The sequence below is a fragment of the Panicum virgatum genome, chromosome 1K (genome assembly GCF_016808335.1).
Source record: "Panicum virgatum strain AP13 chromosome 1K, P.virgatum_v5, whole genome shotgun sequence".
In the NCBI taxonomy this organism is placed as follows: Eukaryota; Viridiplantae; Streptophyta; class Magnoliopsida; order Poales; family Poaceae; genus Panicum; species Panicum virgatum.
The window spans coordinates 14,291,080-14,346,533 of record NC_053136.1 but is presented as its reverse complement, the minus strand read 5'-3'; the positions used below and the strand labels follow the sequence as shown (position 1 = coordinate 14,346,533).

At 46.3% G+C, this 55,454-nt stretch overlaps 2 protein-coding genes and 1 long non-coding RNA gene across 12 annotated transcripts; 1 reads left to right on the top strand and 2 right to left on the bottom strand.

The window, feature by feature from the left end:
* The first annotated feature begins 21,235 nt into the window (after positions 1-21,235).
* Positions 21,236-28,187, top strand: LOC120696518 (receptor-like protein kinase 5). The gene is made up of 2 exons (XM_039979452.1): positions 21,236-23,986; positions 27,630-28,187. The coding sequence occupies exons 1-2, from the start codon at positions 21,277-21,279 to the stop codon at positions 28,025-28,027; spliced, it is 3,108 nt and encodes a 1,035-aa protein (XP_039835386.1). The 5' UTR covers positions 21,236-21,276; the 3' UTR covers positions 28,028-28,187.
* LOC120696526 lies at positions 24,473-33,161 on the bottom strand. 7 transcript variants are annotated; one of them, XR_005684210.1, is made up of 10 exons: positions 32,800-33,161; positions 32,281-32,333; positions 31,081-31,319; positions 30,865-30,993; positions 30,154-30,189; positions 29,874-30,048; positions 29,319-29,434; positions 27,185-29,010; positions 25,990-26,060; positions 24,473-24,894 (listed from the first exon to the last, which is right to left on the bottom strand). It is a non-coding gene; the product is annotated as an uncharacterized LOC120696526 (long non-coding RNA). The 7 variants fall into 7 exon arrangements; XR_005684212.1 differs by having other exon boundaries at positions 29,874-30,064; positions 31,085-31,319; positions 32,800-33,160; XR_005684211.1 differs by having other exon boundaries at positions 29,874-30,058; positions 31,085-31,319; positions 32,800-33,160.
* Positions 33,162-36,464: 3,303 nt separating this feature from the next.
* Positions 36,465-39,900, bottom strand: LOC120696493. Of its 4 annotated transcripts, XR_005684205.1 has the most exons (7): positions 39,629-39,900; positions 39,344-39,543; positions 38,670-38,692; positions 38,388-38,438; positions 37,854-37,885; positions 37,535-37,602; positions 36,465-37,109 (listed from the first exon to the last, which is right to left on the bottom strand). XR_005684205.1 is itself a non-coding variant. In XM_039979424.1 (6 exons), exons 1-6 carry the CDS (start codon positions 39,660-39,662, stop codon positions 37,087-37,089), a joined length of 408 nt encoding a protein of 135 aa, XP_039835358.1. In that variant the 5' UTR covers positions 39,663-39,899; the 3' UTR covers positions 36,473-37,086. The 4 variants fall into 4 exon arrangements, 3 of the variants coding, with proteins under 3 accessions (XP_039835374.1, XP_039835358.1, XP_039835366.1); XM_039979424.1 differs by lacking the exon at positions 38,670-38,692 and having other exon boundaries at positions 36,473-37,109; positions 39,629-39,899; XM_039979432.1 differs by lacking the exon at positions 38,670-38,692 and having other exon boundaries at positions 36,473-37,109; positions 39,416-39,543; positions 39,629-39,896.
* Between the last annotated feature and the right edge of the window lie 15,554 nt (positions 39,901-55,454).

The window sequence follows — 55,454 nt, the reverse complement described above, 5'->3', positions numbered from 1 at the left end:
AATGCTGTTGGTTATCACTAATACAGCCAATCTGATATATTTTTTTTACTTCATCGATTTTTAATTATTTGTAGCGACACCGGACTCCATCATCAATGGGATATGAGTTGAAAATCAAATTCATGCGGCAATTGTGTGAAGATTCTGCATCATTTAATTTATATAATATAATATGTATGTTATATGTGGCAGTCACATGTGAATTATCTATAAACAAAAGATGTGCTACACTAAAATTTAGTGTGGTTAATTTTTTTCGCAATATTGTTCTTTAAACACGTGCGTGACGCACGTGCACCCTACTAGTTTATGTATAAAATTAGTATCATTATATTAATTGTGAGATATATATACTTTCAAAGTAAATTTATTTAAAGATGTAAATGTTTATAATTTGTTATTTAAATGCGATCAAATTTGAAATTATTGAAATTATTTGATTCTTTGGTAAGCGAGAGTTGCATTATTAAGTTGGATTATTTTGTAAACAGAGGGAGTATTTTGGACATAAGTCACATAACACTGACTCATAGATATATACGTACTTATCGTTATAACGGGGTCTGATAAGCTTCATGTGGAGATTTTACTCTGCATCTTTTACACACAAACACAATCATAGGTTTTGATGTGAATGCTTTTTAATTTAACCCTACGTATCGGCTCGTGATAAGCTCTACATTTAGCAATTACATATATTATGCATCTAAAGTCATGATTTTTTCTTTCATTTTACATAGTACCAATATTTCATATCAGTGTGTTCAGTTTAACCCTATATCCGTATCTCGTGGCGTTATGCGCAGATAAATGAAAAATGACTACGTGGTAACATAATTTGTATATACCTTCTGTATTACTAATAGAACCCGGCTAACGTTAGGCTGGCAGTACGGCCTATCTTTTTAAGACAACTAGAGTACCTGTTTTTGTCCTCTTTCCTTTTTTGGGATGGCACGCCCAGTGAAAAAACACCGCAGCTTCCTTTTTAATCATTAGAGAAAGGAAACTGCTTTTCTTTTTTATCACTAGCCCACGTGAACATGTCAGAAAAAATAAGTAGATAGGTTTGTCTCTCCGGTCAACAAATTTGCCAACTTTTGAACGTAAACGCAAATAAATCATACAGCGAGCACAACACAGAAAAAATTGCCCAGAACAAAAAATAATGCACATTACATAATCACAAATCTCATCGTGTGCAAATATAAGAACCTAGTCTACCAAAATTGAGGTTGACAATAAGCTAAATTACGCAGACAAATTTGCCACGCACCCCTGCCCTCAACCTAAATATACATCATGAGCGAAATTGAATGTGAAGATTTATGGAACTGCACATGCATCTCATAGAAGGGTTACTACCTGCAAAACGGATGAGCTTCTTCCATGGCCTACAAATCTACAATATAACGAGGATAAAAAGCACCAAATCAGTTAGTATGCAGCACATAATAAAAAGAATAAACCAAGAAAAAAATTAGTTGGATGAGGTGAATAACTAGCTTGTGTATCCTGACAGAAGAAAACTTGACAATATCCCTGCTCCTCTTGATCTTTACAGAATCAGCAATCTTCTCCCTCGCGGTGAGAAGGTTCTTGGTCTCGTGGATCTACTTCAGCTGCAGTCAGATTTGTTTCACAAACCATTGGATAAAGCATAGACATAAGATGACAATGCACTACTAACTGGATAGCAAAAGACTTATTGCAACTAGAAACCACATACTCCCGCATACATGTTGTTATTTCAATGGTGGCTTACTTATTGCCTAAATAAATGCACTGAATTGCCTTTATTATTAACACATTATTGCCTAGATAAATGCATTGAGTTGCGTATATAAAATTAGGCGAATCATATTATGCAATGTTTATGCGTAAACTTTTCTAAATTGTTTCATGTAAACATTTTAATTGCTAGTTGAATAGTATTTAAATGCCAATTAAAATTTATTAAAATGCTAATGATGAACATGCATGCAACCAGTTTCAGAACTACAAGATAACAATTGTCTTCCACGCAGAAATGCAAAAGGTCAATGATCATGTAGAAAAAAAACTAACATGCATGCGGAAAAATAGACTCAGTAAACGGAGATGGATGAGTGCAAGTTGGTTTAGCATAAGTTGCATACATGAAATCAAAAAAATTATCAGTAGGAACACATGAAAATGCTAGAATCAGAATGCAAAAATGCTAAAGTAAACTGAATAAATTGCTTGATGATTCAGTGAAAGTTGCCAACAGAATGAATCTGGTACTGCCTACCAACCTATTTTTCTTCCTTAGACATATGTTGGTTGAGACATGTATCTATTGCTCCCGTACAAGATCCAAACTCCCTACGATCAAGGCTAGGTGAATATTTCAGTACTGCGAAACATAGAAAAAAATATTATTGAGTATCCTAGTGGTAGTCTACACAGTATTGATTCCATTATGATAGTTGCAAAATATTGTTTACATTATATATGGCTTGCTATGCAGTAGTAATATTATTGAGCATTCCAATGGTACTAGTAGTGCATGACTGAATGAGGACATTTAAAATGCTTACCGAGATATAGCTTAAACGCCTATTCAATATTATTGAAATGCTTATACTGATTTGATATTTGGAATTGAAGCATACACATAGAAACTGAATTTGTTGGCATCCCAGTGTTGGCCATCCTGGAGCAAGTGGAATTACATAAGCGGGGACTTACACCACTACCCTCACTATTCTTAGCATGAGCCTCATCCTCTAGCACCAAAAAACATGAATTGGCTGCATCATCAGATTGCATGAGCCCCTCTCTAGCACCAAGCATTAAGCATGACGCAAATTAGTAGTCAGTAGAACAAAATGACATCACAATTTGCTTGTTGATTTAGAAAAGAGTAGTCTAAAAAATAGAAAATCATCAAAATACAGAAAAATGGCAAACCACATTTTTGCCTGATGCAAAGTACAAAATTGCTAAGATAGAACTGGTGCCACATGTATTATTGCTAATTGAGAAACTATATTATTGCCTACTAAAGTATATCTGTTTGCCTAATTTAGTAGCATATTATTGTGTAATGAATTACATCATTTTGCCTAATTTCCAACTATGATATGAAATCAACGTTCTATCAACGAGAGAAACAACGGAACAAAACTAACAGAACACACACAAGAAATATCTCATGGTGATGCTATAGAATTACTGAAAATGATCAAAAGGCAGTGATAAAGGTAAAGAACAATATCAATCAAAAAAAATATTTTGGAGGAAAAGGACTAAAAATAACAAGTTCATAATGTTGCCTGGTAATTTTGAGTAAAGGCTTAAGGGAAAACAGAACTGTTATGTTAGAGTAAATTGTGATTATTTGGTTGGATATCCTTCAGGCTTGGGCATCCAAAATAGATAATCCAAAGTTATGATACCGAAATGTGATATGTTCTACTGTAATTAACAACATTAGAAGCAAATCGTAGTTAGGAACCTGTCAATTCCAAACTGCTAGACAACTAATTGTGTCTTATGTGTGGTTGGGCCCAGGCAGGCCAAGGTGCCCACGCCAGATGGTCTTAGCCGGCTGGTAGTCTTAGATTGATTAGAGATAGGCAAGAGTATTCAAAATCAAAATCTACCTGAAACACCTTTTTTTATTGTCTCAAAATATACACCTTGCTTCTCTGATCCACCAGTAAACAGCACACCATTCACCATACTCAGTTTCTGCACGACGAAAAACTAGGAATGAGTAATATGTAAAACTAAAAGGCAGGGCCACCAAAAAATTACTTGCAAAGCCAATAGCCATTTTAATGCGAAGGCATGATTGAAAAATACAGCAAGATTCTCAGCAGCTAATGTCAAATTCCGCATAACGTGGACCCACGACTGCCCCCAAATCTCCTCACCAGCCTAATCAACCAAGGAGAATATGCCCACGATTGCCCCCAAATCCCTCCTCTCCACGCAGGAAGCAGGTCAGGGGGATCCAACATTCCCTGGCAGCTCGAGGGAACAGAAATTCAAGCAACCAGCGGTACATTCGGTCGGGGCCTTGAGGAGCTGCTGATTCCGCGACGAATCGAGCAGTAGAATCAAGGAATCGGGCGCTAATTGAAGGATCTAGGGTTGAAGGGGGGAGGAGCGAAGTGAGGAGCCCACCTGATATGGCATGCTCGCGAGTTCCTCTCCGTGCACGCCAATGGAGGGGCGGCGCGGGAGGGGAGGGGAGGGGAGGGCCGGCAACCCCACGCCGAGCCGCTTGGCCTTGCTCCGTGCAGCCCGCCCCATGCCACTCCACTGCGCCTGCTTCCGCGCCGTGCCGCATGAGCCTAGCTGCTCCGCCCGAGGGGTGGCCGTGGAGGAGGACGAGGCAGCGGTGAGGATGGGGAGGGGAATCGGCAGCGGGAGAGAGGGAGGGGGAGAGGAGTGGTTGGGAGAATGAGATGAAGACGAGCAGCAGTGGAGAGACAAACCTGGGCGTCGGTGGGATCCACTCACGAGCGCGCGTGGCGCGGAAGCCGCGTGGGTGCCGTGCGTGAGCACTTCCTTACGGCCGGCCGTTGTTAAGTCATTACCTTACTAATAAACCATTACTAATAAAAATAAACTCAACAAAATAAGATTTTAGTATATATCTAGATTTTTTTGCGGGTAGTATATATCTAGAATAAAGTATATGAATTTGGAAAACAATATTTGTCTAAATGAAACAAACTATATGACTTGCGGAACCAGATATTTGTGGACGTAGACCAATCCAAATAACACTATAAATACTTATTAATAATACTAAATCAAATATTACAATCCATATCAAATGTAAATTGCAATTTTATTTCTAAGATATAAAATATATATAATAATGAAACTTGGAAATAATAAAATAATAAGAATCTCTTCCTAAGTGCTAATATGATTTCTTCAAAAAAGTGCTAATGAATATGAATAAATTACAAGTATTACGATGATGACTGCAAGCAAAGAATTAGAAAAAAGGATAAATGAAAACAAAACCTTAGTTGATTGTTAATCTTACTTGGATCACAGAAATATATATATATATATGCACTTTGGAGGGGAAGTGAATAATTAAAAAACATAAGTATGGCACTAGCCAATAAGCCACTATTTTTTTTTGATTCAATAAACGGGCGCTTCTGGGGGCACCCACTCCAGATTCCGTGTTTTAGTCTTAAACCGCCCCACAGGCCCACATTTGTAGTCTTAAATGTGTTCCGAAACAAATTTTATTTTGTTTCGGAACAATTTTTATTTGTTGCACGAACAATAACAATTGTTCTAGCAAACAAGAAAAACAAAAACATAGTTATCCGGCCTTGTGTGATGATTTGACTGTCAGTCATACGTGTAACTCCTAATATTTGCGCAATTCAATTGGTCACGAAGAAACGGAAAGTTGATCAACCTGCCAGCAAGTGGACGGAATTAATTTATTGGTTAAGTTTGGGCTAAAGAATTTGTCAGTGTGCTACCGGAAAAGCAAAACTAGTCCAGAAATCGGCCCAGCACGAGCCCATGCGGATGGACTTTCGCTTAGACCCCCGGAGAAGCTGATGAAGACCCGGAGAAGCTGGACAGGATAGTGGAGTTTGCATCATTTGACTTCACAGTCCACGGTTGACATTAATGACGGTCTTTCTCATTTGTAGTTTTCTGCCAAGAGGTAGCAGCGGTATGTGTTCTGTGACGACAGGACACTCAGTGTAGAGTGTAGACCAGATGTGTGTAGACAGTTTGCCCTGTCGCCATCGTTTCATTAAATCAACAAGGGAGATGGGAGACCAAATGGCATTGTGTTCACTGTTCAGGGGCCAGCTAGCTCCTTTATCTAGAGGATTTAACACGGCAAAACCAGCTACCTGAAGTTTTTTCCATGGTTGAAATAAAATTCAAAATCACTCGTACTTTTCGTACCTCCTTTGCTTGCAAAAACAAGGTCTTATGCAGCTACATGCTGCAACTTATCTTGCCTCCTGGTACCTCTATCAGAATGGTTAAACATGTTACTTTGGAAATACCTTGCATCACAATTACATAAGGTATTCAGGGCATTACTTTCAATGTAGATTCCTGAGTGTAGAGACAATTAACCACTTTCCTTCTTTAGAAATAGAATACTACATCCGTCTCAAAATATAACAACCTTTTGACTTTTTAAAGTCAAACATTTCATCTTTGATCAATAATATCTCAAAAAATAATTACTTTTAAATAGAAAAATTATATTTTATAATATTTGGTTTCATTACGAATAAAATAATATCATTTTTATGATGTCAATATTTATATTTTTTTACCATCTACAGTCAAAAATAAAAAGGTTGGACTTTAAAAAGTCAATACGTTGTTAATTATACTAGAACATTCGGCGCGCGATGCGCGCCCTATCATTTGAACTATCAAAAATAAGTAAGTATAAGACAATAAAAAGCGACAATTAAACCATATGCATGATATAACATGGATTTAATACGAAACCAGCACATCCGATAGCAAGCAGATCATCTACATGTTAACATAGGTATCTATCCGGTATTTGAACCATAAATATTACAACACATCCAAGCACCAAGCTATCCTAACCATCAGGTGTGTCAGTGTGTCATTCCAATCATCAACATCACACGGTACATCCGATCACCATGGTTACATTCGAGCATAAATCTAACCTATCATCAGGTGTTTGTTCAGCATTTGGAGCATCAATATTACATCACATCCGAGCATCATAAATCTACATGTAAGAGCAAGTATGCATAGCTACCAAACAATCTAGCTGGTAGTTTTGAATACTAACTAAAACCAAAAGCTAATATCCATGCTACACAGTTTGCAGATTGAGGTCAATGCAGACTCTAGGTCCCGTGCATTGGACTCCTTGCTGGAGACGAAGAGCACACAAAAGCCGACTGCAACTGGTAGACACAAAAGCAACATGAGCTTCACTGCTAATGCATCCTTGCTTGGACTGCAAAAGGATAATAATTTAATGTTTAGCATGTGTCGTCAAATGATCTGCTATTTATATGGTTTCTAAAAACAGGACATGAGGTTGCTAATTTAAAAAGATCAACAAAATAGTAACACACTGTGTCTTCTTAATGCATTTTGTTTAAGTTATCTCACCTCGACACTTTGATTAGCTGAGATTATGTGGTTATATGCCTTGTCAATCTCATTTTCCTTCTCATAAAAATGTCACATTATGCTCAGTTAACTAAACCATTATGCAGATTATGTTATGAGGTAATCATGTAGCTCAAATGATTTTACCCCTGAAATCCCTCCACTGTTCACATATCAGATGAGGTACTAAATACTAATAAGCTAGGCTGCATCACTTTCCCAATAAGCGAGGTAACAACTGGTGGAAGTAAAAAAAAAACAGAGGTTGCTAGTGGGGATACCTCTTCTTTGTAGTGCTTTTTCATGTCCTTATAGAGGAACCACCAGGTGCATCTGCAGCAGCAACCAAGGCCTTGTCCTGTGTCAAGATGTACCAAAATTAGAAAGCAAGGCTACTGAAGGGAATAAATAACATCATTCACATGCTACATTTCAGTCTACATAAGTGTGTGAATGCAATTTTGGTTTTCTTAAAGGATTATTGGGACTAAAAAGTATCTGACATAAATGCTAGATGCAGCTGCAATAACAGTAAAGAGTTAATTACCTGATCAAATTTAAAAGCACGCCATATAGCCTCACAAGAAGATAGAAATCTATCATCAATGTATTCCTTGATTTCGTCACATGGGGCTAACTGAGGTCCAGTAGATGCATTAGCTGTCCTTGCAGTAACCTCAAAGTAAATCTATGCCCTATCACTCCCCTTTGTAACATACTTAAACAGGTACTTGATCATGTTGGATTTATTACACCGTTCAACATTAATGTGTGCATTGTATTTTTGTAGAAGGTCCAAGTTATAAGGAACAACATTTTTGTTATCCAGCCTGCCACCATTCTTCAGAACATGCCTACCATCATTTCTGCGCCTGCAGATAGTAAAGCCAATGTCATCTACGATCGTCTCATCTTGGAGTGATTTAGGAAAGTTCTTTGAGCACTCGTTATCTTTGATGCATGGGCATTTTTTGTTGGCATCGCCACATGAACAGAGTATAATGACACTAAAAAAATCTGGTGATCCATGACAATTGAATTTCGTCACAGATCACTGAAAAACCGTCATAAAACAGTATCTATGACGACCTCAAATAACGTCATGTATTGAGCGTCACAGATCACAACTCGTGACATTCCTTAAATTTTCGTCATAGATTGCTTGATCCATGACGTTTTAAAACCGTCATGGAATGTCTCCGGGCCCCCTGAAGCTCAACCCAAGCCCGTTTTCTATGACGAAAATTAACGTCACGAACAGTATAATTTTCGTCACGGATTCTATTGCCATGTCACACATTGATGACATGGAGGATGACGTGGCTGCTGACATGGTGATGACGTAGATAGCAATGATGACGTGTAAATTAACGTGGCCGATGACATGGTTGCTGACATGGCGGGTGACATCAGCACCACGGCCCATTTGTGAATGAGCCCAATTCAGCCTGGTCCACAGACTTGGGCCAAATATTTCTCAGCCCACCATTAATTTCCAGCTAACCAAAATCAGCACTATATACAGCCCAAATAAAAATTCAGCCCACCAATTCATCCCATTTTTTCCACCCATTTATCGAAACAAAAATCCCAGCACAAAAATAATAGCATCACATGAATCACGTTTCCATTCAGCATCGCATTAAATCAACAGATCACATACAATTTTTTTCATCTAGTATCACTTGCCGTCCATTGTAGCATCAGAAACAAAAAAAAAAGATAGGTTTCAGCAGAATTACAAACACAAATTTGGTTCCTGCAAAAGCTTAGTTCCACCAAAAGCTAACATAGTAGCAAACGTCACCGAGATGATTAACCAAATTAAGTAACCAAACATGGCCAACAAACTTGCATTAGCAAATAACCTGCTGTTGGACTGCACTTGCTGACTAGCAGCAGTAGCTAGTTATGATAGTAGTTGTAGCAACAAGCTGCAGCATGGCAACAGTAGAGAGTAGTGGTAGTAGTAGTAGTAGGCTTTCATACCTCCTAAATGCTCTCTTTGACTGGTGATGTATAAAAAAAGGGCAGCTGCAGCTTTGGGGATTAAGCAGCTCCACTTCTCGTGTGCTTCTTTTCTCGTTCACCTTGTTCATCTTCCACCTGCAGCAACAAAGTGTGCGTGTGTGCTTGTGCTCACTGATCAGAGGATCAGTGCAGCTGAGGTAAAGGGTTAGGCTAACACAATAGAATGAATGTTTGCAAAAATTAAGAGGACATCAGCAGCACCCTGCAACAGATAAACTCATTTTAGTTATCATCAAAGTGAGCTAAGGATTTTGTGGGAAAAAATAGCTCTGTCAAAATGAAAGGGCGCAATTATTTCTGAATCAGATGCAGCGTTGCCTACGATTTTCCAGTGGATACTATGATCCAAAATCAAACATTAAAGAGCACAATTAATACACCCTTCCAGCAAACGGCAGGAGCAAGAGATTCAATACATAAAAAATAATCCGCCCAAACAAGCACGCATTGCATCAGATCGGCCAAGAAGAAAATGAATTTGCGTATTCATACAGCTCGTCTACTTGAGCAGTTGGAGGGACCGCGAGAAGCTACACCCACCCGCGCTTATGCAGCCATGCCCTCGCTGGAATTGAACCCTGGCAAGAAAGAGAAAGGGTTGAAGGAGGGGCGCACCTGAACTAGATTCACAGCCGCCATGTCGTTCGTCACCGTCGTCGCCGTCCGCGGAGGGGCTACTCGCGCTGGCGGACGAGGCCGAGCGCCACCGGGACTTGGCGGCCGCAGCCGCCTGCCTCGAGTGCACTCTGTGCCCGCCCTACGCCGCCGCGCTCCTCCCGTTCGCTGAGGCCTGCGCATGGCTTCACCTCGCCATGCTCCTCCACGCGCCCCGGGGAGAGAGAGAGAGGCTGCGGACGAGCAGTGGCTCCGGCGGTGGAGGAGGACGCCGGCTCACGCACGGGCGCCGGCGCGAGGAGGCCAGGGATGAGCGGCGGCTCCAGCGGTGGTGGAGGAGGAACCACCGGGGGATCTGAGGAGGAGGCGCGGCGGATCTGAGGGAAGGGAAGAGAGGGAGGGGGTTTCGGTCGGAGGAGAACGGGGAGGAGTGGAGAGCTAGGGTTTTCGACGGCGACTCGCCTTTTATACTGTTTGAGAGTGATTCTAACCATTGGATTGCCAATGAATGGTCAGGAATAACTGGGCCGGGTAGGCCGAGCCAAAAACAACCCATATCTATCTCAGTTTAATGTTTTCTTTTTCTTTTTCCATTTAACACACTCTTGTGAAGTAACTTGCAAAAAAATATCTTGAATATCAGTACACTTTTTAAATGTATTAGACAGCATATGTTTTGTCATGTGGAAGTTTCAAGAATTTTTAAATAGATTTAGTATTTTCTATCATTTAAATGAATTTCTACAAGTTTATCGAAAGTAATTCCAAGCTGAACTATAATGTAGTATAATGAATGGAAAAATGATATTCATGTTATTGAGCCCAATTTGAGGCATTGTTGAAGAATTGAAAGGAAAATTCGAACATCTTGTTCACGAAACATGACAACGAACGTGCGCGCCGAATAGGTTTTAAATTCTATAAAAATCAAACGAAGTCTGAAAATTATGAGAATTGTCAGGATATCATGATATCATACATGGAGACTGTGATAAAAAATTGAGCAGGTTTTGTAAAAGTTATCACGTACGTTGCTTACAAAACTAAGCATCTCCGAAGAAGTTCCATAGACATGAGGAAGATTCGATAAGATTTTGAGTCACAGTGATGATCGAATTAGGTTTTCACTTCAAAACTTTTTGTATAGGCAATATACATGATGGATTGTCTCAGGTAAAATTTTGGTTATTTTTTGAATCCGTTTGATAATTTTAATTTTTTTTGCAACTACTGTATACTCCTAAACACGGATACAAATAAAATGAACTCAATATGGGGACACAAATCCACGAGAGGCGCAGCGGTTCAGCTTCCTCCTCTCTAACGCGGGGGCGCGGGTTCGACTACCCGATGCGTTTCATTTTTTTAATTTAATTCAACCATCAATAGCAGCTGGTGACAGAAAGGTTATCTAAAAGAAAATTCAACAACTGATGCAAATGGTTAAATGGTCTGGTGGTAGAGCAGTCTCGTGTTCAGGGATGCCACCTGGGTTCGAAGCCCCTTCTTCTTCCCATTTTTTTTTATCTAATTCAACCATTCTGGATAATAGGTTTACCTAAAATAAAATGCTACACTTTGATACAAACCAACTGATGGTATGTTGGTGAAAGCAGACTCCCTAGCAGCGCTGCGGTCCTAGTTCGAAACTTCGAATCCCCCCGCAACTTCTTTTTTTGTTACAAATTTCGTGTACACATGTTGTGGCAGTTTTTATCTAATATAAAATGCTTAACTTGATGCAAACAAAGTGATGGCGCGGTGGTAGAGCAGGCCAAAGTTCAGCCCTGTCACCAAGGTTCGAATGCCCTTGGAGGCCTAATTTTTTACCTTTTTTCTTTCTATTTTTTTAAAAACATTTGTGTCCTACATGACAGGTGGGTCCATGTTGACGCCACGCAAACAAAATGATTTTCTGCATGTTTATAGAAAATAATTACAATTTGAACTACTTCTATTTCAAATACTATTTAGAAAATTCCTAAAAATAAATTTTAAGTATGGTTGTTCAATTATAGCTCATATCATAAAAATAGATGAAAATTTGAAATGTTTGTTAGGGATAGTTCAAATTTCTACTCAAAACCTATTATAAAATAATAATAATAATACTCAAAACCTTTTTATGACATTAATGTTAAAACGTCATGTTTTGTGGGCTCAGTTATGACGAATTCAATAAAACGTCATATTTTGTGGGCTCAATTATGACGAATTCAATAAAACGTCATAAAGTTCTGGGTCTAGGGTCCATACCTTCAAATTCGTCATAGATTGTGTGCAATTGTGACGCTCCATTAAAATGTCATAAAATTTTCGTCATAGATCACCACATTTCTTGTAGTATGAACTCATCAACCAAAGAATAACCTAGTGGGTCAATGTTTATGTCGGGGATTTCTGCACAGATAAAGACATCAATGGTAGAAGAACTAAACTCTGAGCGCGCATCAGCCAGCCAGACAAGGCAGTGGATATGGGGCAGGCCACACTTTTGGAACTCTACAGTGTATAGAACTGCGTATAGAAGAACATAACTTAAACACACCATCAACAAAGGGCGAGGAGCAACATGGGATCTTAGCTTATATACTATATCTCACCTGTAGCCGCTGCACCAAACACCCTACCCTCCTTGATGTCATCTATGAGTTCATCGACTTTCATATGGAACACTCGCACAATCAAATCAGACTGATCACAAGGCTGCTGGCCTAGCTCATATAGCAAAGCATCGGCAATCTCTCTCCACTTAGTGTTGCATGTAAATGTCACAAAAAGATCAGGATGGCCATATACTTTGCATATGGCCATTGCAATCTCTCGAACCCAAGAATATTGCTTGTCAAACACAGGAAGATTGCTGCAGGCACAAGAAAAATCACAAGCTATTAGACACACTGAATAGCCAACTATTTCGATCCAATATACACAGAGGTGGCAGACCAGCCGGTTGTATAGATAAATGCCAGTCCATTGTGTGTGGAAATAGTCTTATTTTGGAAAAGTCAGAATAGCTTAAACACAGAAATGGGTAACCAATAAACGCAACTCTATGATGAGATCAATGTTGGGTTCACTACCACGTTAAGGAATCCTAATTGGTTTGACAACTAAGAACTATAAAAGCGAGAGGTTCGGCAATGTGCTGACAGTTTTCATTTGGTTCATGAATGATCGGCCTACTCACTGTTCAAGCAAAGTATTTTCCACAAGCAAGCATGCTGCTAGAACCCTCATACAGGAAGAAAGAAGCCTCATACTTACAAATGCACAACCTCTGAACATGTCAAAGCCTATAGCCATGAACCCTGAATATCTCAATGCAAAGCTACAAATCTGTTCTATAGCAAGCATATAACAAGTCTTTAAAAGACACCACCACAAGAGCATTATACAGGGTTAAATACACACCAGAGACAATACAATAAACAATCAAGCCATAGTGGGGAACACATGAAAGAAACCACACCAAATCAATTGTTCAAAGATTGTCACAATAGAAGCTGCACATAAGACCACTTGCACAACCTCTGCAGAGGTGATCCTCAGACAAGCTTTTCCAAACGAAAGATCCACCAAGAACCACATATAAATAAAAGCACAACACAAAGCAGCAAGACATCATAGCTCTCTACCTAGCAGTACACACACATCAGCTCCACAAAAACACCTAGCTCAACCCTCTAGGACCTCAAAGACTATGCGGTATGCAGGCTTCATGTGGCAGAACCACCTGAATTATCCCGGCTCAAGTATGCAGGCCATCACCATAAAGGCAACACCAGCTCAAACGCACTTCAAACGGAACAATTCTTGGTCTGTCGGGTAACGTCCCGATACAACCACCGGTTCTCGGATCGAACAAGCATACCCCGCACGAAGGCGAGTCCAGAGATATTACAACCACAATTTTACAACACCGGCACAGTAATGATTACAAACCAGATCAAACCATTATTACAAAACCAACTTTAGTAAAACAGTTATACAAGCCATAAGTATAAGTTCAGAGTTTAAACAGCGGAAGAGAAAACGACGGCTACAACACGTCGCAAAGGTATACCAAGCTAGCCCAAGCAAGGTATCACTCGTCAGGGTCATTGCCGGCCGAAGACGTATCCCACTCTACGGACCAGCCAGGAAGCAAAGAGCAGGGATAGGTCAAGCTAGCGATCTGATCCTCAAAACTCATACCTGAAAAAGGGTTTCAACAGCAAGGCTGAGTATTCTAATACTCAGCAAGACTTAACCGTCAATGGGTATGCGTAGCCCACTTTAGCTAGACTATGCAAGGTTCTGTGAGGCACTGGTTTTCCTTTTGCTGAAAAGCAATAAAGAGTAGGTCCTTACTTTCAAGTTTTAGCTTCCAAGATTCTAGTTGATTAGCCATTCTATGTAAGCACGACTATCCAATCATGGTAGATCTTTAAGCAAACATCAAAATTGAATATCATAATGTTGCTCTTATTACTCTGTGTGGCAAAGAGATCAAGCAGTCCCAAACTGTGGGAAGCAGACGATTCGAATCGAATTTGTTAACCTGGCCAGGCAGACCAAACACACACGTTTGGAACACCGTCGGGTCGTTCCCAAACAACCGTTTGCCTTTCTTTCCGGCTTGTGGATAGGAACACTCTCCCCGACTACAGGGCTCCAAGGTCCAACCTTGTCCCTCGAAGTCGCAGTGTTGATCAACAATAACATTTAAAAACCTATCTCTAGGAGAGAGTGTCAGTATATCCACTCCCCGGTCCAATCGGTTACTAGGCTTACCGCATACCATATTTACGGCATGTGGCTAGTACGTTCAAAAACTTAACCAGCACTACCACACACCGCGACCTTAGCAAGTTCATCAACACAGACGGGGTCTCGTACAAGGTCATGATATCGAACACAACCCCATCCGTCGTCCTTATATTGATAACAGAAAGTAAACAAGCAATTCCTAGAGAGCTCGCGAGTGACAGGCAATCACTCGACTTTTACCAGTCCTATAAGCTTAGCAATTATTCGAACTCAGGTCTAGTGTTTAGTACATAGGTTCCTAGGATCATGCATCTATGGTTTCAATTCAAATCCTAAGAACTGTAAATGCACAAGTAAATAATAACAGTAAATTGTATTAATTTGAAATATAGGTTATGTCCGGGGCTTGCCTTCTCGGTAGTCACTAACTATTTCAGCCCTGGGCTCTTCCGAACTTTGGTCCGGGGCTTCAGTTAGTACGGCAGTGTTCACTTGAGCTTCGAGATCACCTCCTTCAGAATCCGGGATCAGCTCGTACGTCCCGTCCGACAAAGCAGTCGTATCTATATGTAATGCAAGAACAGTATTATAAACACACTCACGATATGGTGAAGCTAAGCAAACAAAATTAGTACACACATGGGCAATCGTTTATAGAGTAGTAACTCAACATTTCTAACTATACAAGGCATCATGATCAACAGCACAAGAAAGCTATACTAACTTCCTAAACAAGTGTGAGTAGTTTCCTATAGCAATTAAATCATGGTTTGTTAATAAATCAACAAATCAGAGAACAGATAGTAATAAATTTAGCAAAACTTACACTAAATAGAATATGAACAGAGTAAGCTATCCTGTAAATTCCATACCAAAACATGTAGCCATTTATTCATAACAATTCATTCATTCAGACAACACCTAGAACAAGATTGAATTATACAGGTTAAACCAAAGCAAAACAGAAGCTCAAAATTTAACAGTAGGTCTACACAGGGATGAATTAGCTACTGTGAATTTTTAATGATTTTATCTACAGAGAATTAATTATCAAAAAATAAACAAAAAAGATATCAGCTTAATAAGATTCATTTTTAGCTCCTGTTATAATCATGAACTGGAGCTCAAACTTCAAGTACAAGCTAAACTATTCCAAAATAACACTAATAAATATTTTATGATTTATCATCAACATAAACTATTTATCATAATTAAAGTCTACTAAACAAGCATTAAATCAAAGAAATAGCTACATATGAGAACTGACCACGACATTTTTATAGCAACACTAGTGTCACATGAATAAACCACCATAAAAATTTCACTGCAATACATGGCTTCAACCAATAGTTAAGAAAAAGATAATACAACTAGTATTTATGCACCTAGTAACATAAATCTAATTTTCCAGCAAAAAGTTTCAACTAACACCCAGCATATTATGATTCTACTGCAAAGAGCTACTCTCAAGGATTCTAGAACAACTGGATTTGCTATTTTACGAATTTTCTACAAATTTCTATTGAATTTCAAAGTTTACAGCAAAAATTACAAAGGAGCCCTTGCTGCTACTATTCATCTGAGTCACAGGCTATTCAAATAACCCCCCGGGTTTTCGTTTCTTCTCAACCCGAGGTCCTTGGCCGGGTCAGAGGGGGGGCGGTGGATCACCGGCCAAATCCCGGCGAGGGGGTCACCGGCGGCGAGGGGAAAGAGGAGTGGGAGCTTCACCGGGTCAAAGCGCACCTCTGGGTGGTCTTGGGGTGCGGGGAGGGGCTCGGAGGCGGCGGCTCGACGGAGCAGGGCGGCAGCGGCTCGACGGAGCAGGGCGGCGGCGGCGGAGGTGGTTAGAATGCTCCGGTGAGGATTTGGCGAGGAGAGGTGGTCGGGGAGCTGCGCGGGCTCACGGCGGAGCTCGCTAGGGGGTCGGAGCGGGCGGAGGAGTTGCGGTGAGGCGGCTCCGCGGCGGCGTCAAGCTTGCCGGGGTTGCGGGTGGAGCGGCGGCGGTGTTCTGGGGCGTCGGAGTGGAGAGCAAGCGAAAGGGCAGGCGGAATGGAAAGCTCGGGTATTTGTGGTGCTCGTGCGCGCGACAGAGGGGGGTCTGGGGCTCTGCCTTGGGCTAGCCACGGCGGCGGCGAGGTGGCGTCTGCGCGGGCGGTTCTGGGCGGCGTGGCGAAGGGAGGGGGCACCAGCGCGCAGCAACGGGCGGTGGAGAGGGTTGGGAGCGACGCGTGGGTGCCAGCGCGAAGCAGGAGGTGGCCGGCTGGCCCTCCACGGTGCCGGCGACGGCACTGCACAGCTGCGGCAAGAAACAGAGCAGAGGAGCAGGCTGGAGGAAGGGGAAAAGGACCTAAACGCAATTTTTAAAATTTCAGGGACCTAATTGTAAAATGGAGATAACTTTTAAAATAGGGCTCAAATGAAAAAGTGCCCAACATGAAAGTTGTTCAACTTTTCAAGATCTACAACTTTGATGTTGTGCAAAAATTTATTTGATCAAAGATTCAGGAGCTATTTTTGAAAACATAGGAGGGATTTTGAATTCCAAGAAATTTTGTCTTTTTCAAGGTAAATTCACTTTAAACTGAGGCTGAATTGAAAATTTTCCTGCCATGCAATGATTACACTACCTTTTGCAAAAACACCCTCCACAAAAGCTATAATTTCACAACCTATTCAATATAACTATAGAAAGGACCTTGCATAAAATCATAATTACACATATAACCTTTATATTTACAAAAAGATCCTTTTTCAAGCAATTCAAGCACATGATGCATAAAATAGATACACAACTACTGTGCAGACACCTAGGGTGTCACACTTCACGTCGGCAGGGAACAACAACACAAATGAAATCATCTAAACAAAGACAGAAGTTTAAATGGACAGCGAGTGTACCTTGAAGATCTGCAGCGCAGGCCAACCGAATGCGAACGCAGCTTCCTAACAGCAGAGAATCGAAGGGATGGCGCAGCAACCCAAAAAAAAAGTGGCGGCATTAGTGAAATCGTGCAAAAACCAAGGCAAGGCACGGCAGTAGAAAGCAAGAGGAGGCAGTGGAGGAGAACCAACCTCTCCCAGCAACTCGTGCTCGAAACCCTAGGTGACATGGGCCATCGCCGCTACAGTTCCTGCAGAGCATCAGGATTAACACAGATATCAGGCTAGGATCTAGCAATGCGCAAGCAAGGGAAAGATCGGCGATGGCAAGAGGTGCATGGGCTCACAGATCCTCCGATTGCGGAGCAGAGGGAAAAGAGCGCCCGGAGGGAGGAAGAACACGAAGAGAGAAGCAGGAGGGAGAAGAAACAGGGAAGAGGAGAGGGAAGGGGAGCGACTCTTATCTCGGCGGGACAGTGGCCAGGCCTCGAGCTCCGGGAGTAGCCCGACGTGACGGGGCAGTCTCGGCCACCGGCTATGACGGGACGTCGCGGGCGCAGCGGAGGACAGGGCGGACAGGCGCCGCCTGCGCACTGTTCTAGCGGGGGGGGCACTGTTCCGGCGTGGGGAGGCGAGGGGATCCAAGCGCGAGCAGCCGGAAAGGTCCCGCCTCCCCAGCTGCCATCCTCAACACCCGGCAAGCCCACGCAGCCGCGGTCACCGGCACCTGGGCTCTACGCGAGCTCGCTCCACCAGACAGCGGCGGTGGCCGCTCCCGCCTGCGTGCACGCGGCCAGGCCGCAGGAGCGCGGACGCGCGCTGCGTCCCGAGGCCGCGCTGTGACGTGCACATCAAGCCCGCCCACTTGTGCACCGCGCAGCGCACTGCGGGGCCGCACAACAGCCACACATAGCCGCGGCAGCCGCCAGCTGGGCTCCATGGGAGGGCGGCCCACCAAACAGCGAGCACAGGCCGCTCTCGGCCGCGTGCGTAGGGGACGCGACGAGCACGCGTTCAGTGCGTGGACCCCCATGGCGCCGCAGCTGCGTACCCGACCGCCACTCCCTTCCCCGCCACAGACAGCCGGGCATCCCCACCGACCAGAGTCTAGATGAGGCCACGCCGGGCGCGCCGCTCGCTCCCACTGCGTCGCTCCCACACCTGCTCCACACCAGCCGCATCAAGCTGCTGCCGCCGCCAGCCGGGCTCCACCGGACGCAAGGTCCACCGGGCAGTGAGCGCAGGCGTTCGACGGCCGCTCGCGTAAGCGCCCGCAGCCACCGCGTGGAGCACGCGCTCCCTCCCGCGCCGCGGCAGGCGCGATGCGCAGCGTGGCGACACGCATCCCTGCTATAGGCGCCCGCTGCCACCGTGCGGAGTGCGCGCTCCCTCCCGCGCCGCGCCAGGCGCGATGCGCGGTGTGGCGACACGCGTCCCTGCTGTACCCATGAAGCGCGGTGGTGCGAGCAGTAGGCAACAGGTGTTAACAATTTTGATTTTGGGACGGAAGTAGTACTATTTTACCCTAGACGTATGAAAGATGAACACCAATGTTGTTGATTCCATTTCAAGCGATGCCAATAAGGTAACGAATCAGAGGGTTTTGGCAGCAACCCGCTTAGGAGGAAGACACTAAGGTGTAGAATGAACCAAGAAGATGAAAGTAGAGGTGAGGCGGCGAGGTGGAAGAGATGTCACTAGCCCGCATACAGCGAAGGAATGCAGTAGGTAATACCACTACTACAGAAAGGGTCTGTTGTCCCGGTTAAAAACTAGCTTTAGTCCCGGTTTTCCAACCGGGACTACGCTGCCGAGACAAAAGACTCCAATCTTTTATCTCGGGTGGTTCAACCGGGAATAAAAGCAACTTTACATCCCGGTTGGGATTCTCAACCGGGACCAAAGATGGAGAGAGAAAACAAAAAAAACATTCCTGCTCTTCCCACCGCAGCTCCGGGTCTCCGCCTCGACCCCTCTTCCAGCTCCAACTATCACAAAGATGCTTCGACTCCCTCACCAATCACTCCTAGAATAAACTTTAGACTGCAGCTACAAACATGCTCAATATGCTCATCCATCACACAAGTAAGAAAAGCACAAATCTAATTCACTATACATGAGATTGATTTCATTCACAACACATAAGATTGATTTGATTATCATCACACAAAAATTCACCAGCACAATCACAAACACAAATGGAAAACAGATGCAAACAAACCACGCGTCCGTCTTCATCCATCCTTGCCCTCGCCGGCGCGAGCATCCCCGTTGCCCCTGCTCTTGGCCTCGGCTCGCTGGCCCCCGCTCATGCCGAGATGCATGGCGGTGGCGGCTCGCCAGCCCACGGCGGCGGGCGCCCCGGCCTCTAAGCCGCCTGGCCGCGCGCGCGGCGCCGGCGGCTGCTCGCGGCTCCCCCGGCGGGCGTCGCCGACCCTGCTCGTGGCTCACCCCGGCAGGCGTCGCCGCCCCCTGCTCGCGGCTCACCCCGGCGGGGGTCACCGGTCCGCGCCCGCGCCTGCGCCAGGCGGTGCGGCTGCGTCGGGTCGCCGGCCCGAGCCTGCGCCTGAGGTGGCTCACCGGCCTCCACCCTCACCTGAGAGGAAGGGAGGAAGTAGGAGGAGGGAGGGAGGAGGAAGAGGTGGCTGGGAGATGTCGAGGGAGACAGGAAGAAGAAGATAAGGGTGAGAGAGAGAGAGAGGTCAGTAGTTAAATAAAAATGAGAACGAGAGAGATGTCCGAGCCCGCACCTTTTTGTCCCGGTCAAGATTTTCAACCGGGACTAAAGAGTACCTCCGGTTGGTGGTTCCACCCCAGACTAAAGGCTACTACTACTACGGAAAGGGTCTTTGGTCCAACACATTAGTCCCGGCTATTATTGGACCCGGGACCAATGAAGCTTTTAGTTCCGGTTAAGCTTCATTGGTCCCGGGTCCAATAATAGCCGGGACTAACTCTTTAGTCCCGGTTGGAACCTCTAACCGGTATAAAAAAAATTCTCTCCAGTAGCTCTGGATTTTAGAACCGGGACTAAAAGCTTAATTGGTCCCAGGTCCAATAATAGCCGGGACTAATGTGTTGGACCAAAGACCCTTTCTGTAGTAGTACTAGGGTTAGCCGATCCCTACGACGATCCCTACAAATTCAGAAAACTCCAATGGACAATTACTGTAGATAGTTGTCATTTGTTCTTAATGACCTCATCATATTTTACGCAAGATCTCGGTGGTCTTCTAGCCTGGCTTTACCCTTGATGCTAGGGTGCATGGGGCGAAAAGGTTTGCGCTAAGAGGTTGAGGCGACTCGATCACGAACAAAGATAATAATACTGAGGGTGAGTCTCCACAGTAGTTTCCTAGAAATTTGTTTTTGATGTAACATGTAGACTTCTCCTCTTGTCCTTGTCAACTACTCAGCTAGGGAAAACAGTTGACTTGACCAATGACCCAGTCGATGGGTGCCTCATTTGTCCAGCCGGAGATAACACGGTAAGACCAGCTAAAAGCTACCTCATTTGTTCATGAGTACCTCATTTGTTCATGAGCATCGAAGTCTCTAAGTCCAGACGAAACACTGCTCCAAGCTTCTCCAGTTCACAATGGCCAAGTTAAACATTCTCCTCCTGGCGCTACTCCTCATGCTCTTCTTCCTCACAACCAATTCTGATTCGGCACAGCCCAACGATGCCGAGTTCCCAACTCTCTTGACCATCAAGAGGGATTGGGGGCAGCCCTAGGGATTGGGGCACCAATAATTTAGTGGTGACTGTTCATCGCAAAGGCTTGACTGCTGGGTCGTTAATCCTTGTCTCATTCCTTGTGCCCCACTGACCACGTCTTTATAAGAATCTAGATGCTGAGCTACTTCATCATATCCGAGTCACAAACGAACACACACACTGACACACCCCTAACAGCGACAGAAATGGCTCACTCCTATCTCCTGCTCCTCCTCTTCCTGCTAGTGTTCCTCGCCTCCACCTCCAGCTCGCGATCCATGGCGCAGGCCACCGATCAAGAGACACTCCTAACAATCAAGAAAGACTGGGGCAGCCCATCGGCACTCAGCTCATGGAATTCCCAGAACGCTTCTTCCTACTGCAGCTGGGTAGGCGTCAGCTGCAGCAACAATGGCCAAGTGACCAAGCTGTCCTTCCTGAATCTCAACATAACCAATCCGATCCCAGCTTCCATTTGCACCCTCAAGAGCCTGTCGTACCTAGACCTTTCCTACAACAATCTCACCGGCCAGTTCCCGGCGGCGCTCTATAGCTGCTCGGGTTTGCACTACCTCGACCTGTCCAACAATCACTTCTCCGGCGCCCTCCCGGCTGACATCGACAAATTGTCGCCGGAGATGGAGCACCTCAACCTGTCGACCAATGGCTTCACCGGCAGCGTGCCGTCGGCGATCGCCGCATTCCCCAAGCTCAAGTCCCTCCTCCTTGACACAAACAGTTTCAACGGGACTTACCCGAGCTCGGCCATTGCAAAGCTCAGCGAGCTCGAGACGCTGACTCTGGCAACTAACCCCTTCGCGCCAGGTCCTATCCCTCACGAGTTCGCCAGCTTGAAGAAGCTGAAGATGCTCTGGATGTCAGAAATGAACCTGACCGGCGTCATCCCCGACGAGCTCTCGTCGCTCACTGAGCTGACGACGTTGGCTCTGTACTACAACAAGCTTGACGGTGAAATCCCGTCATGGGTTTGGAAGCTTCAGAAGCTTGAGATACTGTACCTTTACGCGAACAGCTTCACCGGTGGGATCGGGCCCGAGGTCACCGCCTTCAGCTTGCAGCAGCTCGACCTGTCGGCGAACTGGCTCACCGGACCGATACCAGAGGCCGTCGGCGAGATGAAGAACTTGACAGTGCTCTACTTGTACTACAACAACCTCACCGGGCCGATCCCTGCGAGCATCGGGCTGCTCCCGAACCTCGTGGACATCCGGCTGTTCAACAACAGGCTCTCCGGCCCCCTCCCGCCGGAGCTCGGGAAGCACTCGCCGCTCGGCAACCTTGAAGTCAGCGTCAACTTCCTCAACGGCACGGTCCCGGACACCCTCTGCCTCAACAAGAAGCTCTACGACATCGTGCTGTTCAACAATGAGTTCTCCGGCGAGCTCCCGGCGGCCCTGGCGGCGTGCGACACGCTGGACAACATCATGCTGCAGAACAACCACCTCGCCGGCGAGTTCCCGGAGGAGGTGTGGTCGGCGTTCCCCGAGCTGACCACCGTCATGATACAGAACAACAGCTTCACCGGCACACTGCCCAGCGTGATATCCTCCAACATCACACGGATCCAGATGGGGAACAACCGATTCTCCGGCGTCCTGCCGTCCTCGGCACCGGGGCTCAAGAGCTTCATGGCGGAGAACAACCGGTTCTCCATTGTACCTGCGAACATGACAAAGCTCACCAACCTCACTGATCTCAACCTTGCTGGGAACCATATTAGTGGATCCATACCAACGTCCATCGGAGCACTTGAGAGGCTCAATTACCTCAATCTCAGCAGCAACCAGATAACAGGAGCGATCCCGGCAGGAATCGGGTTGCTCCCGGCGCTCATCGTCCTCGATCTCTCCAACAACCAGCTCACCGGTGGCATCCCGGAGGACTTCAACAACAATAACAACCATTTCTCCTTCCTGAATCTCTCGTCTAATCAGCTCGCCGGAGAGGTACCAACCTCGCTGCAGGTCCCGGCGTACAACGGCAGCTTCCTTAACAACCCTGGCTTGTGCGTCGACTCAAACTCCGGCTTACCCTTACGCTCGTGCTCTGAAGGCGGAGGCCATAATTCTAGGAGAAAGATTGTGATCTCAGTTGCCATCTCGAGCTTTGCTCTCTTTGGCTTCGTTGCCGCTGGTTTTGGGTGGATCATATACTGGCGCAAGAAAGACCGGCAGGATGTTACATCGTGGAAGATGACACCATTCAGAGCTCTGAGTTTTACCGAGCAAGACATACTCAGCAACATCCGGGAGGAGAATTTGATCGGGAGAGGTGGGTCAGGAAAGGTCTACCGCATCCATCTGGGCAGCCAGAAATCAGCAGCGAAAGGCGGCAGCGACGAGGCCGGTGGCGGTGGCAACTCGTCGACGGTGGCCGTGAAGAAGATCGGGAACGCCGGGAAGGCGGACGCCAACCTCGACAAGGAGTTCGAGGCCGAGGTGGCGTCGCTGGGCGGCCTCCGGCACGGCAACATCGTCGACCTGCTGTGCTGCATCTCCGGCGACGACGCGAAGCTGCTCGTCTACGAGTACATGGAGAACGGCAGCCTGGACCGGTGGCTCCACCGGCGCCGCAAGCGCGGGCCACAGCTGGGCTGGCCGACCAGGCTGCGCATCGCCGTCGACGTCGCCAGGGGCCTCAGCTACATGCACCACGGCTTCACGAGGCCGATCATCCACCGCGACGTCAAGTGCAGCAACATCTTGCTCGACCACGGGTTTGGAGCCAAGATCGCCGACTTCGGGCTCGCCCGGATCCTCGCCAGGGCCGGCGAGTCCGAGCCGGCATCGGGCATCTGCGGGACATTCGGATACATTGCTCCAGGTACGTAGTATTTCCTCCGTCTCAAATTAATAGTCGTTTTGGTTTTTTTAATTTATAATTTTTGCTATGCATCTACATGTATATTATGTCTAGATGCATGATAAATTCTATGAATCAAGAAGGGTCTATCTATAGCCTGCTTGGGTGATTTGGGGGGCATCTACACTCGAGTGAAAAGACAAAGCAAATCACACGAATCAAAACCAAAAAGAAAACTGAGTGAAACAGAAGACTCTGTCACCCGAGTGAGGAAGCCCATCAGATCACTCGAATATAGCAGACAAACAACAACTGAGTGATTCTTGGTATAGATGACACTCAAAAACAAGATTTTGATTAAAAAAATAAATAATACAACAAAATAAGAAATATAGCCTACAACAAAATTGCACCAGAATCCACATTTTGAAAATGTGGGTCTGATCCAATAGAAGGCACAAAAAGAGCTAAAATATTTATATTTTACAGAACGGGAACCATGAAAAATTAATAAGTTTGAATAATCATAAAAGAACAAATTTAGAGTTTTAACAACTTAATATACTTCAACTTAATATACTTTAGAAGTTGAAATATCAAACTTTATAGGAACAAATAAATAGAACATTGAGATAAGATAATTTAGAGTTTTAACAGGTTAATATCCCTTACAAGTTGTATTAAAAAGAATAACAAACCAATATTAAACAAGGAGTAAAACAAAAGACAAAAGAACTTGATCTGATAACCTAGAACTTGCTCCCAAAAGACTGCACAGCAAAAGGCCTAGCTTCTTTCTTCAAGATATAGCAAAAACTTCATATCATCTTCATAACTCTTGGATGCTGGTTCACATCTTCATGAAAATGCATGTAGCCGACACAGGAAACAAGATCCCTCCTAAAAGCATTCTGCTTAAGTGCAAATAACTGGAAAAAAACAAAACATAATCAATCAGCTAATCACATTGAACTAGAATGAACAGAGATGAAACAAAAATATTATGGGGCACCCTGAGTTAAACAAAAAAAGAAATAACAAGAAGACAAAATGTACAAAATTTTCTATATGATTACAAAATTTCAAAAATCAGGGGGCACCCAGTGTAATCCCACAGATGTAAATGCAAAGATGTCAGATTACAAAATTCTCAAAAAAAATTCTACGGATTACAAAATTTCAAATATTATGGGACACCTAGTGTAATCCCACATATGCAAATGCAAAGATGCCAAATTACAAAATTCAAACAGAGCTGAAACAAAAATATTATGGGGCACCTTGACTTAAACAAAAAAAAAGAAATAACAAGAAGACAAAATGTACAAAATTTTCTATATGATTACAAAATTTCAAAAATTAGGGGGCACCCAGTGTAATCCCACATATGTAAATGCAAAGATGTCAGATTACAAAATTCTCAAAAAAATTCTATGGATTACAAAATTCCAAAAATTATGGGCACCTAGTGTAATCCCACATATGCAAATGCAAAGATGCCAAATTACAAAATTCTCAAATATTTTTTATGTATTACAAAATTTCAGAAATTAGGTGCACACTGTGTAATCCCACAAATGCAAATGCAAACTGTCAGATTATACAAAGTTCTCAAAATATTTCTATGGAATACATAATTTCAGAAATTATGGGGCACATTGTATAATCCCACAAATGCAAATGCAAACTTTCAGATTATACAAATGTCAGATTCTACAAAATTACACCCGCTACATGTGTAACTTACAGTATAATATCCACTGTAATTTTATAAGAAAAGCACTGTCAATATAATTAAAAGTGATGGTAACTTACAGTTCATACAAGACACACGTAAACATTCACAGAAAGCTGTCAATACAAATTGCAACTTACAGTTCAGAGAGGGCACACATAAACATCAATACAGGAATCATCCCAAGAGGAATTTAATTTAATAATACAACATGAATACATATACCTAAACATCAAGCTAACTATTAGGAATATAAGAGAACATGCATGGAAAGGCAAAATCACAATACCTTTTCGAGGCCTCCCATACTTCAAATTTTGCCCTGGTTTGGTCACAGCGAACTCCTTTTGCTTGAATCAACTGATGAAATAAATGAATTAGATTAATACAATATGACTAACAAATTGCTTGAACATGAAAAAGGTATTTCAGATAATTCCATAGTTCTCAAAAGTACAAAAGTAAATCAATGCACCAGAACCAATCAAATTTATATGGTTCTCAAAGGTACAAAAGTAAATATATGCAATAGAATCAGTCAAATCAGGAAGCAGAGGTTACTGCATCTAAAATCAAGTCAACCACTACAATTACAATGACCTAACATTGAAATGACAGTGTAATGAACACTGTAAATAAGACTTAGGACCACTGTCAGTAACTTAAAAAATATTTTAGTACCGAAGGAAATTGAATTAGTTAGTGACAGAATGCACATTAAAATGAAATAAACAGAAAAACATGGATGCTTTGAATCAGGTACATATAGTAGCTAAAGAAGATTCAGCAAAGCAACGCACTGATATTAGTGCTATGGTCACATATTAATATAGATTATATTAGCAACAAACAGGAATACCCGATAGGTACATTAAAAGCGGTCTGGGAATTCACCAAATGGAGAGCTGGCCCACATGTCATAGATACAACCAAATAGAATGGCGGCGATAGAGCCTGACGAAATAGTAACGAGAGGCGCGGGCGCCGACGCGAGCAGCAGCACCACCACCACGCCCCCCGGCACCGCTCCCTCCCAAGCGCCACCTCGTCCTCGGCCTCGGTGGCTGGATGCGCGGCCTCCGACGTGGGCCGCCATGCGCGCTCCAGCGGAGAGAGAGAGAGAGAGCAGAGAACACATAACACACGCATGCAGCTTAGACGCCAATGAAATCGATTGAGAGAGGGCGAGATGCAGGCTAGCTATTCAGAGGACAACAGCTAGAGCTGGTCGTGGCCGAGCACAATGGAATCCCAATCCCCAAACGCAGCAACAGTTGGGGAGGAACCCACGCCCACGCCATGCCTGCAGAGAGAGAGAGAGAGAAGGGTCCAATCCAAGGGGAGGGGCCGGATCAGATGCATGCGCCGGCCGCCTGCTGGGATCTCTCCTATCCCGCAGCAACGCCTCAGCAGATCAAATCAACAACAAAAACCACAAACAAGGGAGCAAATCGAAAAGAAATCAGGGAGGAGACGACAACAACCTGAAAATCGCCTCACCTTGCTGAGCTAGGAAGGGAGCGGAGCTCACAAGGGAGAAGAAAACGAAATGGAACTGAAAAGAAGAATGGGGATAGAGCAGCTAGAAATATCAGGTGGCAGACGAAAGGATCAAAAAAAAATAAGGCTGACAACATGGGCCCGCAGATCACTGAGATAAATGGCACCAAAACAAACAAAGGGCGCAGATTGGATTAAAATGAGATCGGACTGCACAGCAAATCAAGTGAGAAAAGTCTTCAAATCACCTGAGTGACAGATAGCTTTTCCTATCAAGAAAAGTGAAAACGACTAATAATTTAAAATAGAAGGGTGTAGCATCTTGCCGGCCGGCAAGACGACCTTGAAAAGTTTTCCATGTGTGAACCGTGAGCTCCTAACGACTCGTCTGACCTTGAGCCGTACGTGTTCGTGTGTTTTGGCTCGCAGAGTACGTGAGCAGGGCCAAGGTGAGCGAGAAGGTGGACGTGTACAGCTTCGGCGTCGTGCTGCTGGAGCTCGCCACCGGGCGGGGGGCGCAGGACGGCGGCACGGAGTCCGGCAGCTGCCTGGCGAAGTGGGCGTCGAAGCGGTACAAGAGCGGCGAGCCGGGCGCGGGGGACCTGGTCGACGGTGAGATCCAGGACCCGGCCTGCCTCGACGACATGGTGGCCGTGTTGGAGCTCGGGGTGGCCTGCACCGGCGAGGACCCGTCGTCGAGGCCGCCGATGAGCGAGGTCCTCCGTCGGCTCCTCCAGTGTGGCCGGAGCCAGATGGCCGTTGACGTTGACGACGACTACTCTGCCAAAGACGTGTGCGGCGTTGATTCTTTGGAGAATATGGTATGACGTGGGGCTAGGTACAGTAGCAGTCTTGCCTAAAAAAAAAAAAGAGGGTACAGTAGCAGTCAGGCGCTTCCCATGGTGATCACGGTGAGTAATAGCAAATCACAGTGAAACATTGCTTGAAACAAACACATGACAAAATTATCCTGATGATATTTGGAAATTCATAGGATGCAGAACATGCAGAACGTAGTCTGTAGGCGCTTCCCATGGTTCAGATAACTAGCCTCTCAACACGCGCTTCTCGCCGGGCTAATTAAAATTAATATAAAAATAAAACTTATAAGCTAATAATTATAATTATTTATAGAACCCAGCTAACGTAAATTATCATAGCATCCTTTCAGCATGTATTCATCTTGAAATTTGGTTTTTGTCTGCTTTCTATTTTTGGATGACGTGCCCAACAAAAAAATCCTAAATAAATATGCAGACCTCAATTTTACTCTCCAATAAGTAGATCTTTGAAAAACAATAAGCAAATTAGAACATATACAAATGCATTTTCACCCATCTAAATTTTAATCCCCAAAATTTTCAGACCTACAAAACCTATTGATTTGCCCACAGTTTTCACTGCTAGAAAGCATGACTATCAAAAAACCAGAAAAATAGTATGGGCCAAATTTGTTCAGAAATTGCTTAGGATTCATCATACAATAAATGACCCAGAACTGCAAGATTAGGGACCTATGAGTTTTGTTTCCTAGTTTCAGCACAAGGACTACATGATCGGAGGCTAGCAACTTTTCAGTTGTGCTGCCCTAACTATTTGGAATGTACAATCTCAAGATGACTACATGCTGAAAGGATGCTATGATAAAGATCCTAGCAATGACTTCCTCAAACATGCAACCCTACTTATTTACAACATTTTATCCCATGCATCTTCGAAAACTGCACATGCAAAACAAAATACTCCTAGAGATGAATGAACACATCATATTTTTCTTCCAATTACATAGTGTAGTATTTCCATTCATGGCCTGCAAAAATACAGCGGGGGAGAAGAATAATCAGAGAGCTTGTAGAGCATAATTGGAGGAAAGAAGTTGTATCAGGCCAGAGAACAGCTCAAGTGGTGTATTTGTATAGAAAACTGAAAAGCAACTCCACAATGAATGAACAACATTTTGCTGAACCTTATATTTTGGTGATACTTCGCTTGTACAACACATTAAACATTTTTGCTAGAAGTTGTAGGCATATTGTAATGAACTCAAGCAATTTAAAACATATGAGCAGGCAAATTAGAAAACATATACGAGAGTGGAAACAAGATCCATGCACTAACCGAGGTTTGTACGCATAAAAATTCACTGTATTTTCCCATGGACGATAGGGGCAGAAACTCAATACATGATCCGCACAGCTTTAATCCCCCTCTCTTCCTCCTCTCCTACTGGATAGCTGGAATATAGTTAGAATAAAAATGATTTGATTACATGTAGTATAGCCGAAAAAAACAGTGATGCATAAGAGATAATTGCCTAAGGACTTGCATTATTCTACCTTGTTACGAACACATTATTGCTTGGATGGTAAATAAACAAGGAAAACTTAGAGAACATGTTGTGAGTTTGCCTTGTTCTTAACACATTAGTGCCTAAATACATGCATTGAGTAGCACATATGAGAAATCAGAAGAATTGCCCAAAAAGCCTTGTTTTTATCATATTATTGCCTAGATAAATACATTGAGTTGCGTGTATGAAATCAAAAGAATTCCCTAGAAAAATCAGAACATTTTGTTCTGCATCAATTACTTGCATTCACATAGCAATCCACGAGCAGCATGGTCTTTTCGTGAAAAAATCGATCGAATGATTGGGGACCGATTGATCCTGACCTGGATCCCGTCAAACGCAGTGGTGGACGGTTCGCAGCCACAGCCTCCTTGGCGCCATCCCCGAGCGCGGGGTCCTCAGGAGGGAGCATGGCCGCGAGCGTGCCGAGCGCGAGCGCCACCTGCTCTGTCTGAATCTGCAGTGCCCACGCCCCGTAGGAACCTGCTCCATCGGGATCTGCATTTGCCTTATTCTTATCACATTGGATTAGAACTGCAAAAAAGTACTCAAATATGTGTTCTCCAATTGCTAAATAAATTTGCTTCTAACTACTCAAAATACCTTCCAGTCTGGATTCATGTTCAATACTCTGGTCGCCTGCAGTGTAATGGAAAAAAAACACAAACAAATCAGAGAAAATTTAACTATGCAAGTAATGGAGGTTAAAAAAACATTCCCTAATTAGTAGGCTGAAGAATTATCGCTTGTCTTAGCATTGCTAGTAGTTATATCAACTATTTACTGAAGGCAGCCATAATTGTAAGATACTCAAATAAAATTACTCAATGAAAAATATTCTTATGCCTAGATAGAACTATATTATTGCTTATTGAGAACCAATATTATTGCCTTTATAGGACAATTTTTTGGGGAATCAACATTATTGCCTAAATTTCTTCAATTACCTATTATTGTCTGCATAGGATAATATTATTACCTAATTCCTCCTACACTATTGCCTAATTTAGAACCAAGTTATTGCCTAATTAAAAATGCAACGGAAAGATCTTCATTGCTGTTCTATTTTTCTAATAAAAAGTCAAGCTGCAGGCGCCTGCATCTACAGAAAATACTAGTAAAAGCTACTGGATAGGTCAAATGAGCTGAACAAAAAGCACATAAGCTTAAATTCATTATGATGAATAAACTAAATAACTATTCAATTCACGGCCAAAAGCAAGCAAGCCATGATAAAAAAAATGTAACCAGCAGTTGCATCACTATAGCATGAAAATGACATCTGAAACATTGCTGGATTGTTGAACTACTTACCTATCCAAGCTGATGACAGGCGCTATTGCTGCTGGAGCGGCAGCAAAACAATCACTGCTGCTGTTGTGCCAATCCAATTAAAGAAGAGGTGATGAGCTCATTTTATTCCTGGGATTCCCCACGTTCTTCCTGCACGCAAACACCCAAACACCATGGAGCAAACCCATCAAAATTACCAAATAACTCCCCAAAATTTATCTCCGTGAGCTTGCGTACAAACCAACTAGCATGAGCGTGAAGCAACACAGCATGCTCGAGCCCAAGGGGCGGACGATGGGCGGCGGTTGAACGACGACTTGAAGCAGAGGTCGTTATCGTCATAGAAGTCGTAATCCACGGCCCTGTCCGTTTTGGCGAGATACTTCTTGACCTTGCCTGTGCCCGAGCCTCAAGTTCCTCTCTGATTTGGTGAATCGATCACCAAATCATCCCTCAGTTGCATTGTCAGGCAACATCTGCACCAAAGAACCTTAAAATCAATCATTTTAGAATTTCACAACCTACTAGTATTTTTTTCTCTACAATTTTCATTTCTGCAATGTAAATATATTGTACTAAAAAAATAAGATCAAGCTAAATAACTAGGGAATTATGAACTCCTAGGATTACTGAAATAACATTAGCTCCCTCCTACTTAAAACTTGATTTTTGCTTTGCTGCACGTGAAAAGAAATGAATAGAAAAGTAGACCACCATAGTTGAATAAACAAATTACATGGTGATGACACAAATAGAATTGCTTAGTTTAAATTACATACACTAAAGTAGACTATCCTAGTTACATTACCAAAACTGCCTAGTAGCTCATATAAGAATTGTTTCTAAATTAGATGCAAAATTGCTCATATAAGAACTGATCAAAAATGCACCTCTGATACCCTGAAAGCATCAGCTAAGAAATGTTAAAAAAGGTAGAACTTATTTTGAACATTGATAATGCAAGTATCGGCTAATAAGAAATGCATTTATGAAAAGAAACCATATCACTGAATGTAAATTTGTTTCTTATAACCTGTTTTCATTTCCATCCTAATTTATTAACTCGTTAGCAGGAAACTGGCGAATATGATATCTGGTTTGCCTATTCTGCTGCTCACCCTTATATGAATAATTTAGATTGATTTCTATGTAAACATTTTACCAATCTAGACATGCCACATGTCCTTTTGTTGTTTAAAAAATCGTAATAGTAACTAATGCAGATTGTCAATTTGGTCTGAAAACATTTTATTTGTCAGTTCTCAATGGACTAACTGAAAAGATCAAAACAGACACCTATGTGCGTCATCAAATTCTAATTAGCTGACAAAAATCAAACGTAAAAAAATATGCTAACAAGCTAAGCATGCTGACAAGCTGCAAAAATAGCTAGGATTAAAAGAAGTGATCAAAGGCGCTTGGGGCTGCTTGACTAACCTTTGTTGGGGGCATCGTGTGTATCCCTTTCCTTTGTGGATCAGATTCAAATCCTGGAGAGGAGAGCAAAACTGAGATACACAAAATGTGGATCAAAAATCCATAATCTAGTAGCAAAACAACATAGGGGGAGGGGGAAGGGGGATTGAAATCAGGGGAAATACAGTAAAATCGAAATACACCAATGGATTTGATAATTCATGGCTATGAACCTGCGCTTCCACCCCACTAAATCCTAGATCATGGATGCAAAATCGAAATCATGGGTTGATGAGAGCAACTAATCTGCTTAAAAATCGCGCGAAAAAATGGAGGAAAACAGAGGGGAGCAGAGGGGGAAGGGGGACAAATCTCGCGCACGACACCCCCTAATCTATGCTTCCAGCCCAGATCCCCCACCACGACACCCCCTAACCTGTGCTTCGAGCCCACATCTCCCACCCTCGCATGAATCCAAATGCAGAAAACAAACTACGGAATGCAGAAATCAGATGAGAACGTGGAGATGCATAAACTCACCAGGTTTGATTGCAGTTTCCAGTACCCCTCCCCAACAATCCATGGATGCCTCGCCAGATTCCAGAAGCCCACACCTATAACCTCCACCAAAAACAAAATGAAAAATGATAAAAATTGGACGCATGAATGGCTTTGAGCGCGCTCCAAGCAGTAGGGATTAGCTCATCTGGGTGCCGATTTAGGCTCCCCGCTCACTCCCTCGAATCTTCCTTCGCTGCAGCTCCAGAATTTGCGCGGCGAATGCGAGAAATCGCCAGTGGGGATGAGAGGAGAGAGGAAAACCCTACAGAGAGAGAAGAGGAAATGAAGACTTGAAGAGGCACTCGACCAGGTGTGGGCCCGGTCAATAGTTGCACATGGGGCACGCGCGGCGCGCCGTTTGATACAGCTGGGACGATGGATGGAGTTCGGCCGCGCGACCGAACAAAAATACCGCTGGTTGTAATAGTCTTTATCTTATTTATATCGTGTCTTTTTTCGTCAATTAAATATTCTAACATATATTCTAAAACATATATTTATCACGATCTATTTACAATAAATTTCATTTTACATTACAACACCTCCACGTGTGCTTGATTATATTTAATTGAATCATTTATTTGTGAAATGATATTATTTCTTCAATCATACGTGAAAACATAGTGACACATATTGCTCGACCGCAGGTTCAGAGCCATGATCGCCAACTTCTGGCTTGCCTGGATCCTCACCAGGACCGACAAATCCAAGCCGGCATCGGGTAACCGGGGGACATTCGGATATATTGCTCCAGGTAGTAGAATCTTGCAGAATGTGAAAAATGATTATATAACCCCATGACGTATCTATGGTTAGTCACGTAACCCTCTCAACTACAAAACAAATATTTAACCCCTCACCTTTGCCAAAACGGATTAAATAACTATACAAGTGGTTTTGCTGATGTGGATCGGTTAACGTATGGGACCCACTTGTAAATCCGGTCTCTTTCTCTCTTTGACTGCCCGGCACAAGTTCAAAGCCAAAATACAACGGCTTTGACCGGTGATTCCCCCCAGAACCACCAGGACACTCAGACAGACAACCTGCACCCAAGCTAATATCTGATTTTGTAGTTGATGGAGTTATGTAGCTGACCATAGATACGTAAGGGGTTGGTTATATGGACTTTTTCTGCAGAACGTTGGTGAAAGTTTTTTTTTGAAACAAAAAAAGTTTTTTTTGATGAAAAGTTTTCTATGTGTGAGCCGTGAGTTCCTTACAACTCACCGGACTTTGAGCCGCACGTGTTCTCGTGTTTTGGCTCGCAGACTACGTGAACAGGGCCAAGGTGAGGGAGAAGGGGACATGTACAGCTTCGGCATCGTGCTGCTAGAGCTCGCAACCAGCACGGGTGCGTAGGCACAGAGTCCGGCAGCTACCTCGCAATCAGTGGCGGATCCAGGTCACAGCCATAGGGGGGCTGAAGTCTTTTTCTTCCTCCTCCTCTTCTTCTTCTTCTCCCTTCACTTTCTCCTCCTCTAGCTCCCCTTGTTTCAATGGAGGTTGCAGCCCGTAGGGGGGCTGGAGCCCCCCCCAGCCCCCCCTATGGATCCGCCACTGCTCGCAATGTGGGCGTCCAAGCTGTACAGGAGCGGTGAGCCGGGCCCCGGGGACCTGATCGACGGTGAGATCCTGGACCGTACTCGGCCTGCCTGGATGACAAGGTGGCCATGTTGCTTGGAGATGGAGTTCGAGGTGGCCTGCAACCCGTTGTCACGGCCGGCCTGGGCCTGTGCCAATGGAGCGACCGCATGGGGTCTCTAAAAGTTGGAGGCGTTGAAAAATTGCAATACTAATAGGTCTGTCAAGTCACAAGTGTTAAAGTTTCAGTTGCTAATTTACATAGAGAGTAGGTTTGATAGAGAGAAAAACCACCAGTCGGCAACTTCTTAACCATCTACCTGGCTGCTCACCTAGGTACGTCCTTACTTCTTCGTGAGACGCCACCCCAATCTGCAGATCATCCGATTCGTCATCTACTTGTCATGTCTGATTGCTAATTTGACTATTTTTTTTATATTTTTATAGTAAATGAGACCTCTATTTTTTGTTCCACACTAGACCACCAAAAAAGCCAGGGTCAGCCCTGCCCCTCGTCGAGAGTGAGGTCCTCCGCCGGCTCCTCCGGTGTGCCCAGCGGAGCCAGGCCGCCGTCAACGACGACGGCAACCACTGTGCCAAAGACATGTGCGGCGTCGATTCTTTGGAGGGCATGGTGTAGCGTGGCCTTGTAAGGTACTCCATCCGTTCCAAATTATAAGACATCCCAAGAATTTTGCAGAGTCAAAATAATCTCAAGTTTGACTAAGATTATAGAGAGAAATATAAAGATTTATGATATCAAATTGATGTACTATGAAAATATAACTAACAAAAAAATTAATGGTACTTAGTTTATATAATAAATATTATTATTCTATTATATAAATTTGATCAAATATAAAATTTTTTGACTCTCTAAGATTGTTGGAATGTCTTATAATTTGAAACGGAGGGAGTAAAACACAGTAGATTGTTGGAATGGCACTTGCAAATTGCAGTCGCTATCACGATGTGCCATGCTGATTCTCAGCTGCATCTCGCTCTGTATCGAAGTGAGTGGTGGGGCTGTGGGAACCTGCAAGTGCAAAGCGATGGTGCTTCTTCCATTGGTTCCGCGTAGTTGTCCCGTGTGGCCGGCCCGTGTGGTTATGCCGGGAGGTTAGCCCACTTTTTATGCCGGCCCAGCCCGTTTGCAGACCCGTATGGCATTTTTGTTAACTGAACTCATAGTTAAATTTGTTAAGAAACTCTGATTAGGGTTATTTGGCTTAATACCGAAGGTGCCCCTGGAGGGCCCAAGTTTATAAATAGTATCCTATTATGCTCTATTGATGACTAATGAGAATATCTTCTATCTACATACATATCTCTCATGTGCTTGCTGTTGTGGTTTGGGACGAGATACAGGATCCAATCTACAATCTCTCAATGCCTCTTTCTGGAATTGGAAACAGGGAAAACAGATCAGGCGATCCGTGAATAGGCCATGTTTCAACATGTTATCAACAGCTCTGCCGCCGAGTGAATAGTTTCGACTTCCTCTTGGATCAATCTGGTTTCAGTTTTTCTATACTAATGCAGATTTTTTTTCTTGGTGGATGCGCCAGCGCCGCCATCGGTACGAGAACGCACACCTCAACGCGAGGACATGGTAGCGCGTGTCGCCGCCGGCCTCCCGCGTGTAGATCGGCGCAACAAATCCCATCGACAATGCTGCTGCCGACCTTGGCGTCATCGTGGGGTCGTCTCCAAGCAGCTGAATTCATACGCAACCTGGGATCGTGGTATCACTACGTGAAAAAGCTAAATTGGTAACGGGCATAGATTGCTATTGGTAACGGGCATAGCGCCCGTTACCCTTTTGGCGTTACAAATGACCAATCATCAGTAACAGGCATTTTGCCGTTATCAATAACAATCACTGGTAACGAGCAATAAATAAATACCCGTTACCAATAACATAATATCAATAACAGACATCAATTACACCCGTTACTGATAACAGAATATTGGTAACGGGCATCAGTTGCGCCCATTACCGATGACAGTAAACAGTAACGTGCATTTTCCTAATGCCCGTTACCAATGTGGAATTAAAAAACAAAAAAAATCAAAATACATTCTATACTTTTATTTTATACATGCATACATATAGTTACATCCATACACTCAGATCACAGTCACCTCTAATGAGTATATAGTTACATTCACGCACTACCGCAACCTCTAATGGAAAAAAGAAAAAAGATAGCTGCATTCACAAGTAGTTGTACATGACCGGAGGCCCAATTTGACTAAAATTGAAGTAAAGGCATACTAAAATTGATCTACATCACAAAAAATACTAAATGCAAATGCCTCAGCCAAGGTTTTAAAAAACGCTAGACGCTAGGCGAAGGCTTGCCTATGGTTTAAAGTTTTTTGTGATTAAACGTAGATTGAACATGATTAAACATGTGTTGTGATTAAATGACACTGTGATTAAATGCAACGCTTGGCCACCGTTCAGCATTTAATCAAGATTAAACGACGTTTAAAAACGTTTTTTAAAACACTGGCCTCAGCTCAAGTATTGTATGAAAAAAAATAAGCATCACTGCAAATATATAGTTCATTGCAATGCACATATGTAATGAGTAGAAGACCCGAGATTCCCCCGTAGTTAACATCAACAAATGCCCATCCTCAGATTGTTCAGTACTGCACATTAAGATCCAGGACTCATCCTTTATATGTAGGTCCACCTAAACATTGAAGTGGTATAAAGAAATTACAAGAATGCTAGGAAAAGGCTTAACACACAGATAGTCAGATACCTCACCCAGACAAAGAAAAAGACTGAAGTAACAGGCAAACAATTGTCACTGTTATATACTGAAATACAATTTGCACATGGAATCCAACATTCATTTTCCTAATAATAACAAAGGTAATCTGATCCAGCCCAACCAAGCTAAGGCAACCACAAGCGTGCTTAAGAAAAAAAAATGATATAGCATCCTTCTCCATGCACAAAATGCAAGCCTGATTAAAGAAGCAGAATCGCCATTTCACAACTAGAATTAACTAAGTACAATATTGTGAATGGAACTTTAGGTGTTAATCTAGCAGAAAATTTTATCCTAAACCTCAACTCTACTCTAAGAGAATTAGATGAGGGAAATCATACCTGGAGGCAAGGTTGTAGCAAGGCGATCCTCCCTCTGAAGCTGCAGCTTGGGTACTACTAGTATTGGACTGTGTTAAAAGATAAAAAAAGACATCAGCATGGTAGATATTCACAAACAAGGAAATTGAACTTTGAACACGACAATGATATGATTGCTTTCATTTGATTCTTCTTTTACTTCTGCAGTTGGCTTCTGAAGCCATCAATACATGGCATTTGAACTAATTCCAGCATTAAAATTTTAAGTCAAAAGAAGAGATTTCTAGTAAACTGATGGGATGGCAAAGAAGCAAATCATGAGATGGGTAGAAATGCTTACCAGAAATAGAAAATATGATGAATATTAGCTCCCTGTGAACAAATCAAAATGAATTATGGTCAGATCCTACAAAATGAAGCTTAGCTTTCACTTAGCTTATTGTATTGTACACATAAATTGCTATAATAGAGAAAAGTAATTGGGAGTCGTCATATAGTAGTTGTAACAAACAGATTTGTTAAAGTGGAGCTGAGGAAAATTACTAAGCAACGTATGCTATGCAAACCACCTTCGTATGCAAACTATGGAAACTCCAATCTGGACCACCGAATCAAGATCCAAGGGGGGGCGCAGGGGGAGTGGGAGAGGGGATTTGCAAAAGTGTGATTAACTAATCCAAGGGCAGGCGGTTAATTTTACCCCCCTCCTCATGCCCCTTGGATCTTGATCCGGTGGTCCAGATTGGAGTTTACATAGTTTGCATATGAAGGTGGTTTGCATAGCATACGTTGCCAAATTACTAACGGAGGGGCAAAAAAAATGTATGTGAAAAAAGGAGCTGCTAGGCATGGGAGATGTGTGCAATGGGCTTACCATGATTGAGTAGCCAATGAGACTATTCAGCACGTCGAATTTGTGAGCACCCTACACAAATAAATGGATCACAAAAGATGAGATCAGGGCAAACGAGTTGCAGGCTAGTAGCAGAGCATATTATATTTCAGCAAAGTAAAACAGCTATGAAAAATGAAAAATGTTGTGAAAAAATGTATAATTTTGGAGAAAGTGTAATCTAGCAAATGAATTCACAAAGTCAATTTTCATTTTGCTTCCTTCCTCAGGCCTCAGCTTTACACATCAGAAATAAACAGGCACCTGGATTAGCATAGGACTCCACCCTGCACGTATGCAAGTTTCAGGAATCACAAGTTCCATGAACCAGGAAATCCAAGATTGAAAGTAGTACTAATTTTCCATAATTTCCATAAGAATTGAATGAAATCTGACAGTTACATAGAACAAAATTGCTGCCTTAAAGTAGCAAATGGCCAAAGTACCAAATTAATCCACATGTAATTTGAGAAGTCAGCACCAATTGAGGAGAAACTTATCCAGCATCGGCTGAGATGGTTTGGACATGTCCAACGAAGGCCTCCTGAGGCACCGGTGCGTAGTGGGGTTCTTGAGCGGGTCAATAATGTAAAGAGGGGTAGAGGTAGACCTAAACTGACGTGGGATGAGTCGGTTAAGAGAGACCTTAAGGATTGGAATATCTCTAGAGAGATAGCTTTGGATAGGAGCGCTTGGAGACTAGCTATCAATGTGCCTGAACCTTGAACTTATTTCTTTCGGGTTTCATCTCTAGCCTACCCCAACTTGCTTGGGAAAAAAAAGGCTATGCTGTTGTTGTTGTTGTAGTAATTTGAGAAGTCAAGGTTAAGAATCAAGAGACATACTCTAGAATGTACAGAATAGAATAGAAATCAAGGTTCATGGCCGTCAAATTAAATCACCAGTAACAGATAAATAGAGCATAAGGAGTTCAGTACCAATAATGGAGCTTCACAATTGGTCAATCGCAACCATGAACTGTAAGCTGCTGGTTCAGGGAGGAGACCGACCTGTAGAAGCTCTCGAAGGCACCGACGAGGATGACGCAAAAGGCACTGGTGGCACAGGGCAGTCGGCGGGGAATGGGGCAGCTGCCGGAGTGGATGGGCTCGACGAGACGGTGGAGCGCGGCAGGGATCTGCGAGCAGAGTGTGATAATGGGGGCAAGGAAGACGCCGACAAAGAGAGAGCCATGGAGCAACTGTAAGCTAGCGACGGGCTACCTTCGTGGCTGGTCACCGGCGGAGAACCTAGCATCGTCTCCGTGAGCGCCCGCTGCCGCCGCCGCTGCTCGGAAGGGAGATGCGACGCAGTGGATCGAACCGCCTGACCCCTAGGTTAGAGTCAGTCCGATCCATCGAAGGAGAACAAAGGACCGGCGAGGACGAGCAGCCAGGTGATGCGCGTCGCTGCCGGAGGGGGCGGTCGAAGGCGGGGGAGGGGGAGGCCGGCGGAGGCAGAGGCGAGGGGGGCGAGGGTCGCGGCGGCGGAGCTGAGGCCCTGTTTGGTTAAGCTGTAGTACTACGTACTACTAGCACACATTTCCCGAGAAAAAAATCTTCAATGCATGGAGTACTAAATAAAATATAAAATTTATTTGTAAAACCTTTTCACGGATGGGTGTAACTTTTCACGACGAATCTAATGATAGTAATTAATTGATGATTGGCTACAGTGATGCTACAGTAACCATCCTCGAATCGTGCGGTCAAAGATCTCATTAGGTTCGTCTCGCGAAGTAGAACACGGCTGTGGAATTAGTTTTGTAAATTGCCTTTATTTAGTACCCCTAATTATTGGTCAAAATTTTTGTGCTACTTGTGGTAGGACAAACCAAACAGGGCCTGAGAGGGAGAGGATAGGGTGAGTCTGCGAGAGGAAGAGGGAGGGGATGGGGCGGACGCGAGTGGGGGATGTGGGCGGACGCGAGAGGTAATAAGTTAACGCGATTGAAATAAAAATTCGGGTCCGGAATCAGCTGGGTAACAGACATTTCGTGGTCCGTTACCACAAATATTAAAATATAACGGGTGTTAATTAACACGCATTACTAATTAAGATTGGGCTGTGGTTTAGAGGCCCGTTACCACAAATAATAACGTCTGTTACTTTTAATATTTTTGGATGCAAGCCACGTAAGCCCTTTACTAATATCGTGTTATATAATTGAGGTTTTCACATAGTATATGTCGTGCGCAAACTAATTGATCTATTGTTTATCTTTGCTAGAATATTAGTAGACCGATGGCACGTGAACAAATTTAGGCCATGTTTATTCCCACTCCGTAAACGCAAAAAAACCGTAAACGCAAAAAAGTATAAAGAAATCTTGCTAATTTGAAGTACTAAATGAAGTCTATTTACAAAACTTTTTGCATGGTTGGGCTGTAAATCGCGAGACGAATCTAATGAGACTACTTAATCCATTATTTGCAACAGTGATGCTACAGTAACAATTCGCTAATTATTGATTAATCATGGATTAATTAGCATCATTAGATTCGTCTCGCGATTTACAACTCATTCATGCAAAAATTTTATAAATAGACTTCATTTACTACTTCAAATTAGAAAGATTTCGATGAAATTTTTTTTTTGCCTTTACAGGGCTCACGAACTAAACACGGCTTTAGTTGTGTTTTGTCTTCCTATCTTGTTCCCGCTGGTTAATGGAGGGAGGCAAACATCTACTCATGGGTGCAGCCCTCTCGAATTCAGAGAATGGACGCCGTGTTCAGGCCATTGCATGCAATTGTACGGCCTGATGCCGTGTCTGTGCAAATCGCGCCCGCAGTCGCTAGCGCTCACTCGCCACGGCCCGCGCTCGTTGCGCCGCCTTGGCTCTCGCCAGTCACGCGATCGAGCAGTCGTGGGCTCCGGTCGTTCGCCGTGACTGCCCGCGGCCGGCCATGCGCTCGTGCGTGCCGCCGCAGCTTTCGGCCTGTTCGGCTGCGCGTGTTTTGGCTGGGCTGGAGCCAGCCAGCGCTGGTTCCGTTGCCGTCCTCCCTCCCCAGCCGAACGGGACGTTTATCGATCCGTCTCGCACTTACCGCCTGTAGCGGCTACATGTCCTGCAGATGTGACGGTCGCCCACACGCAATGCATATCCGCCGCCACTCTCGATGCTCGACGGCCTCGCGCACCCGAAGTGCCACTCGAGATCGCGCGCGTTAGCACGCAGAGAGTAAGGATGGAATCGTATCGGATACGTATGGAATCGAATAGCATTTTTACTATATTTTAACTCGGATACGGAAACGAATTCGGATGTTGTCGGATGCAATGCAAAACGGATGTCTCGAATTCGGATACGGATTCGAATATTTACTTGATTTGGAATATAGTTATATTCGTTTGTTTTATTCATTATAAACATATTTCGAAGTCATTATACAATAAGAATTAAAGTATGTAACCGTTGTAGTTAAGAAAAAGACATCTCATCAAAATATATTTATTCATAAATATTTAAATAGTTAATAATATAAAGATATAAAATCAAATGAATAAATATTTCAATGGAAATATCAATAGTTATAAAGAATAAATGGAATAAAGTATATTTATAATTTTATCAATAAGTGGATAAACCAAAGTAAATTAAAATCAATACGATTATCCATATCAAAATATAGTTAATTAAATTGAAATTAATTAAACTTAATCTTTATATATCATTAGTAATATAAAACCTAGTAGCACATGTCATTTATTCATGATCACTCTTAAATAGTTCCCCTAAATACATTATTATTAATACTAAGACTAATATATCACTAATCATTAGTTATATATATAATTTTTAATAGTTTCCTATGTGCTCATTCTTATTCGAATACGGATGTTGCGGATATTATCGAATACGGATGTGGAATCGGATAGAGAAAAATGAGGAAAAATAAATACGGATATATCCACTTTAGTACCACATTACAATCGGATACGGATATCCATATTAGATGCGGATACGAATACAGATGCAAAAAATTCAGATAACCATTTCCACATTCCCACCCTTAGCCGTCAGCACCTCCGGGCTCCTGCCACCAGCCACCATGGGTGTCACTAGGCCTGGGCATTCGGTTCTAACCGAATCGATCGGTTCGGTTCTTCGGTTCCTGAAAAACAGGAACCGTTCGGTTCTTTTCAAGACTAGGAACCGAGAAATTTCAGGTTCAGTTCTTTCGGTTCGGTTTCGGTTAAAACTGATAGAACCGAACTGCCGAGGGGCGAGGACCACGGCCGCCGTGCGCCTGGCCTGCCGGGAGGTGCAACGTCCTCGCGACCCGCGTGCTCCGCTGGAGGCCGCTGGGGAGGGCGGGGCCGCGGAGGTGGTCAGGGAGGTGCCGCAGCGGCGGGCGGGGAGGACGAGGCGGGCTCCGGTCGTCGCCGCCGCCGCTGAGGAGGCAGACGAGGCGGAGGCCGGGGCCGGGAGGTGCCGCGGCGGTGGGCGGGGAGGGGCGAGGCCGAGGCGGCAGACCAGGGACGAGGAGGGGCAGCGGCGGTGGCCGGGGAGGGCGAGCCGGCGAGGTGGAGGCTCGGGACGGATAGGGGCCGTGGCGGAGGCCGAGAAGGAGCCTCGGCGGCGGTCGGGGAGGGCGGGGAGGGCCCGGCGCGGCGGCGCCTGGCACTGGCAGGCAGCGGTCGGGGAGGGCGGGGTCGCGGCCTCGCGGGTAGGGCCCGGCGCGGCGGGCGGCGGCGCCTGGCAGGCGGCGGCCGTGGGGGTGGGGGGGAATTGGGGTTGGGGGTTATGGGGGCGGTAGTGGGCCTGGTGGGTAGTGGAGGTAGGGTTTTGTTTGGGCCGAGCCAGCTAGGGTTGATGGGTTGAATATATAACGGGTCGGTTCTTCGGTTAATCGGTTTGAAAATCGAACCGAACCGAGTATTTCGGTTCCTGAGAACCGAGTATTTCGGTTTCTGAGAACCTGGAACCGATTAGGAACCGAACTTCTCGGTTTCGTTTCGGTTCGGCTCCGATTCTCGATTTCCTCGGTGCGGTTCTCGGTTTTCGGTTTTTTTCCAGGGCGAGGTGTCACATGCGCGCCCGCTGTTTACGCTAGCGCTGCCTGCCTGACTCATGCACGCACGCGCAACCAGTCCTGCTGGCTGCTTGCACTCACACGTGCTGCCGCTGTCCTGTCAGTAGCCTCGCGCTAGTGCTCGTGCAATAGCTGCTCGTGCAATCGCCCTGCAGGCCTGCCTCTGCCGTTCGGCCCCGAGTGTCCGCCTCGGACCAGCCGCTTGCGTGCGCTACTCGCGCTGGCAGCGCTGACAGTTCGTGCGTACCGCCACGGCCCCGTCGGCCACCTTGTGGGCTACCGCAAGCACTCCAATAACTAGAATTTTATGCATCTTTTTATTGTTTTGTTATTTGTTATGTCTTTCACATGTTATCCCGAAGGCTTTTGTAAATTGGTCCCGTAGCACCACATAACACCTCCTTTTTTTATGGTATTTATGCTTTTAGCATAATTAATGCAACTTTCATGATATAATTTAGGAACCAATTTTCTAAATTATGTGCTTCCATAAAATGTTATAACCTAGTCTTAGGTTCCCTTAGAAGCTTCTCTTTATGGGGTTATTTATTTTTCTTGCATGTTTGTGTGTGGTATGATTTTCTAAGGGTTTAATAATCCCGAAATATTGCCCAAAGACCATAGAAACATTAGAAAATTATACATATGCTCGGAAAACTCTGGGAAAATAATAAATATCTATGGATATAAATAAGACCATCTCTTTTTTTTTTGCTCTTTGCGCTCTCCTTCATGATTTAGGTTTATTTACCCGAAGTAAAAACTAGAAGTAAGACTAATGCATGAAATTTCCTTGGCCCATCAGACATCACATATCGGGATTTTTTTACCGCCCTGAATGGCAAATATTATACCACCTTACCCAAGGTATTACTGCCAAACAATCAAATATAGGCTTATTTGCACGACCCAAAGTCAGCATATTCTCTCATTTTGCTGCTGAACAAGCAAGGAGCAGTGCACCTTCCTGATGAAGCATCACACAGCTTGTCCTTTTTGACCATTGTTGCTCCTAAAGCATACATCACAATTCAGAACAAATTGTGCCCATGTGGTCGCTGAAAAGACAAGGCATAATAGAGGAAAATTTACTGAATGTGTTGTCGAATATATGAATAAGCCATGTGGTAAAGGTTATGTTCATGAAGGACGTGTGTAGGGTTTAAGGTGTGGATATTCTGGCCATTAGACCTACATTTTTCACACTCTTATCTCCTAACTGAGAACTATCTGCCTACTACCAGAAGTTAAAAGCAGGAAGATGAATATGAATCCCACATCATAGCAGCGCTAGAAGCTTTTTCAGTGGTTGACGCAATTCTTGGTCATAGTAATTGATCTAGGCTCTGAATGGCCATTTATGGATCTCGACCAAAATATTGCTAGTGATGAAACCAATTAATGATTGGGTTTGTAATTAAGAAAGGGACCTAAGGATCCTCTGGAGGACCGTTGAAATCTCCTCGATTACTCCTAGTCTGAGATGTCAAACACCATATGAGAGCTGCACTACCTCTTTAGAGTTTATCCCAGAAGGATATTGGTCATTTACGCTCTTGCCAAGCAATTGTCTTCTTTTGCTTAGTCTGAAACTTTGCATTAGACTATATTTCCCAGATAATAATAAAAATTGGTCTTTCCTGCTCTATTCCAAAGCTTCTCTTCATGCAGAACAATGAATTGATTAACATAGTGCCTTGTATAGAACAATTAGTGTATGATCTAAGGGGAACCCTACCCTGTTGGTAGGTGTACCGCCACAAATGTTATCAAGGAGTTTATATATGTTGGTCCCATGCAACTGATACATTGAGGCTTGCACTTGGAGATACTTGTCTGTTATTGCCGTGTTGACAGTTGGCTTGAAGTCTAGCTGTACTGTTGCCGCACACATATGTACTCCCACCTATGTCCATACATTATGGTTTACTCCTGAAGATTACCTACTGAGGTGCTATGTATCTCTCTTTGGCTATGTCTAATGGACATTAGTAGTATGTGTGGTTTTAATACTCCCTTGTCATAAAGATTATACACGAACATGTTGCGATAATCATAAAGATTCATGACCCAATTTTCAATATGGTATGAGTAATTGGGTCCATATTGGGCAAAAAATAGAAATGAGCTAGACTATAAACTAACTATGCATTCGATATTTCTGCTTGGCAGCCACAGCTTGATGCTGTGTATCTTGCTACCATACTGGTGCACACACTGCTCAACGCATCAGAATGCGTTATGTCACTATTAATTGCCTCCATAAGCACATGACTTGAAGGTCTACATGCATGTCGATCTGAAATCGGCTACTGGCTTCAATGGCAATTTGTGATATTAGCCCCTGAAGAATATTTTGACTAAAAGCGTGTGTTGTAGTACATTTATACATATATGCAGTTTTCTAGAAATATGCATATTTGGTGGCATATATTAAATTGCAGACTTGCAATGAGTAACCCACCAGCAGTTGTGGATCCCAACCAGATTGTCGTGGTGTGGCAAACCACAGCCGGGTGGCGGAATGCATCCGCCTAAGCCCAGAGGGTGAGTACTCGGGGGTTAGCTAGCGACTAGTTCGATCTTGCTCAAGAACACGATGAATACAGCAGGATTAGAGTGGTTCGGGCCGCCGGAGCGTAATACCCTACGTCCACTGTGTGTTGTATTGTCTTGCCTCGAGAGAGTCTGCGAGAGCATGTGTCCCCGTGTGAGTGTTCTAACGTGCCTGTGTGCACAGCGAGCGCCTCCCTTTTATATCTCAAGGGAGGCGCATACATGGCCGTTGGGTCCCCGACAGATGGGTCCATCGATGTAGTACAAAATGTCGTACTGCTCATACATTATGGCATTGCAGGCGAAGGAGATCTCTCTCCTGGATTTCCTTGCCTGCTCCTGGAATCCCCTGTTCGGCGTGTCCAGGTGCTGTCTTGTCGGGACGGCGCCAGGCGTAGCAAGCAGCGTCGCCTGCCACATAGCTGAACGGGCTGCGTAGCTTGCGGCGTAGGAGGCATGATGAAATAGAGCCGTGCCGTCGTATCCAATTAATGTGGCAGACGGCTCTGCGTGGGTGCGGCGCAGGCGGCTGCACTGTGTACCTCGGTAAATCACGGTCTACAGTGAGGTCTGACAAGGTCTGCCCTGCGAGCCGCGGCGGCAGAGCACGCCTCAACCCCCCGCATTGAATGCGGTGGGTGGGCGAGTCTTCCAGCGGAAGACTCGCGCCTGTGCCCACCGAACACGTGGTGGCTCCGGACCCCCCGGTAGTATGTTAGGTCTACGCACGTGGGAGGTCCGGACGGGCGTGAGGAGGTTCCGGACCCCTATGAGAGGTCCGGGATCTCGGTGGCTGGCTCGGAGCTTCCCTTCCTCGGGGACATGTGGCGTCTCCGGACCCGTCCCAGAACGGGGAGCGGATCCGGGGCCGTTGGCCTGGTGAGGTAAGAGCCTGTCCTGTGGGCCCCGGTTGTTCCGCCTTTTACCGCATAGTTACGAATGACTACGCGGGTCCTGCCTTGCTGCAGTAGAAGTGGGTATCCCTGCTACAGGGTACCGACACAGATGTTGAGGATATGCTCCAGTAGAAGGAAGACATGCAGTATTCATGCCACTGCATTGTTAAATTCTAAGCTCACTGCATATAATTGAAACCTCCCTTGTATCAAAGTGCATAAATTTCCCAAAAATATATCACCACCATAGCATATATTTATGGGCCACCACTCGAAGCTGGGGATATGTGATGGACCTGAAGTTCATTCAATCTTGTGCTCATAATAAGGGGATTACTTTTAGTATGCTATAAAGAAATTATCTGGCATTAGGGGGAGATAAATGCCCAGTCTTTGTATAATGCCTTGATATTTCTTAACGAACCTGTATTAAAATGACAAAGCCAAACTGAACCTATAGTTTTATTAATTCTCCTACTTGGTATAAGTGGAGCTTCACCGGCCTCAATGATTGCAGCAGGACCCACCGCGGAGAGGGGAGCGACCTGACCCAGGAAGCCTTGGAGGTCCTGGTGCGGGCGGTGACGGGAGAAGTCTTTGTCCCGGAGAACCTGATCCTTCCCCAGGGCGTCGTCCCCCTCTGCGAGGACTCGCGCCTGAGGACGGCGGTGCTGGCTACCCTGCCAACTCTTGACGACGGTGGGCTAGCCGCACGCTAGACCGGAGGCGACCCGAACCGTGGGCTCCGGATCCCTGGTGCATCCGGGGATCAAGCTATTCCGAGCGCCGCGGGGTCCGGCCCCACTATGAAGGGGAAGCAGGCCGTGCCCGGCAGCGCCGCCACAAGCGGCCCCAGCCAGGTCCGGAGCAGTCCCGGCGCGTCGTCGGGAGATGCAGGCCGGCGCAGGTTACTCAGGGGCGACGGAACCCCAATCACGGAGCCCGCCGCGAAGCGTCAGAGGACCGCTAGGGGCGCGGGCCAGGGTAGCTCCCGGGCCTCCGGCCCTCGCGGGTCCTCCGGGACGACCGCGCCGCCACCATCACCGCCGAGGGATAGTTCCCTCCAGCAGCAGCAGCAGCAGCGGTAGCCACAAGAGCAGCAACAGCAACAACAGGAGCAGCAGTAGGAGTAGCAGCGGCAGCAACAGCAGGAAAGTCCTGAGTTGCGCCTCCGTCGCCGCCACGGGAGCAGCGGCAGCAACAGAAGCAGTCGTCGAGCCTCCGTGGTCGCTGGATACCCGGCGCCTCTGGGTTAGTGTTATTCTGCTCACTCATCTTGTTCTAGGTGCCCTATTTTTTGCTGAAGGCTTCTTCTCTTTGTTGCCAGGGCCTCTCGCCCAAGCGGTTCTTCCACCATCGCCGGCTCGTCGGCCGGTGCCCAGGCGACCGGGGCCTCGGCAGCGACAGTGGGAGCGACAGCGGGTGCGGGAACCTCGGGTGCGCCAGTACTGGGCGTAGCCACACCCGACGCAGCGGCGGTGGAGGCGCCAGTGCTGGGCGCGGCCACACCCGACGCAGCGGCGGCGGATGCGCCAGTACTGGGCGCCGCCGCACCCGACGCAGCGGCGGGGGAGGCGCCAGTGGTGGGCGCAGCCGCACCCGACGCGGTGGCGACGGAGGCGCCAGCGCTGGGCGCAGCCGTACCCGACGCAGCGGCGGCGGCGAGCGCGACGGCGACAAGTGCTGCAGCGACCGAGGCCCCGATGCTTGCGCCGGAAGCTCCCACCTCCAGCTCCAATCATGTAGCAGAGTAGGAGTTGGAGGTGGTCTTTTGCAGGCAGCTTCTGCAGGTTCCTTTGGAGGAGAAAGCGACTCCCCTCCCCCAGGTGCTGGTCCAGGTCCGGCGGTCGATAGAGGAGGCAACCTCTTCTGCCGAGGCGGCCTTCCGGCGGGAGTGGGCTGCCCTGGAGAGTGAACGCCAGCGCCTCTCCGACTGGCACACCCGCCTGGAAGCGCACACGAAGGCTGAAGCCTCCCGTGCTGTGGAAGCTCGGTCCAAACTCAAGGCCGACCAAGAGGCCTACCGAGTCAACCTTCGGAAGGTGTTTGACCGGGAGTTCGCAGTATCGAGCCGGGAAAAATCCCTTACGCAGCGGGAGGAGGCCTTTGCCCTGGAGGTTGTCAGCTTCGCGGCTCAGCGGTCCGAACTTGAGACTGGCCTCGCGGCCCAACGGTCCGAGCTTGAGACTCGCAACCAGGGTCTCAAGGTCCGGAGGCAGGAGCTCGACAATCTCTCTGCAACTCTGCAGGGATGGCGCGAGCAACTGCAGGAGACCGAGCCACGACCCGGCCATCTCGCTAGTCCCCGTGCTTGATGGTCCTGTGGCGGAGACGGAGGCCGCCGCTCGGGACAGCGTGCGGGAGGTCGTCGATTTCGTCGCCGCCTACTTCAAGCGGGAGCCTGCAGACCCTTGAGCTGGGCATTATACATTTGCTTTGTTTTGCGTTATGTAACAAACATTGTACTAGTTGAAATTTAAATAGAAGGAAAATTCAACTTAGCTGTTTGTTAGTTGCTGGTTGCGGTATGCAGTACCCCGGCGCCTTGACCCCCTGGCGGATAGGTGCAGTTGTTCGGACCTATCTGCCACCCGAGCCGTAGAAGACACTCCGGTCCCCCGTATGAGGTTGGGCGTCCTTGGGCATAGGTGTAGCACAGATTGCAAGCCAAGCAAGCATCTTATTCCTTTCCCTGTGTAGCAGAAAGAACTACAGAGAGGAGAATCAATCTCGCTTATTTGATAGTAATGATACTGCGACTTAGCTGCTCGACGCATGCAGGATCGATCCTTGGTGTCTGGCTTAAAGCAAACGCCCCGGCCCCCTGGGAGATAGACTCAGTTGTTTTGAGTCTGTCTACCACCAAGACTGGACCTCGATCTGCATGAAATCTTTTAAAGCGGATGCCGGGACCCCCTGGTAGGTAGGCTCAATGGTTTGAAGCTGGCTACCACCAGTCAAGGCTCAACCTATGTACCACTTCAAAGTTACAGCTTAGTAGCAGGCCTGCGGGACCTATTCTGGACCGGCCCCAGGCTAGTACGTGGTCCGGAGCTCTAGATGCACAGGTCCAGGCAATTCAGTGCTTGTTACAGAGTGGTGGAGTGTGTAGACTTAGGGTGCGGAACCAGGCTAAGGCGCTACACAGGGCTCCGGGCCACTCCAGGAAACAACATGATTTTTCCGGACCTGGCTCCAACGCTCCAGACCCTTCCTAGCAGTGGGTGAGGTTACTCTGTCACACTCGATCCTTTGAGATATGGAGCTGGACCTGCCGTGTATGACCTAGGAAGCCAACCCTTGAGCTTAGAACGAGGTCTGGGCCCCTAATTACCCAGCTCTAGGTACTAGGACACTTGTTACAGGGCGGTGGAGTGTGTAGGCTTTGGGTACGGACCACCCCAGGAAACAAGCACCCCCTCTCCAGAGCAGGTCCCTAGGGGTCCGGACCCCTTTCCAGCAGCAAGAGGGTCCGGATCGGTACGGCAGTCCAGCAACTCAATACAGATCTTAGTTGTAGCGACAATAGTGGCAGTCCGCGCGGGGGTTAGAAAAGTAAAATCTTGAGAATTGAAATGCGAAATTAAATTTTGACATGAAGACAGAATTGGGGTAAATTTTTCCTTTGCAACTTTATATACATGGCTTGCGCGATGGGTGCCAGAGGCCGGGTTTACGAGGGCGGACCTCTACCTCTCTGGGCCGCGCGTTAAAGCTTGCCGATGGTGCGATGGATGCCAGAGGTCGGGTTTACGAGGGCGGACCCCAACCGCTCTGAGCCGCACACTGACTCTATCTTATTACAAAAGAAAAAATTCATTTCCCCGCTCTGCCTAAGTGTAAAACTTATGCAGATGCTTTATATTCCATGGGTTGGGCAGCGGCACTCCATCTTCTGTGGCAAGGCGAACGCATCCGGGCCGGCAAACTTCTGTAACCTTGAAGGGCCCCTCCCAGCTGGGGGAGAGCTTGTGGAGCCCTGCTCGGTTCAGGATCCGCCTCAGGACGAGGTCGCCAGCCCGGAGCTCCCTACTTTGCACGAACCATTGATGATAGTGCCTGAGCGCCTGGTTGTAGCGTGCATTTCGGATTGCTGCTCGCCACCTTCGTTCGTCCACGAAGTCCACATCGTCGTGCCGCAGTTGTTCCTGCTTGGACTCGTTAAAAGCCTGGACCCGTGGTGAGCCCAGGTGAATTTCTGGGGGAAGGCATGCTTCAGCCCCGTAGACCAGTAAGAATGGAGTCTCCCCGGTGGCTCGGTTGGGTGTAGTCCGGTTGCCCCATAGTACGCACGGAAGCTCATCAACCCATTTGGCACCATGCTTCTTCAAGCAGTTGTAGGTGCGGGTCTTGAGTTCCCTGAGGATCTCTGCATTCGCTCTCTCAACCTGTCCATTGCTGCGGGAATGTGCCACGGACGCAAAGCATAGCTGGATGCCGATGCCCTCGCAGTACTCTTGAAAGAGTCTGCTTTTGAATTAGGTCCCGTTGTCCACGATGATGCGGCTTGGGATGCCAAATATGCACACAATGGACTTGAGGAATGCGAATGCTGACTTTTTAGTGATATTCACCACAGGGGTAACCTCCGGCCACTTTGTGAACTTGTCGATGGCGACGTAGAGGAACCGGTACTCGCCGACGGCCCGGGGGAATGGCCCTAGGATATCCACGCCCCATATGGCAAATGGCCATGAGGGCGGGATCATTTGTAGAGCTTGAGCCGGTGTGTGTATTTGCTTTGCATGGAACTGGCATGCTTTGCAGGACTTTACTAGCTCAGCCGCATCCTGGAGTGCTGTCGGCCAGTAGAAGCCATGCCGAAAGGCCTTGCCAACAAGCGTGCAAGATGAGGAATGACTTCCGCACTCGCCTCCATGGATCTCCGCGAGCAACTCGCGGCCCTCTCCCTAGGAAACGCACCGCATGAGAATACCATTGGCGCCACGGCGGTAGAGATCCCCTTCTACCACCGCGTAGCGTTTAGCCAATCGGACTATGCGCTCAGCGGACACATCGTCATCAGGGAGGATGTTGTCTTTCAGGTAGCCCCGGATCTCGGAGATCCATGCATCGGGGCTTCCCTGAGCAGGTGGGGGTGACTCCACGAGGTCTCCAGGATCCTCGACAGAGCTCACAACCCAGAGCGGGCACCACAGGTGGTATGCCGCCGAGACCGCTAGCTTCGAGGTGATAGCTTGATCCCCTTCACCCAGCTCGGCAGGTTGGGTGGTAGGTCTCAGCAACCGTCTTTCGAAGACGCCCTCGGGCACGGATGCCCAGGTAGATGCTCTCGCGGAGAGATCATCTACTGCTGAGTTGAGTTCGCGGGGAACATGTTGCAGTTCCATGGCGTCAAAGTCCTTCTCGAGCTTCCTCACGTGGATGAGGTATGCCGCGAGCTGGAGATTGTTGCAGTTGCAATCCCCTCGGACCTGCTTGATGATTAGCTAAGAGTCTCCCTTCACCAAAAGCTGCCGGACCCCGAGAGACAGGGCTTGTGTCAGGCCAAAGATCAGGGCTTCGTACTCCGCCATGTTGTTGGTGGCATTGAATTCAAGGTGCACCATGTACTTCAGCTGATCCCCGCTTGGGTCGATGAGGACCACACTAGCCCCGGCCCACTTCTCGCGGGCGGACCCATCGAAGAAGAGTGTCCAGTGGGGCTCGGTGAAGACTGGTGTCCTGATTTCCGGCTCCGGGGGTCCGGCGTTGAAGCCGGACCCCCAGAATTGCTTGGGGAAGGAGTCCATTCTGCTATGAAATCAGCCAGGACCTGGCTCTTGACTGCATGGCGAGGCTGGAAGTCCAATTGGAACTCAGCCAATTCTGCTGCCCACTTGGCGATGTTACCTGTGGCGTTGGAGTTGTGTAGGATCACTCTTAACGGGTAAGAGGTCACTACGACAACTCGGTGTGCCTGAAAGTAGTGGCGCAATTTCCTGGACGCAATAAGTATCGCATAGATAAGCTTATGCGTCTCAAGATACCTGGCCTTCGCCTCGTGGAGGACTTCGCTGACGTAGTAGACTGGCTTTTGGATGGTCCGGGCCCTGGTGACCGGGTTCGGCTCGCCCTTATCCACCATGTCAGGTCCTTGGGTCCCCAGCGGTTCTGGGTTCCCACTGGGACGAGGCTCCTCTGGACCCCCTTGTCCGGGGTCCGGACCTTCAGGCAGAGGTGAGGCTGACGGGTCCCCATGTCTGGGGTCCGGCTCACCATCCTTGACCAGGGAGACCCTGGCGTCCCCCTGGCGAGCTTGCTCCATTCTCTCGGCGACCAGCACCATGCTGACCGCCTCTGCAGACGCAGCAAGAAACAGAAACAACGTCTCACCCGACTCTGGAGCCACCAATACTGGCAGTGAGGTGAGATGTTGCTTCAGTTCCTGGAAGGCTTTTCAGCCTCTTCGGTCCAAGAGAATGGACCGGTCCTCCTCAATAGCTTGAAGAAGGGGAGGGCCCTCTCAGCCAGCCTCGATATGAAGCGACTGAGAGCGGCGAGAGATCCAGTAAGCTTCTAGACGTCCTTGATGCGGCCAGGAGGCCTCATCGCTTCGATCGCCTTGATCTTGGCTGGGTTTGCCTCAATGCCTCGATGTGAGACCAGGAAACCCAGCAGCTTCCCCACCGAGACGCCGAAGATGCACTTCTTGGGATTCAGCTTCGTGCGCGTGACGCGCAGCCGGTCGAAGACGAGAGACAGGTCCTCAACTAGTGTTGACCCTACCTTAGTCTTGACCACAATGTCATCAACATACACCTCGACAATATCTCTAATTAGATTACAGAAGGTTTTGTTCATAGCTCGTACAAACGTGGGTAAGGCATTCCGTAGACCATATGGCATAACAATATAGCAATAAAGCCCATCTACTGTTACAAAAGCAGTATGCTTCATATCCTCTCTAGACATCTGAATCTGGTGGAAACCAGAGTACGCATCTAGGAAAGACAAAAGGTCGCACCCGGAGGTGAAGTCCACGATCTGATCGATATGTGGAAGAGGATAGGGGTCTCTAGGACATGCCTTGTTGAGGCTGGTGTAGTCGATGCACATCCGAAGCTTCCCGTTAGCCTTTGGGACGACGACTGGGTTGGCCAACCACTCGGGGTGGTGGACCTCCTCGATGAAGCCAGCATGCAGGAGCTTGCGGACTTCTTCACGGATGAAGTTCTGCCGCTCTACAGACTGCTTCCGAGGCTTCTGGCGCACCGGCGTGGCGTCGGGGTAGATCCTCATATTGTGCTCGATCACTTCCCTGGGGATCTCGGGCATCTGTGACGGTTCCTAGGCGAACACGTCCACATTTGCCCGGAGGAAAGTGATGAGCGTGTCTTCCTATTTGTCCTCCAGGTTTCCCGCGATGCGGGTGGTCCTGGTGGAGTCCGCTCCGATCTGGACCGTCTTCACGGGAACATCGTCCGGATTAGACAGCTGAACCTTAGGTGCCTTTGCAGGCGCCCTGGGTTGCGAGGTGGATGGGTCCTCCTCGGATCGTGCAGCCTCTGCCGCCAGAGCATGCAGTCTCTCAACTGCAGCGATGTCAGTGGTGCGGTCACCCCGCACGATGAGGACACCGGCAGGGGAAGGCATCTTCAGGACCAAATACCCATAATGGGCAATGGCCATGAAGCGGTAGAGAGCCTGCCGGCCAATGATGGTGTTGAACAGGAGGTTCACCTCCGCAACATCGAACTGAACGCTCTCTGTGCGAAAGTTCTCCTCAGTCCCAAACGTGACCGGCAGTGTGATGCTCCCCAGAGGGAACACCGGATGTGGGCCCACTCCAGAGAATGGGCGAGAGGGAGTCATCTTGGACTCCGGGATCTGCAGCTGCTTGAACATTGCATAGCTGATGACGTTGAGGCCAGCCCCACCGTCGATCAGCACGTGATAGTGCCTCACATTGGATATGACAGGGGCGGTAACTAGAGGTAGTACACCGGCCCCAGCCATATTCTCCGGGCAGTCGGATGGCCCGAAAGAGATGGTGGTGTCCATCCACCTTTGGTGCGGCGCCGCCTTCGGGACCCCCGGCTTCACTGAAAGGACCTCTCGGCGAAGGGTCTTCACATCCCGCCGGGAGACAAGCTCCCAGCTTCCGCCGTACATTATGTACAGCTTCTTACGGCGGTCGTTGTTGTCGGAGTCGGAGTTATCGTCGTGGTACACGCCCTTCAGCTCCCGAGTGGGGGATTGGTACCCCAGCTCCTTCTCCCCGGCCGCGGCCCCGCTGTCGGAGGCCTTCTCCTTGCCAGGCCGTTGTCGAGGAGGGGGTGAGCAGTCCTTGGAGGACTGCTCACGCCGCCCGTTGACCCGCTTGGTGAGCTTCTAGATCTCGCGGCAGTCAGCGGCGCTGTGGCGTGCGGTGGGATGCACCGGGCATGAACCTCCACTGCCACCCTGCGGGCGCGGATGCTTGCCTTGCGCGTTCTGGCCCCCAGCCGCTACCGCAGCAGTTGGTGCTGCTGCCGCAACGGCTGGACCGCCAGGTTGCGGCTCCCCGCGACTCCGGTTCTTGTTCTTCTTCTTCTTGCCACCGCCTTGGGCGGTAG

Excerpts from the sequence above, each read along its gene's own strand:
- LOC120696493 (XM_039979424.1), bottom strand. The coding sequence starts at position 39,662 with ATGCTAGGTTCTCCGCCGGTGACCAGCCACGAAG. Across the intron at positions 37,886-38,387 it reads TCATTGGCTACTCAATCATG|GGAGCTAATATTCATCATAT; the intron begins GTAAGCCCATTG and ends ATTTGTTCACAG. Across the intron at positions 37,110-37,534 it reads TGCTACAACCTTGCCTCCAG|GTGGACCTACATATAAAGGA; the intron begins GTATGATTTCCC and ends TTCAATGTTTAG.
- LOC120696518 (XM_039979452.1), top strand. The coding sequence starts at position 21,277 with ATGCTGAGCTACTTCATCATATCCGAGTCACAAACGAACACACACACT. Across the intron at positions 23,987-27,629 it reads ATTCGGATACATTGCTCCAG|AGTACGTGAGCAGGGCCAAG; the intron begins GTACGTAGTATT and ends TTTGGCTCGCAG.